General features: G+C 38.5%; 2 long non-coding RNA genes, 22 other non-coding genes and 2 pseudogenes across 24 annotated transcripts; 8 read left to right on the top strand and 18 right to left on the bottom strand.

The window, feature by feature from the left end:
- The first annotated feature begins 14,905 nt into the window (after positions 1 to 14,905).
- Positions 14,906 to 15,024, top strand: LOC143734051 (5S ribosomal RNA). Its single transcript, XR_013201958.1, has one exon. It is a non-coding gene; the product is annotated as a 5S ribosomal RNA (ribosomal RNA).
- A 272-nt stretch (positions 15,025 to 15,296) lies between these two features.
- LOC143734047 (5S ribosomal RNA) lies at positions 15,297 to 15,415 on the top strand. Its single transcript, XR_013201955.1, has one exon. It is a non-coding gene; the product is annotated as a 5S ribosomal RNA (ribosomal RNA).
- A 6,386-nt stretch (positions 15,416 to 21,801) lies between these two features.
- LOC143733689 (5S ribosomal RNA) lies at positions 21,802 to 21,920 on the top strand. The gene has a single exon (XR_013201609.1). It is a non-coding gene; the product is annotated as a 5S ribosomal RNA (ribosomal RNA).
- A 169-nt stretch (positions 21,921 to 22,089) lies between these two features.
- LOC143734696 (5S ribosomal RNA) lies at positions 22,090 to 22,208 on the top strand. The gene has a single exon (XR_013202593.1). It is a non-coding gene; the product is annotated as a 5S ribosomal RNA (ribosomal RNA).
- Positions 22,209 to 22,379: 171 nt separating this feature from the next.
- On the top strand, positions 22,380 to 22,498 carry LOC143734809 (5S ribosomal RNA; annotated as a pseudogene).
- A 1,731-nt stretch (positions 22,499 to 24,229) lies between these two features.
- On the top strand, positions 24,230 to 24,348 carry LOC143734798 (5S ribosomal RNA; annotated as a pseudogene).
- A 511-nt stretch (positions 24,349 to 24,859) lies between these two features.
- On the bottom strand, positions 24,860 to 24,978 carry LOC143734691 (5S ribosomal RNA). The gene has a single exon (XR_013202588.1). It is a non-coding gene; the product is annotated as a 5S ribosomal RNA (ribosomal RNA).
- Positions 24,979 to 25,465: 487 nt separating this feature from the next.
- LOC143734758 (5S ribosomal RNA) lies at positions 25,466 to 25,584 on the bottom strand. Its single transcript, XR_013202652.1, has one exon. It is a non-coding gene; the product is annotated as a 5S ribosomal RNA (ribosomal RNA).
- Positions 25,585 to 25,858: 274 nt separating this feature from the next.
- Positions 25,859 to 25,977, bottom strand: LOC143734044 (5S ribosomal RNA). The gene has a single exon (XR_013201952.1). It is a non-coding gene; the product is annotated as a 5S ribosomal RNA (ribosomal RNA).
- Positions 25,978 to 26,457: 480 nt separating this feature from the next.
- On the bottom strand, positions 26,458 to 26,576 carry LOC143733690 (5S ribosomal RNA). Its single transcript, XR_013201610.1, has one exon. It is a non-coding gene; the product is annotated as a 5S ribosomal RNA (ribosomal RNA).
- A 277-nt stretch (positions 26,577 to 26,853) lies between these two features.
- LOC143733691 (5S ribosomal RNA) lies at positions 26,854 to 26,972 on the bottom strand. Its single transcript, XR_013201611.1, has one exon. It is a non-coding gene; the product is annotated as a 5S ribosomal RNA (ribosomal RNA).
- A 277-nt stretch (positions 26,973 to 27,249) lies between these two features.
- Positions 27,250 to 27,368, bottom strand: LOC143734177 (5S ribosomal RNA). Its single transcript, XR_013202079.1, has one exon. It is a non-coding gene; the product is annotated as a 5S ribosomal RNA (ribosomal RNA).
- Positions 27,369 to 27,954: 586 nt separating this feature from the next.
- LOC143733692 (5S ribosomal RNA) lies at positions 27,955 to 28,073 on the bottom strand. Its single transcript, XR_013201612.1, has one exon. It is a non-coding gene; the product is annotated as a 5S ribosomal RNA (ribosomal RNA).
- A 482-nt stretch (positions 28,074 to 28,555) lies between these two features.
- LOC143734697 (5S ribosomal RNA) lies at positions 28,556 to 28,674 on the bottom strand. The gene has a single exon (XR_013202594.1). It is a non-coding gene; the product is annotated as a 5S ribosomal RNA (ribosomal RNA).
- A 485-nt stretch (positions 28,675 to 29,159) lies between these two features.
- On the bottom strand, positions 29,160 to 29,278 carry LOC143733693 (5S ribosomal RNA). The gene has a single exon (XR_013201613.1). It is a non-coding gene; the product is annotated as a 5S ribosomal RNA (ribosomal RNA).
- Positions 29,279 to 29,553: 275 nt separating this feature from the next.
- LOC143734178 (5S ribosomal RNA) lies at positions 29,554 to 29,672 on the bottom strand. Its single transcript, XR_013202080.1, has one exon. It is a non-coding gene; the product is annotated as a 5S ribosomal RNA (ribosomal RNA).
- Positions 29,673 to 30,258: 586 nt separating this feature from the next.
- On the bottom strand, positions 30,259 to 30,377 carry LOC143733694 (5S ribosomal RNA). Its single transcript, XR_013201614.1, has one exon. It is a non-coding gene; the product is annotated as a 5S ribosomal RNA (ribosomal RNA).
- Positions 30,378 to 42,597: 12,220 nt separating this feature from the next.
- On the bottom strand, positions 42,598 to 42,716 carry LOC143734339 (5S ribosomal RNA). Its single transcript, XR_013202238.1, has one exon. It is a non-coding gene; the product is annotated as a 5S ribosomal RNA (ribosomal RNA).
- Positions 42,717 to 43,589: 873 nt separating this feature from the next.
- On the bottom strand, positions 43,590 to 43,708 carry LOC143734783 (5S ribosomal RNA). Its single transcript, XR_013202676.1, has one exon. It is a non-coding gene; the product is annotated as a 5S ribosomal RNA (ribosomal RNA).
- A 378-nt stretch (positions 43,709 to 44,086) lies between these two features.
- Positions 44,087 to 44,205, bottom strand: LOC143733695 (5S ribosomal RNA). The gene has a single exon (XR_013201615.1). It is a non-coding gene; the product is annotated as a 5S ribosomal RNA (ribosomal RNA).
- A 545-nt stretch (positions 44,206 to 44,750) lies between these two features.
- LOC143734793 (5S ribosomal RNA) lies at positions 44,751 to 44,869 on the bottom strand. The gene has a single exon (XR_013202685.1). It is a non-coding gene; the product is annotated as a 5S ribosomal RNA (ribosomal RNA).
- A 722-nt stretch (positions 44,870 to 45,591) lies between these two features.
- On the bottom strand, positions 45,592 to 45,710 carry LOC143733697 (5S ribosomal RNA). The gene has a single exon (XR_013201617.1). It is a non-coding gene; the product is annotated as a 5S ribosomal RNA (ribosomal RNA).
- A 728-nt stretch (positions 45,711 to 46,438) lies between these two features.
- Positions 46,439 to 46,557, bottom strand: LOC143734784 (5S ribosomal RNA). Its single transcript, XR_013202677.1, has one exon. It is a non-coding gene; the product is annotated as a 5S ribosomal RNA (ribosomal RNA).
- A 970-nt stretch (positions 46,558 to 47,527) lies between these two features.
- Positions 47,528 to 47,646, bottom strand: LOC143734757 (5S ribosomal RNA). The gene has a single exon (XR_013202651.1). It is a non-coding gene; the product is annotated as a 5S ribosomal RNA (ribosomal RNA).
- A 5,688-nt stretch (positions 47,647 to 53,334) lies between these two features.
- LOC143733361 (uncharacterized) lies at positions 53,335 to 54,239 on the top strand. The gene is made up of 4 exons (XR_013201330.1): positions 53,335 to 53,583; positions 53,817 to 53,878; positions 53,960 to 54,007; positions 54,085 to 54,239. It is a non-coding gene; the product is annotated as an uncharacterized LOC143733361 (long non-coding RNA).
- Positions 54,240 to 54,250: 11 nt separating this feature from the next.
- Positions 54,251 to 54,519, top strand: LOC143733362 (uncharacterized). Its single transcript, XR_013201331.1, has 2 exons — positions 54,251 to 54,388; positions 54,457 to 54,519. It is a non-coding gene; the product is annotated as an uncharacterized LOC143733362 (long non-coding RNA).
- Positions 54,520 to 69,701: the final 15,182 nt, after the last annotated feature.

The raw sequence follows: 69,701 nt of genomic DNA on the forward strand, positions 1-69,701 counted from the left end.
TCCCGAATTCACCAAGAAGTTAGCATTCTAACGCGACATGCAGCGCTCCGTCTGTTTACTGAAGTCTGTCATGACCGGTATCGTTGGAAAGCTCTGGGTCTCATGCACAACGCTGTGTAACCCATATATGGGCATTTCCTTTCTATCAGTAACCAATCATGAATGTCCAAAGGGGGATTTAAAGCTAATGACGAAATCTCATTGGCTACTGCTGGTTTCTGCTAACGTGATTCGCTCAGACGCATCACGTGGTGTACTCTGACACTTCCGTGTTTAGCTTGCCGCGAGACTTTCGAAAATGCCGCTAACACCGCAAATCTCAAGGAAAAAAAAACGGCAATTGCGCTTTGCAAGATGTGGAAAGGGAAAGCAATCAGATGGGTTAGGTGAAAAAACACCAGGAAGCAGCACATCTGCCCGTAAGCTGACGTTGGGAAACCGGGGTGGGTTTAATGACAGTGCCGCTGACTGTGGGACACAGCAGTGGCTGATTATGCATGTCGCACGTCTGAACGAATTAATAAATGATCTCTTGTGCCCTAATTGTGCTGCATCAAGTCTATTTATTAACATTGATCCAGTGAACCATGGATTTTGTAGCAGTTTGCTTCTAGAGTGCAGTAATTGCAAAGGGGAGAATGTGTATAGGCGAAGCATCTACACATCCACACGGCTGCAAAGCGAAACGAGAGGTGATGTCGCTTTTGACGTGAACGTCCGCATGGTGCTTTTAGCCCATGAATTAGGGATGGGATATGCAGCACTGAGGAAGGTCAGCAAGGTGTTGGGGATCCCTTCCCTTCACCTGAAAACATACCAGAGGCATGACAAGAGAGTCACAGGTAGGCTTTCGAAATAGGGATAGGACAGGGATGTTGATTTTGGAGGTCTAATGACCTGTTACATTTATCATAGTGTTGTTGTAACAGTGAACATATTTTATTGGATGGAACACACACACACACACACACACACACACACACACACACACACACACACACACACACACACACACACACACACACACACACGCACGCACGCACACGCATACATACACATACACATTAACAGTAGGCTGCATCACATACACGCACAATTATGAATCTGTTATAATAGTATAACATAGGATGGCCTTATTCTTTAGTCATTTACTGTTTGCTTGTCCAATTGGCTGCTGTGACTGCATGGTCTACTCCCTGGTCCTTTCAAAAAAAAATTTGCCACTCAAATGTACTGTTTCAATAAACTCAACAAAAAAGGAACAGTTCTTGACACAACATGCATTTTAATCTTAGTGGCGGAAATTGAGAGAGGACTGGAGTCACTGCACAAGACTAGGGAGCAGATCAGACAGGCCTATGCAGACGTTGATCCAGAGTTGGCAGAGTTGCTGAGGGAGGATGCTGATGCTGTAATTAACATTGGTGTCTCTTTTGATGGCACCTGGCAAAAAAGAGGCTTCACTTCCCATTATGGCATTGGTGTTTGTATCGACATTCTTACAGGACTTGTCATTGACTTTGAGGTCTTATCCTCTTACTGTCATGCTTGTGTCCTAAAGCAAAGTGCCAAGAATGAAGGGAAGATCACTGTGGAGGAATTTGACAGCTGGAGGGAGACGCACACTGACTGTGCAAAGAATTTCACAGGGTCTAGTAAGGCAATGGAGCAAGAGGCAGCAAAGAGGATGTGGGCTAGATCAGTCAGTCGCCACCAGCTGCGGTACACTGAGATGCTCTCAGATGGGGATAGCTCTGCTTTTAAGGAAGTACTGTCACTAAACCCATACCCTGGGCATGAGATTGTAAAGCTGGAATGTATAAACCATGCTCACAAGCGAATGGGCACAGCGCTCAGAAAATTTAGTGGCGAACGCAAATTGGGAGGCAAGGGTTTGGGGAAACTGACTGCAAAGAAATGCAAAACACTGCAAAATTATTACAGGGGGGCAATTTTGAATAACCAGGGGTCACTGGAAACAATGAAAGCAGAGATATGGGCAGGCCTTCTCCACTGCATGTCAACAAATGAAACACCATTACATACTAGGTGCAATCCATCTTGGTGTTGGTATCGGAGGGCAGAAGACAAAAATGAGACCCCCGAAAGCCACACACGACATACTGCAAACTACCTATCCCACGAGGTGGGCCAGAAACTTCTCCCCATTTATCACCGCATGTCAAGTGATAGCTTGCTGCAAAGAATGCAGCATGGTGGCACACAAAATGCAAATGAGTGCCTCAATTCTGTGATATGGGCCCGCTGCCCAAAAACAGTTTTTGTAGGCAAGAACAGGGTCGAGGCAGCGGCAAGCATGGCCATCTCCACTTTTAATGAGGGTGCCTCAGCTATGCTTAATGTGATGGCAAACTTATGGCTGGAGAGCACACTTATTACAGTGAACACCATCAAGCAGGCAGACCTGCTCAGGGTGTCCAAAGCAAACGCCATTCAGTCCGCAAGTGCAAAACGCAAACGAAAACTTGTGAGCACAGACAAGAAAGTGAAAAGGCACCAGCAAGAGATGTCAGAGGGACCTACATATGGTGCTGGAATGGATCATTAGACTTTAGAAAGCTGTGACAGCTACTGTTGGTATTGTTCTGTGTCCATAACTGTCCAGCGTGGGTTTTGTCGGCAACTTTGTGCATGATACACCAATGTTAATTAATTGAGTTACTGCCGTTGTAGGCCTTATATGCATGCCATGTTATTAAATAATCAGTTTTCATGAGCTTGAAATATTATATATTATTATTACTAAGGGCCTGAGCATTTATTCTGTTTTTGAAAAATGTTTTCCAATAGAAATGTATTAAATTCCCCTATTTAAATCTTTAAATGCCGTTTTCTCAAAATGAGTTTTTTGTCATTCTCCAGTAGAAACTTCTCAGCCTGTGTAGCACCTATGTACACCAAACTTTCCAGTTATACACTTAGCAGTATTCTGGAGATATTTTCAGAGGGATTTGTTAATAAATCATTCCTGGCCTGATTTATGTGACATTTTAATAAAAAAAATAAGGCGAAAATCGATTTTTTAAGGCTATGAACAGTATATTTTGATTTCCTATGTAATGAAAGTATATATCCTGAAATCCCTCTGAAATTTTGTTTTCATCTTGTGTGTAAACAAAATGAAAAAAGAATTTTGCACCTGGCTTTATCATATGTTCAGATCTATCTACCGAAAATATATGCAAAATCGCGCATATTTAATGAGATAATGCCTAATTTGCATAATCAAACATAAAAATTTTTAAAACTTGTAATACATTTTTTTTATATACTTATGCAAGTAATCAACTGAGGAGGTTTCATGGTGATATCTATTATTTAAAAATTTTACCCTATTCACCTGTAGTGTCTCGCCTTAATGGTCTAACCTTTTAAATAGCCCAATTTTGGCAGCAGTTTTCGCTTACGGCCATACCACCTTGGTCACGCCCGATCTAGTTGGTACGATCCAGGAAGTGAGTTGGCTGCAGTTGGAGAGGAAGGCTCTCCCCCATTTTTGTTTTTCTATTTGTGTTTTGTTTTTCGAGTTTGTTACTTTAAGTTAGTTTTTTTTTCGCTTTATTTTGCTTTTCAAACCACCTAACAGCAGCTTTTGCTGGCTGGAGGGTGGTTTTTAATTTTTTTTTGCAATTATGGACGGATTAACGGCAAACGACACTGGACTGGTTGGAGGAACACGCACGGTAATTGACAATGGACTGGCAGGAGGAACACGAATGGCAAACGACACTGGACTGGCGGGAGGAACACGAATGGCAAACGACACTGGACTAGAGAATCGACAAAGAACTGGGAATGGAAAGGATCAAGAAGCAAGGAAAAGATTTGGTGAAAGAAAATATTTAAAAGAGGCAACAGTGATCGTAAGTACGGAGAACGTGAGTGGAGTGAGAGCGGAGGATATAATTAAAGCGATTTCGGAACAAATTGGAAGTGGAAAGGTGTTTGCTGTGAGACCCAGGCAAGGCAAAGAATATGAACTGACACTAGAACAGGAAGAAATGTGCGACGTTTTAATCGATGGATTGACAATAAAGGGAGTGGACTGTGAAGTAAAGAAGCTGCGAAATAAAGATTACATTGTTTCATTCATGCACCTGCCTGTCTACCTGGAGGATAATGACATTTTGGACAAATTGGAAGGAATGGGGGGTTTCCCCCATATCTAAAATCAAAAGAAGGTGCTATCCGGGCACTGACGTAGAAGACGGCACCAGGTTTGTGAAGGTGAGGTTCCCCAAAGAAGTGGCATCACTCCCTTATAGCACAAAGCTGGAAACAGCGGAAGGGCCACAGTACTTTAGGGTGATGCACAGCCACCAGGTAAAGACCTGTCGGCTGTGCATGAGCCCAGGACATCTACTGAAAGATTGCCCAGATTTCAAGTGCTATAAGTGTGAGGAAAGGGGTCATTTTGCACGAGATTGCAACGCCGTCAGGTGCCCGGATTGCCAAGAAATTTTAAATAAATGTGAATGCTGGATGGAGGGAGAGGTAGGAGGAAGGGAAGTACAGGTGGACAGACAGGTGCATGAAGGAAACAACGAGGAAAGACAAGAAGAGGACGAATCACAACCAAAGGAAGCAGAGGAAGGAACAAACAACAGACAAGAAGGAGAAGGAGGAAATGAAAAGGATGATGAACAGATAAGTGAAGAGGACACGCTGTTGACACCAATGGACATATCTTCAAATCATGGACAAAAAGGAAAAGAACAAGACAAAGAAACAGACAGCGAAGGAGAAATAAGGATGGAGGAGGACGAGAAGAAAAAAGTGGAGAGGGGACAAGGACGAAGAAGATTGCTAAAGGTAAAGCCAAATATAGAAACTGCAAGGAAAAAAGTGTTGAAAAAAGGACTAATGGAGTGTTTAAACAGGTTTGAGGTGTTAAAGGAACTGGAGGAGAAAGACTAAGAATAATGGTTTTTAGATATTTATTATTTTTATTTTTAATGGTACTAAGTTGTGTGACTTTTAATGCGAGAGGACTTTTGAACTTAAGGAAATTTGAAAATGTAAAAGAAAAATGTAAAACAGAAGACATTATTGTGCTACAAGAAACAAACTGGAGAGAAAATGTGATGAATGATTTTAAAAAGAGATGGGAAGGAGGGATTTTATACAATAATGGAGATGGGAGGTTTGGAAGAGGAGTGGCTTTTTTAATGAAGGATGATGTTTTTAAAGCAAGTAAAATTCTATACAAAGATACGATGGGAAAATGTATGGTGGTTGAGACAATACATGAAGGAAGAGAATTGATTTTAGTAAATGTACATGCACCAACGGAAGAGAAAGAAAAGAAAGAGTTTTTTAATGTTTTAAGAAGTATTGTAAAGAAGTATAAGGAAATAATAATGATGGGGGATTTTAACACGGTTTTTAATAAACATGACATGGCAGAAGGAATGGTTTTTAAAACTGATACAGGGAGAAAAGAATTAAAAGCATTAATGGCAGAAAATAATATGATAGATGTGTGGAGAGAAAGAAATGAAAGGAAAAAAGAATTTTCAAGGATACAAATAGTAGGGAGCTTTGTGTGCAAAACAAGAATTGACTTTATTTTATGTACGAGGAATGTGGAGAATTTTATCGAAAATATTAAGTATGAAGACACAAGTTTGAGCGATCACAAGTTTTTATTTTTTAAAATGGACTGGAATAAAGTGCAAAGAGGGCCAGGGATATGGGTTTTAAATACTAAAATGTTAGAAAATGAAGACTATGTTTTAAAGGTTAAAGAAATTATAGAAAAAGAAAAGGAAAATGAAATGTATGAAGAAGATAAGAGAATATGGTGGGAGTACGTAAAGTTTTTAATTAAAAAATTCTCGATTAAGTATTGTAGTATAATACACAAATGCAAAAGATACAAAGAAAAAGAAATAAAGGAAAGTTTGGAAGTGGAATTGAATAAAGAAAATAAAGATATACAAAAGATAAAGGAAATGGAGGGAAAACTGAAAGAAATAGAGGAAAAGAATATGAGGGGGCGAGGTTAAGAAGCAAAGCTAAATATACAGTGGAGGGAGAAAAATGCACCAAGTTTTTTTTTGATTTGGAAAAAAAGAAAGGGAAAGCTGAAACGATTAAAGAGATAAGAGGAAAAAATGGGGAAATTGTAGAAGGGAATGAAAAATTTTTAGAAGAAATAAGGAATTTTTATGAAGAGCTTTTTAGTACAAGGGGTGTAAAAGAAAACGAAAAAAGGGAATTGTTGAATCAGATAAAAGCAAAAATTAGCGAGGAAGATAAAAAAGAATGTGATCAAGAAGTCAGAGAAGAGGAGATAGAAAGAGCAATACAGCAGCTGAATAAAAAGAAAAGTCCAGGAATAGATGGTTTAGGAAGTTAATTTTATATATGTTTTAAAGAGATTTTAACAAAGATTTTAAAGGAAGTTTTTAGAGAGATTTTTGGAAAAGAAGAAGTTAATGAAAGAATGGGGATGGGGATAACAAAACTGATAAATAAAAGGAAAGGAGAAAAAGTAGATTTAAAAAACTACAGGCCAATCACAATGCTAAACACAGATCTTAAGATTTTAGCGAAAGTTTTAGCAAACAGGTTAAAGGAAGTAATGCCAAGTATAATCAAAACAAATCAAGCGTACGGAGTAAAAGGAAGAGATATAGCGGACACGACAATGAGCATAAGAGACACAATATGGTACTTGAAAGAAGAGAAAGAAGAAGGATACGTAATTAGTTTAGATTTTGAAAAAGCTTTTGATAGGGTTGAACACGGGTATTTATTTGATGTTTTAAAGAAATTTGGTTTTGGGGGAGATTTTATTAAATGGATTGAGATTTTATATAAGGGTGCTTTAACAAGAATAAAATGTAATGGGTTTTTAACAGAATGTTTTAAAATCACAAGATCAATAAGACAGGGGTGTCCACTTTCAGCGTTATTATATTCACTTGTATCGGAACCGTTGGGATTGGCTATAAAACAAAAAGAAGAAATAACTGGAATTGAAATTGAGGAAAACAAGTCTGAAGGGAAGGTTTTTCAATATGCCGATGACACAACGATAATAGTAAAAGGAAAGGAGAGCGTTAAAGAAGTTATGAAGGTTGTAGAAGAATATTGTAAAGGATCTGGGAGTAAAGTAAATGAAGATAAGACGGTGTATATGAGATTTGGTAAAGCTATGATTTTAAGGGATTGTTTTAATTTCAAGGAAGTGAAAGAAATAAAGATTTTAGGAATTTTAATGGGGAAAAATGAGAGGAAAGTAAGAGATGAAATGTGGGAGCAACTAGTAACAGAAATAGAGAGAAGGTTAAATTTTTGGAAATTGAGAACATTAAACTTGAAAGGGAAGGTTTTAATATTGAATGTTTTAATGGTTTCTAAGCTATGGTATGTTTTATATGTGTCGGAGATGCCATTGTGGACAGAAAAGAGGCTGAAGAAATGTTTTCTTGACTTTTAATGGGAGGGGAAACCAGCAAGAATAGCTTTTAACACACTTTTAGGGGCAGTAGACAAGGGGGGTTTAGGATTAATAGATGTGGAACAGAGAAAAAATAGTTTGAGAGTTAAAATAGTGAAGAAATACCTACAAGATGAGGGCAAAGCAGAGTGGAAAAAGACCATGAAATATTTTTTAAACAAATGTGGGAATTTTAATATGGGGGATGGAATTTTATGGATGAAAACGAAGATTTGGATGACGGAAAGACTACCAGAGTTTTATAGAGAAATTTTGAGTGCCTGGGGAAAATTTTTAGCCAAAGTCGAGTATGATCCACATGGGAGAGAAAACATTTTAAATCAACCTCTGTTCTTAAACAAAAACATTTTAAAACAAGACAAAGAAATGTTTTTAAAGAAATGGATGGAAGTGGGGATAACAAGAGTGAGAGACGTTTTATATGAATTCAAAGAAGGGTTTTTACCAACACAATTTATTGTGGATGCAATGGAGGAGGCAAAAGAGGATTACAGTGAACAAGAAATTTTAAATACGTATGAAATCATTAAAAGTGCAATACCCAAAGAGTGGATTAAAAGAATAGAATGTATGGAAGGAGAGCCAAAAGAGAAATGTATTTATGTGAAGTTGGGGGGAAAAGTGAATGATTTTAAGGAATGTACTGTGAAAATGATTTATTGTTCTTTTAGAGATGATGTTTTTAAAGAGCCAATTGCAAATGAATACTGGGTGCAGAAATTCAAAGATTTAAAAAAAGAGTGTATATGGAGAAACATGAGGGGGAAGTGTGTGGAAACAAAATTGGGATGTTTAGAATATTTTATAAGACATAAAGTGATTTTTACTGAGGCAATTTTAAATAAAATAGGAATTGAGCAAAACGCTCTGTGTAAAGTGTGCCTGGAAAAGGAAGAGTGGATTTTACATATGTTTTTATACTGTAAAGAACTGGAGGAATTTTTAAGGAAATGTAAATGCTTAATTAAAGAGTTGACTGAGGAGTGGGATGAAAGTGTAATGGAATGGAACAGAGTTGTGATGTTTGGTTGGGAAAAGAAGTGTCAAAACAAAAGTTTTATAAATCTGTGTGTAATGTTGATGAAAAGTGCAATATGGAAGAGAAGAACTGTGGCTAAAAAGGAAAAAATTGTGTTGGATGTTTGGAATATGTTTAAAAGGAAAACTGAATTGTATATTGAAAGATTGTATGTTTATTTTAAATGTGAAAATATGTTGGATGCTTTTAATGATATTTTTACCCCAAAAGTTTGTTGTGTCCTTAAAGACCAAATGTGGAAGCTGCCGGGAAGTGATGGAGTTTTTTAAATAATGTATGTAAATGAAATATATGTGATGTAGAGATGTATGTAGAAGAAAATATTTATTTTTTATTGTATTTATTTTAATTGTATTTTATTGATTGAAATTTCTTAATAAAAAAAAATTAAAAAAAAATCTCGTCTGATCTCGGAAGCTAAGCAGGGTCGGGCCTGGCTAGTACTTGGATGGGAGACCGCCTGGGAATACCAGGTGCTGTAAGCTTTTTTGATTTAAAAAAAAAAAAAAAAAAAAAAAGAGTCCCTGTGCTTCTTCAGAAAGCCTTTAAAAGTCTCTGAGATTCTTCAGAGAGCATGAAAGAGTTTGAGTTTTTTCAAAAGTTCTTCTTAGTTTTCTTCATTAATGGTCTAACCTTTTAAATAGCCCAATTTTGGCAGCAGTTTTCGCTTACGGCCATACCACCTTGAGCGCTCTAGAGCAAGTAGGAAGTGTGTGTGACTGCAGTTGGGAGACAAAGGCTCTTCTAAATCTCATTGTTTAATTTTAGTTTTTTGTTTATATCTTGGAAGGAGATCTAAGTTTGATTTATAAGGCACGCGTTTAAGCTCCAAGCAGTAGATCTGCTTGGAAGCGATCCTTGTTTTGTTAGAACAATGGACGGACCACATGGCATCGACCTAGGAATGGCAGGAGGACTGGAAGAACAGATTGAGTGAAATGGAGCACATAAAGGTTCAAGAGAGGCTAATGGAGTAAATATGGATCATGAAGGACAACGGAACATCAAGAAACGAGTGGATTATCTGAAAGAAGCGACGGTGGTGATTGATTTGAGGGACAACAAGGAGGTAAAAGCTGAAGACATCATTAAAGCAGTGACACAGAAGATTGGATTTGGCAAACTGTTAGCTGTGAGACCCAAGCCGGGGCAAAGAATATGAGCTGACATTGGAAGCTGCAGATGTTTGTGATGTGTTAGAGGACGGAATGGAAATAAAAGGTCAATTCTTCGAAGTAAGGAGGTTGGAGGTAAAGGAGCATATGGTATCTTTTCTTCACCTGCCGGCATATTTAGAGGATGAAGTGATTGAGGACAAATTGAAGTTTTGGGGAGTCACTCCCTTGATGAAAATAAAGAGGAGAGTCTATCCTGGAACGAACATTGCTGACGGAACGAGGTATGTGAAAGTTAAATTTCCTAAAGAGGTAACTTCACTGCCCTATAGCGCAAAATTTGAAACCGCAGATGGCGCTCAGTACTTTAGGGTAATTCACGATGGACAGGAGAAACTTTGTCGCATGTGCATGCAGCCAGGACATATCTTAAGGGACTGTCCTGATTTTTATTGCTTTGAATGCTATGAGCAAGGACATTTTGCGAAAGACTGTAAAGCTGATAAATGTCCTGATTGTAAGAAAGCATTTATGAGATGTGATTGTGAAAGTGAACATGAAGAAGAGGTTAATGATGAAGCGGAAAATGGTGAATCTGAGAATAATATGGAAATAATGGACACTGTCAATAATGAAGAAGAGAAGGATGGGACTGTAGAAGACAATGAGGATAGTAAAGGGCATGAGCAAGAAAAGGGTGGAGACAAGAAGTTGGAGGGAGGAGAGGTGGACAAGATGGAGGGAATTATGGAAGAAGGCATTGTGGGCCCGGTGGATGATACAATAAAAGAGAGGAGGGAAGATAAAAATGAGAAGGAGCAAGTTGAGGAATGCATAGAAGTTAATTTGGAGGAGCTTAGGAGGGGAATGAAAAGAGGAATATTGAACAAACCAAATGTAGAAGAAAGTAGGGAAAAAGGACAGAGAAGGAGAATGAGCTTAAGTACAAAAGAAGATGGAGATTTAAGGGAGAAGGGGGGAGAAAAGAATGAAACATGAATGTGTTGTTTTTAATGACTCTATGTATTGTTTCAATCAATGTGAGGGGATTAACTAGTGTGGATAAATTTGAAAAACTGAAAGAGTTATGCAAAAAAGCTGATGTAATATTATTGCAGGAAACATTTTGGAAAGATGAAATGATGGACAGTTTTAAAAGAAGATGGAAAGGAGGAATTTATTATAATAATGGGGAAGGGGGGAAAGGGAAAGGAGTTGCTGTTTTATGTAAAAGAAACTTGAGTGATGATGTTGAAATCATATACCAGGATAAAGAAGGAAAATGCATTATTGTGAAAATGGATATAGGAGGGGAAAATGTTTTTCTGTGTAATGTACATGCACCAAACGCTGAGGCGGAAAAGAAAATGTTTTTTAATAATTTAAATGGCCTGATAGAAAAATGGGGAAATATTGTTTTAATGGGTGATTTCAATACAGTTTTCAGTAGAATGGATATAACAAATGACATGGTATATAAAAGAGACAGTGGGAGAGAAGAGTTGCTCAAATTAATGGATAAATATGATCTAATAGACATATGGAGAGAGATGAATGAGGGTATAAAAGACTTCTCAAGACGACAGTTGGTAAAAGATCAAATGAAGCAAAGTAGAATAGATTTTATGTTGATTAAAAGTAATATGAAGAGAAAGATTGATAAAATATATTATAAGATGACCTCTTTAAGTGACCATGGCATGTTAATGGTACATTTGAACGAGACGGGGATGGAGAGGGGAAAGGGGATATGGTGTTTAAATAATGAACTATTAAAAGATGAAGGGTATAAAATTAAGATAGAAGAAATAATAAAGAATGAAAGAGGGAATGGAATGTATTAAGAGGATAAGAGGGTGTGGTAGGATAATGTAAAGTATGAGATAAAGAAATATTCAATAAGATACAGTAGTTTGTTACAAAATATTAAGAGGAAAGAAGAGCTAAAAGTTAGAAGTGTTTTGAAAGAAGAATTACTAAAAGAGAATGGGGATATAGAAACGATTTTAGTATATGAGAGCAGACTAAAGGAGATTGAAGGAGAAAAATGTAGAGGAGCTATGATAAGGAGTAGGGCAAAAAATGTAATAGAAGGGGAAAGGTGCACAAAATTTTTTTTTAGCTTGGAGGAAAATAGACAAAAGGCTGATACAATAAAGGAGGTATTGAAACAGGATGGAAGTAGAATGAAAGGAACCAAAGAGATATTGGGAAGTGTAAAAGAGTTTTATGCACGTCTTTTTAAAAGTGAAGGGACACAAGAAGAAGAAAAGCAGTTTTTATTAAGTAAGGTAAAAACAAAAGTAACTAAAGAAGATAAAGCAAGGTGTGATACTGATCTTTTAGATGAAGAAATAGAGGTAGCAATATCACAGTTGAATAATGGTAAAAGTCCAGGAGCAGACGGATTGACCAGTGAGTTTTATAAGGCTTTTAAGAACACATTAACTCCGGTTTTAAAAGAAATATATAAGGCAATATATGATAAGGGGGAAGCAAGTCAATTGATGAGAGTAGGAATGGTAAAATTAATTTTTAAGAAAAAAGGTGACTCAGCAGATTTAAAGAACTATAGGCCTATATCTATGTTAAATACGGATTTTAAAATTTTAGCCAAAGTTTTGGCAAATCGACTAAAGAAAGTTTTACCAGAAATAATAACAATGAATCAAGCGTATTCAATTATAGGGAGGGAAATTACAGATACGGTAAGTAATATAAGGGATAAAGTAAGTTATATGATAGAAAACAAAAAGGAGGGATACATGGTTAGTTTAGACTTGGAAAAAGCTTTCGATAGGGTAGAACATGATTTTTTATTTGAACTTTTAGAGCAATTTGGTTTCGGGGATAAGTTTATAAAATGGATTAGGGCTTTATATAAAGATGCAATTAGTTTTGTGAAGTGTAATGGTTTTATGACAGATGTTTTTAGCATAACAAGGTCAATAAGACAGGGATGCCCTTTATCTGCATTATTATATAGTATTGTGGCTGAACCTTTAGGTTTAGCGGTTGCAGAAGACGAAAATATTAAAGGAGTTGGCTTTGGTGGAATGGAAAAAGAACACAAAATTTACCAATATGCAGAAGACACAACTTTAATTTTAAAGGATACTGAGAGCATTGAAGGAGCTATGGGGAAAATACAAAAATACTGTAAGGGTTCAGGAGCAAAAATAAACATAGACAAAACTGTAATGATGAGAATAGGAACGGCAAAACAATTACCTGACTACCCTAACTTTAAAGAGGAGACAGAAAACATGAAGGTTTTGGGAATTAGAATTGGGAAGGAGGAAAAGAAAACTAGAGACATAATATGGGATGAGATTTTAGGAGGAATTGAGAGAAGATTGACATTTTGGAGACAAAGATTGTTGAACCTAAGAGGTAAAATTTTGATTGTGAATACTCTGATGCTATCAAAAATATGGTATGCTTTGGAAGTAACTCCATTACCAATTTGGGTATATAAGAAGCTGAAAACATATATTTTAAAATTTATTTGGGACGGCAAACCAGCAAAAATTGCATATGACACAATGATAGGGCCTGTTGAGAAGGGAGGTTTAGGTTTGTTAGATCCTGTTCTAAGAATGAAGAGTCTAAGGGTTAAGATAATGAAGAAATTTTTAAATGAAGATAACAGACATGAGTGGAAGGACGGAATGAAATATTTTTTGAATAAGTGTGGAGGTCTAAATATGGGCGAGGGAATAATATGGATGAAATTGAAGGAACATATGTTAAAGGGTATACCTGAATTCTATAGAGAAGTTTTAGGGGCATGGAAAGAATTTTTACCGACAATTCGGTATAAGCCAGAAGGTATGAACGAGTTTTTGAATCATCCTTTGTTTTTAAACGCTAATATTTTATATGAAGAGAAGGAATTATATTTTAAACAATGGATGGCAGCAGGAATAATTAAAGTGAGAGATGTTTTGTATGAGGTAATCGATGGCTTTATACCACTTCAAGGTATAATAGATGAAATTGAGGGGAATGGAGAAGAAGTAGAAAGGGGTATAGTAAAGCAACAATTTGACAAAATTAAAAAAGCAATTCCCAAAGATTGGATAGAAGGAATAGGAAAAAGAGATGAAGGAAAGGGAAAGGTTGAAATGTTTTTAAAAGAAAGTAGTAATAAAATTCCAATTCAATCATGTTCTTTAAAATTGTTTTATAATTATTTTAGAATAAGGGTTTTTGTTCAGCCAATAGCAAATGGTTTTTGGACTAGTTTATTCCCAGGGACTGAAGCTGAGAACATTTGGGAAAATTTGAGAATAAGATACATGGATCCAATGATTGAGAATTTTAATTTTCTTTTAAGACATAATGTTATTTATACAAAAATGAGACTATGTAAAATGAGGATTGAGCAGAATGCAAGATGTGATGTCTGTCAAAATGAAGATGAGGGGTTTTTACATTTGTTTTTATTGTGTTCGAATCTTCAGGTTTTTATGAGAGAAATTAAAAAATTTGTGGAAGGAATTTTGGGAGAAAGAATTGAAGAACAAAGTGAATGGAATAAAGTATTTTTACTTGGACTAAAAGGAAGAGGACAAAATAAATATATAGTCAACTTTATTCTCAACGTGGCAAGATATGCAATATGGTGCAGACGTAATGTCATGAAAGGCAAACAAAGTAACATTAATATGTGGGTTTTCTTTAAAATTAAGTTGGAAGGGCATATACAGATATTGTATGAATATTTCTACTTGAATGGACAAACTGAGAGGTTTTACAAAACTATTATTGGGACTGACACAAGAGTAATGGAATGTTTTCATGAATATAAGATAAATATGCCAAAGTAATTAAGCTTGTAATTTGTTGGTATCTAAGGATAGAGGAATTATATGAAAACATGTTAAGTGAATTGTATATGAGGTGATATGTTGCAAATGATGTGTAAAATGTGAAATGTTGGTTTAATAAAATAAAAAAAAATAAAAAGTCACGCCCGATCTCGTCTGATCTCGGAAGCTAAGCAGGGTCGGGCCTGGTTAGTACTTGGATGGGAGACCGCCTGGGAATACCAGGTGTTGTAAGCTTTTTTGATAAAAAAAAAAAAAAGAGTCCCTACTGAGGGAAAAGAGTACTTACTGAGCTTCTTCAGAAAGCCTTTAAAAGTCTCTGAGATTCTTCAGAGAGCATGAAAGAGTTTGAGTTTTTTCAAAAGTTCTTCTTAGTTTTCTTCATTAATGGTCTAACCTTTTAAATAGCCCAATTTTGGCAGCAGTTTTTGCTTACGGCCATACCACCTTGGTCACGCCCGATCTCGTCTGATCTCGGAAGCTAAGCAGGGTCGGGCCTGGTTAGTACTTGGATGGGAGACCGCCTGGGAATATCAGGTGCTGTAAGCTTTTTTGATATAAAAAAAAAGAGTCCCTGAGCTTCGTCAGAAAGCCTTTAAAAGTCTCTGAGATTCTTCAGAGAGCATGAAAGAGTTTGAGTTTTTTCAAAAGTTCTTCTTAGTTTAAAAAAAAGACCTACTGAGCTTCTTCAGAAAGCCTTTAAAAGTCTCTGAGATTCTTCAGAGAGCATGAAAGAGTTTGAGTTTTTTTCAAAAGTTCTTCTTAGTTTTCTTCATTAATGGTCTAACCTTTTAAATAGCCCAATTTTTGCAGCAGTTTTCGCTTATGGCCATACCACCTTGGTCACGCCCGATCTCGTCTGATCTCGGAAGCTAAGCAGGGTCGGGCCTGGTTAGTACTTGGATGGGAGACCGCCTGGGAATACCAGGTGCTGTAAGCTTTTTTGATTTAAAAAAAAAAAAGAAGAGTCCCTGAGCTTCTTCAGAAAGCCTTAAAAAGTCTCTGAGATTCTTCAGAGAGCATGAAATAGTTTGTTTTTTTCAAAAGTTCTTCTTAGTTAAAAAAAAAAGACTTACTGAGCTTCTTCAGAAAGCCTTTAAAAGTCTTTGAGATTCTTCAGAGAGCATGAAAGAGTTTGAGTTTTTTCAAAAGTTCTTCTTAGTTTTCTTCATTAATGGTCTAACCTTTTAAATAGCCCAATTTTGGAAGCAGTTTTCGCTTACGGCCATACCACCTTGGGCACGTCTTTGAGTTGGTACGTCCCAGGAAGTGACTTGGCAATAGTGGAGAGAACAGGTGGAGAGTGTTTTGTTCAACTGATATTTTGTTTTTTATATTACACAAGATAAAAAAGTTTTTTTTTTTGTTGTTGGTTTATTACTCCCCAAACAGCTTTTGCTGTTTGGGGTGTTATTTATTTATTTTTTGAGCGACTGAATAACAATGAAGGATAACATGGAGATGGAAAACGGACTGGACAAGCGGATTATGAGACAGAATGGCGTTAAAGGTGTTCCAAGAAGACGTACTTATGAGAGAAGCTTAACAGTATTGGTAGAGATTGAGGGAGAAGACAGAATCACTATGATGGAATTATTGAAGAAGGTGAGAGATGAATGTGGAGAGGTTAATGGGATGTAGATATAAAACTCCAAGAGAATATGAACTGACAATGAATGAGGAGAAGGGAAAAGAAAAAATACTGGATGGACTAAGGATAAAGAACAGTCGAATCATGGCCAAAGAAGTAAGCAATACTGAGATGGTGGTTTCTTTCCTAAACCTTCCTATGTATATTCAAGATGAGGAGATATTGAGAAAATTGACCGAATGGGGAGTAACAGCGGTTTCAACAATTAAAAGGAGAATGTGGCTAGAGACTGACATCGCAGACGGAACAAGATTCCTAAAAGTTAGGTTCACAGACACTGTCAAATCTCTGCCATACTCAACAAAGTTCGAGACGATGGGAGGAACAGAGCATTTTCGGGTCATCCACGACAGGCAAGTGAAGGTGTGCCGCTTGTGTATTCAGCCTGGACACATCGTGAGAGACTGTCCAAGCTTTAAATGTTTCAAGTGCGGCAAGCAGGGACATTATGTGCGAGAATGCAACGAGGGAAACTGCAGCGTGTGTGCGATGAGGACTGCATTGTGTGTGTGTAAAACTCCGGAGGAGATAGATGAAGAGGAAAGTGCGGGGTGTTCATCGGATCTGTATGGTGAGGAGGAAGAGGAAGAGGAGGAGGAGGAGGAGGAGGAGGAGGAGGAGGAGGAGAGGGCTTCAACGGTTGGGAAAGGGGGAATAGAAGACGCCTGGATTGAAAGAGAAGCAGCAGCAGAACAGGATGCCACTAGGAAAGAGAGCCGTCGAGATGATGTTGGCACAGAGCAAGTGCGGATAGAGAGAGAGAAAGGAAGGAGGGGAGAAGAATCGGGCCCAGGTAAAGAGACAAGTTCGGGAGCGGGAAATGTGAAAATCTCAGCGGAGCAGGTGGCTGAAGAGGGCGATGGAGGGACAATCAAAGGTGATGGTGAAGGTCGACGGGGTGGTAGCAAGAAAAGTCAAGGACCAAGACTGATGGAGGAGGGAAGAAGAATGGAGAAAGAAGATGGAGGAGGTGGAGGGGTAGGAGAGAATGTGGTGTTAGAGACTCCCTTGACAAATATGGGAGAGGAAATGGACACAATTAAAGGAAATACTAAACAGATGAAAAGGAAAAAGAAAGGAATGGAAGAGTACAGTGGAAAAAAGTACGATTTTGAAGTTTTTCCCAATGATTTTGGTCTCTCTTATAATTTTAATGTACACTATGTGTGACATAATGAGTATTACCTGCTTTAACAGTAATGGACTCAGAGAAACAGATAAGTTTGAGCAATTGACTGAAATGCTAAAAACAGATGTAATATGTTTGCAAGAGACACATTGGACTGAAGACATAATGCATAACATAAAAAACTTTGGGAAGGAGATATTTTTGTAAATCATGGTAACCAAAGAGCATGTGGTGTGGCAATTCTGATAAAAGGAGGGGAAGTGCATAATGCTAAACAAATATACAATGACGGTAAAGGAAGAGTGTTAGCTATAGAATTTATGTGGTGTAATGATTTGTTTAGGCTGATTAATTTATATGCGCCTAACGTGGAAACTGAAAGAGTGGGAATTTTTAAGCAAATTAAGCCGCTATGTGCAGGCAAATGTATAGTGGTGGGAGATTTTAATGTGTGGTGCACAAGACTGGATGCGTCGAGCAGTGCAAATTTTAGATCAGATGTGTCCAGAAAATATTTAAATGGGTTGATGCAGAGTGAGGATATGGTTGATGCCTGGAGAGAGGAGAATCCTTTTAAAAGAGAGTTTTCAAGAAGACAAATGGTGTTGGGGAGCTTAAAACAAAGTCGAATTGATTTATGTTTAGTTAAAAGAGAAGTGCTAAGTTATGTGAAAAACGTGGGATACAAGTTTTTAGGAATAAGTGACCATGCTGCCATGACAGTAAAGATAGGCGTAAATAGAGAAGAAAGAGGTGAAGGGCTGTGGTGTTTGAATGCATCTCTGTTAAAGGAAGAGGCATACAAGGAAAATATTAGTAGATGTATAAGATATGAAATGGAAAATCCTTTGTATAATGAAAATGTGTGTGAATGGTGGGAAATGATGAAAGGAAAAATTAAAAAAAGAAGTATTAGATATTCAAAGCAAAGGAATTTTATGAGAAAGAGTAAAATGGATGCTATGCAAGATACTTTGGAGGAGGAGGCAGAGAAAATAGAGAATAATCCTGAGTATGGAAAAGAGCGTTTCCTGCAGATAAAAGCAGAAATAGAGGAGTATGAAAAGGAGAAGTGTGTAGGTGCAATAGTTAGGAGTAGAGCACAGTATGTAGTGGAGGGAGAAAGATGCACAAAATTCTTTCTAAATTTAGAGAGAAAAAAGCAGAGGAAGAACCATATTACAGAACTGGAAAATGATAAAGGTGAAAAGGTAACAGACTATGTGGAGATAATGGAAGTAGTAGAGTTGTTTTATAAGAAACTATTTAAGAAGGAGAGTATAAAACAAGAATGTGTGGATGGAGTTTTAAACACTGTAAGTGCTAGATTGAATGAAGTAGATAAAAATATGTGTGAAGGAGACATAAGTATTGAAGAAATACAAGCAGCAATAAAACAAACAAAGCCGAACAAAAGCCTGGGATCAGATGGGTTAACACATGAGTTCTATAAAACTTTCATAGAGATTTTAGCACCAATATTGTTGAGGCTTTATAGAAGTATGGAAGAAAGAAGGGAGGTACCAGAATCAATGGGTCTAGGAGTAATTACTGTCTTGTATTAAAATAAAGGTAGTCCTCTCAGTTTGGGAAATTACAGACCTTTAAGTCTTTTAAACACAGATTATAAGATTTTGACAAAAGTTTTAGCCAACAGAATAAAAGAAGTAGTGGGGAGTATAATATCACCAAATCAAGCATACAGTATACCGGGAAGGGACATCGCAGACACAATCTGTACAATTAGAGATGTAGTGGATGGTTTGGATAAGGATGGGGAAGGGGGAATAGTGTTATGTATAGATTTAAACAAAGCGTTTGATAGGGTTGAGCACGGTTTTATTGAACAAACAATGAGAAGATTTGGATTTGGAGAGAGGATTCTGAGGTGGATAAATCTTTTATATAGTAATGCAAAGAGTTGTGTAAAGGTTAACGGTGTTTTAACAGATCCCTTTCCATTAGAAAGGTCAGTAAGGCAGGGTTGTCCCTTGTCTGCTTTGCTGTATTCAATATCAGCTGAACCTCTGGCAGCATTGATAAAAAGTGATAAAGGGATAAGAGGAATTCCAATTCCATATGGAGGTTTGAGTTTAATTCATCAGTATGCAGATGACACAACATTCACAGTTAGATATATTGAGAGTATAAATAAAGTAATGAGGCATATGGAAACATATGGAAAAGCATCAGGAGCAAAAATAAACGTGGATAAATCAGAAATAATGAGTATAGGAGGAGTGGATATAGGTGGATGTGATGTTCCTTTTAAAGTTACAAAAGAGCATATGATGATTTTAGGAGTGAATATAGGAGTGAATGCAAAAGAAGCTAGGGATGCTACGTGGACTGGAATTTTAAATAAAATAAAACAGGTACTGCAGTTCTGGAGATTAAGAGAATTAGGATTAAGAGGTAAGGTAGTAGTTGTAAATTCGTTATTGCTTTCCAAATGTAATTATGTGATTGGAGCAGTTGATTTACCAGACTGGGTAGTGAATGGAATGAAGGAGGCTGTGAATAATTTTTTGTGGGGAGGGAAAGGGGTAAAAATATCAACAAAGACAATAATAGCAGATTATACGGCGGGAGGTTTAAAGCTGGTTGATTTAGATGTAAAAAGAAAAGCAATAAGAGTGAAAACAATAAAGAAGTATTTATATGATAAAGATGATTGTGGATGGAAGGGATTTTTGAGAGACTTTTTGGACAAAAGTGGTGGATGTGGTGATGAAGGAGTGTTTATGGCATTAAAGAAGCCAATGGTTGGAAAAGTGCCATTATTTTATCAAGAAGTATTTAGTGCTTGGGCTGAGTTTTTAGTGAATGTAGGATATGAGTGTGAAAATATTAGTCAAGTACATAACCAGCCGATATTTCTGAATCCAAAGATACGGATGAAAGGGAAAATGTTCTATAACAGATTGTACATGAAAGCGGGAGTAAGACAAGTCAAGGATATGGTATATGAATATGTAAAAGGTTTTTTACCAAATAGGGCTATGTATGATTGCGTTGTGGGATGGGATGATGAGATTGAAAAATCGAAAGTTGATTGTGTATGTGAAAATATCAAAACAAGTCTGCCCAGGAGATGGTAGAGAAATGATAGAGAAGGAGGTTGCTAAAGTGGGGAATTCCAGATATGTACATTGTGAAAAATGAAGAGAAGAAATATTTGTCTGATATAACTACTAAAGAGATATACAAGATATTGGTTGAAAAGGAAATTAAATTGCCTGCATCAGAAAATGTGTGGCCAAGATTGTTCCCAGAATTTAATGTGAAGACAATATGGAAGAACTTATGTGTGAAATATAATGGACTGGAATGTGAGAATTTAGATTTTAAACTTAGACATAATAGGATATATACGAAAGTGGTGATTCATCAAATCAATAAAAATGTGAACAGAGAATGTGATGTATGTAATACTGATCCTGAAACTCTAATGCATATATTTTTTGAATGCAAAGAGCTTGATGTGTTTCATGGAAAATTGAGAAAATTGGTCAAGGATGATTGGGGAAAAGATGTAACAGGAGATGAATGGAAAAAACTGTTTTTATTTGGTGAATGTACGAATTGTAAAGATTTGGGAGTAAACCTGTGTAATTTTATCCTAAGTCATGCAAGGTATGCAATATGGGCGAGGAGGAATATGGCATATTTTGAAGGGAAAAAAGTGGATGTTTCTGTGATGTTCAAATCTGTGGTGAGAAAGAATGTCTTTTTAATGTGGAAATATCTAAACAAAGATATTTTTGAAAAGGCTTTTATAAGTGGATGTAGGCTGATATGTGTGGATGATAAAGGAGGGTTAAATGTAAAGTTCTAAAAGGAGAGAAATATGTATGGCGATTACATTGATAAATGTTGAATGGGGAAATTTACGCATGTGGTTATTTGGTTTTGGTTTATTATGATGGATAGATTTGATGTCTGTGTATTGTGGGGTGTTTTGATGTTTGTAATTGTAATTTTGTGTCTGTTTTGATTGGATTTGATATTATGTTGTGAAAAAATATTTTGATACTTTTGATAATAAAAAAAAAAAAAAAAAAAAAAGGTCACGCCGGATCTCGTCTGATCTCGGAAGCTAAACAGGGTCGGGCCTGGTTAGTACTTGGATGGGAGACCGCCTGGGAATACCAGGTGCTGTTAGCTTTTTTGATATAAAAAAAAAAAAGAGTCCCTGAGCTTCTTCAGAAAGCCTTTAAAAGTCTCTGAGATTCTTCAGAGAGCATGAAAGAGTTTGAGTTTTTTAAAAAAGTTCTTCTTAGTTTAAAAAAAGACCTACTTAGCTTCTTCAGAAAGCCTTTAAAAGTCTCTGAGATTCTTCAGAGAGCATGAAAGAGTTTGAGTTTTTTCAAAAGTTCTTCTTAGTTTAAAAAAAAAGACTTACTGAGCTTCTTCAGAAAGCCTTTAAAAGTTTCTGAGATTCTTCAGAGAGCATGAAAGAGTTTGAGTTTTTTCAAAAGTTCTTCTTAGTTTTCTTCATTAATGGTCTAACCTTTTAAATAGCCCAATTTTGGCAGCAGTTTTCGCTTACGGCCATACCACCTTGGTCACGCCCGATCTCGTCTGATCTCGGAAGCTAAGCAGGGTCGGGCCTGGTTAGTACTTGGATGGGAGACCGCCTGGGAATACCAGGTGCTGTAAGCTTTTTTGATTTAAACAAAAAAAGAGTCCCTGAGCTTCTTCAGAAAGCCTTTAAAAGTCTCTGAGATTCTTCAGAGAGCATGAAAGAGTTTGACTTTTTTCAAAAGTTCTTCTTAGTTTTCTTCATTAATGGTCTAACCTTTTAAATAGCCCAATTTTGGCAGCAGTTTTTGCTTACGGCCATACCACCTTGGTCACGCCCGATCTCGTCTGATCTCGGAAGCTAAGCCGGGTCGGGCCTGGTTAGTACTTGGATGGGAGACCGCCTGGGAATACCAGGTGCGGTAAGCTTTTTTGATTTAAAAAAAAAAAAAGAGTCCCTGAGCTTCTTCAGAAAGCCTTTAAAAGTCTCTGAGATTCTTCAGAGAGCATGAAAGAGTTTGAGTTTTTTCAAAAGTTCTTCTTAGTTTTCTTCATTAATGGTCTAACCTTTTAAATAGCCCAATTTTGGCAGCAGTTTTCGCTTACGGCCATACCACCTTGGTCACGCCCGATCTCGTCTTATCTGGGAAGCTAAGCAGGGTCGGGCCTGGTTAGTACTTGGATGGGGGACTGCCTGGGAATACCAGGTCCTGTAAGCTTTTTTGATATATAAAAAAAAAGAGTCCCTGAGCTTCTTCAGAAAGCCTTTAAAAGTCTCTGAGATTCTTCAGAGAGCATGAAAGAGTTTGAGTTTTTTCAAAAGTTCTTCTTAGTTTAAAAAAAAAGACCTACGGAGCTTCTTCAGAAAGCCTTTAAAAGTCTCTGAGATTCTTCAGAGAGCATGAAGAGTTTGAGTTTTTTCAAAAGTTCTTCTAAGTTTAAAAAAAAAGAGTCCCTGAGCTTCTTCAGAAAGCCTTTAAAAGTCTCTGAGATTCTTCAGAGAGCATGAAAGAGTTTGAGTTTTTTCAAAAGTTCTTCTTAGTTTAAAAAAAAGACCTACTGAGCTTCTTCAGAAAGCCTTTAAAAGTCTCTGAGATTCTTCAGAGAGCATGAAAGAGTTTGAGTTTTTTCAAAAGTTCTTCTTAGTTTAAAAAAAAAGACTCACTGAGCTTCTTCAGAAAGCCTTTAAAAGTCTCTGAGATTCTTCAGAGAGCATGAAAGAGTTTGAGTTTTTTCAAAAGTTCTTCTTAGTTTAAAAAAAAAGACTCACTGAGCTTCTTCAGAAAGCCTTTAAAAGTCTCTGAGATTCTTCAGAGAGCATGAAAGAGTTTGAGTTTTTTCAAAAGTTCTACTTAGTTTAAAAAAAGACTCACTGAGCTTCTTCAGAAAGCCTTTAAAAGTCTCTGAGATTCTTCAGAGAGCATGAAAGAGTTTGAGTTTTTTCAAAAGTTCTTCTTAGTTTAAAAAAAAAGACTCACTGAGCTTCTTCAGAAAGCCTTTAAAAGTCTCTGAGATTCTTCAGAGAGCATGAAAGAGTTTGAGTTTTTTCAAAAGTTCTTCTTAGTTTAAAAAAAAGACTTACTGAGCTTCTTCAAAAAGTCTTTAAAAGTCTCTGAGATTCTTCAGAGAGCATGAAAGAGTTTGAGTTTTTTCAAAAGTTCTTCTTAGTTTAAAAAAAAGACTTACTGAGCTTCTTCAGAAAGCCTTTAAAAGTCTCTGAGATTCTTCAGAGAGCATGAAAGAGTTTGAGTTTTTTCAAAAGTGCTTCTTAGTTTTAAAAAAAAGACTTACTGAGCTTCTTCAAAAAGTCTTTAAAAGTCTCTGAGATTCTTCAGAGAGCATGAAAGAGTTTGAGTTTTTTCAAAAGTTCTTCTTAGTTTAAAAAAAAGACTCACTGAGCTTCTTCAGAAAGCCTTTAAAAGTCTGAGATTCTTCAGAGAGCATGAAAGAGTTTGAGTTTTTTTCAAAAGTTCTTCTTAGTTTAAAAAAAAGACTTACTGAGCTTCTTCAGAAAGCCTTTAAAAGTCTCTGAGATTCTTCAGAGAGCATGAAAGAGTTTGAGTTTTTTCAAAAGTTCTTCTTAGTTTAAAAAAAAGACTCACTGAGCTTCTTCAGAAAGCCTTTAAAAGTCTGAGATTCTTCAGAGAGCATGAAAGAGTTTGAGTTTTTTTCAAAAGTTCTTCTTAGTTTAAAAAAAAAGACTTACTGAGCTTCTTCAGAAAGCCTTTAGAAGTCGCTGAGATTCTTCAGAGAGCATGAAAGAGTTTGAGTTTTTCAAAAGTTCTTCTTAGTTTAAAAAAAAGACCTACTGAGCTTCTTCAGAAAGCCTTTAAAAATCTCTGAGATTCTTCAGAGAGCATGAAAGAGTTTGAGTTTTTTCAAAAGTTCTTCTTAGTTTTCTTCATTAATGGTCTAACCTTTTAAATAGCCCAATTTTGGCAGCAGTTTTCGCTTACGGCCATACCACCTTGGTCACGCCCGATCTCGTCTTATCTGGGAAGCTAAGCAGGGTCGGGCCTGGTTAGTACTTGGATGGGGGACTGCCTGGGAATACCAGGTGCTGTAAGCTTTTTTGATATATAAAAAAAAGAGTCCCTGAGCTTCTTCAGAAAGCCTTTAAAAGTCTCTGAGATTCTTCAGAGAGCATGAAGAGTTTGATTTTTTTCAAAAGTTCTTCTAAGTTTAAAAAAAAGATCTACTGAGCTTCTTCAGAAAGCCTTTAAAAATCTCTGAGATTCTTCAGAGAGCATGAAAGAGTTTGAGTTTTTTCAAAAGTTCTTCTTAGTTAAAAAAAAAAGACAAAGAAAACTGCTGCCAAAATTGGACTATTTAAAAGGTTATACCATTAATGAAGAAAACTAAGAAGAACTTTTGAAAAAACTCAAACTCTTTCATGCTCTCTGAAGAATCTCAGAGATTTTTAAAGGCTTTCTGAAGAAGCTCAGTAAGTCTTTTTTTTAAACTAAGAAGAACTTTTGAAAAAACTCAAACTCTTTCATGCTCTCTGAAAAATCTCAGAGACTTTTAAAGGCTTTCTGAAGAAGCTCAGGGACTCTTTTTTTTTTTTTTTAAATCAAAAAAGCTTACAGCACCTGGTATTCTCAGGCGGTCTCCAATCCAAGTACTAACCAGGCCCGACCCTGCTTAGCTTCCGAGATCAGACGAGATCGGGCGTGACCAAGGTGGTATGGCCGTAAGCGAAAACTACTGCCAAAATTGGACTATTTAAAAGGTTATACCATTAATGAAGAAAACTAAGAAGAACTTTTGAAAAAACTCAAACTCTTTCATGCTCTCTGAAGAATCTCAGAGACTTTTAAAGGCTTTCTGAAGAAGCTCAGTAAGTCTTTTTTTTTAAACTAAAAAGAACTTTTGAAAAAACTCAAACTCTTTCATGCTCTCTGAAGAATCTCAGAGACTTTTAAAGGCTTTCTGAAGAAGCTCAGTAAGTCTTTTTTTTAAAACTAAGAAGAACTTTTGAAAAAACTCAAACTCTTTCATGCTCTCTGAAGAATCTCAGAGACTTTTAAAGGCTTTCTGAAGAAGCTCAGTAAGTCTTTTTTTTTAAACTAAGAAGAACTTTTGAAAAAACTCAAACTCTTTCATGCTCTCTGAAGAATCTCAGACGTTTAAAGGCTTTCTGAAGAAGCTCAGGGACTCTTTTTTTTTTTTTTTTAAATCAAAAAAGCTTACACCACCTGGTATTCCCAGGCGGTCTCCAATCCAAGTACTAACCAGGCCCGACCCTGCTTAGCTTCCGAGATCAGACGAGATCGGGCGTGACCAAGGTGGTATGGCCGTAAGCGAAAACTGCTGCCAAAATTGGGCTATTTAAAAGGTTAGACCATTAATGAAGAAAACTAAGAAGAACTTTTGAAAAAACTCAAACTCTTTCATGCTCTCTGAAGAATCTCAGAGACTTTTAAAGGCTTTCTGAAGAAGCTCAGTAAGTCTTTTTTTTAAACTAAGAAGAACTTTTGAAAAAACTCAAACTCTTTCATGCTCTCTGAAGAATCTCAGAGACTTTTAAAGGCTTTCTGAAGAAGCTCAGGGACTCTTTTTTTTTTTTAAATCAAAAAAGCTTACAGCACCTGGTATTCTCAGGCGGTCTCCCATCCAAGTACTAACCAGGCCCGACCCTGCTTAGCTTCCGAGATCAGACGAGATCGGGCGTGACCAAGGTGGTATGGCCGTAAGCAAAAACTGCTGCCAAAATTGGGCTATTTAAAAGGTTAGACCATTAATGAAGAAAACTAAGAAGAACTTTTGAAAAAACTCAAACTCTTTCATGCTCTCTGAAGAATCTCAGAGACTTTTAAAGGCTTTCTGAAGAAGCTCAGTAGGTCTTTTTTTTAAACTAAGAACTATTTTTGAAAAAACTCAAACTCTTTCATGCTCTCTGAAGAATCTCAGAGACTTTTAAAGGCTTTCTGAAGAAGCTCAGTAAGTCTTTTTTTTAAACTAAGAAGAACTTTTGAAAAAACTCAAACTCTTTCATGCTCTCTGAAGAATCTCAGACTTTTAAAGGCTTTCTGAAGAAGCTCAGTAGGTCTTTTTTTTTAGACTAAGAAGAACTTTTGAAAAAAACTCAAACTCTTTCATGCTCTCTGAAGAATCTCAGAGACTTTTAAAGGCTTTCTGAAGAAGCTCAGGGACTCTTTTTTTTTTAAATCAAAAAAGCTTACAGCACCTGGTATTCCCAGGCGGTCTCCCATCCAAGTACTAACCAGGCCCGACCCTGCTTAGCTTCCGAGATCAGACGAGATCGGGCGTGACCAAGGTGGTATGGCCGTAAGCGAAAATTGCTGCCAAAATTGGGCTATTTAAAAGGTTAGACCATTAATGAAGAAAACTAAGAAGAACTTTTGAAAAAACTCAAACTCTTTCATGCTCTCTGAAGAATCTCAGAGACTTTTAAAGGCTTTCTGAAGAAGCTCAGTAAGTCTTTTTTTTAAACTAAGAAGAACTTTTGAAAAAACTCAAACTCTTTCATGCTCTCTGAAGAATCTCAGAGACTTTTAAAGGCTTTCTGAAGAAGCTCAGTAAGTCTTTTTTTTTTTTTTTAAATCAAAAAAGCTTACAGCACCTGGTATTCCCAGGCGGTCTCCCATCCAAGTACTAACCAGGCCCGACCCTGCTTAGCTTCCGAGATCAGACGAGATCGGGCGTGACCAAGGTGGTATGGCCGTAAGCAAAAACTGCTGCCAAAATTGGGCTATTTAAAAGGTTAGACCATTAATGAAGAAAACTAAGAAGAACTTTTGAAAAAACTCAAACTCTTTCATGCTCTCTGAAGAATCTCAGAGACTTTTAAAGGCTTTCTGAAGAAGCTCAGTAAGTCTTTTTTTTAAACTAAGAAGAACTTTTGAAAAAACTCAAACTCTTTCATGGTCTCTGAAGAATCTCAGAGACTTTTAAAGGATTTCTGAAGAAGCTCAGGGACTCTTTTTTTTTTTTTTTAAATCAAAAAAGCTTACAGCACCTGGTATTCTCAGGCGGTCTCCCATCCAAGTACTAACCAGGCCCGACCCTGCTTAGCTTCCGAGATCAGACGAGATCGGGCGTGACCAAGGTGGTATAGCCGTAAGCGAAAACTGCTGCCAAAATTGGGCTATTTAAAAGGTTAGACCATTAATGAAGAAAACTAAGAAGAACTTTTGAAAAAACTCAAACTCTTTCATGCTCTCTGAAGAATCTTCGAGACTTTTAAAGGCTTTCTGAAGAAGCTCAGTAAGTCTTTTTTTTTAAACTAAGAAGAACTTTTGAAAAAACTCAAACTCTTTCATGCTCTCTGAAGAATCTCAGAGACTTTTAAAGGCTTTCTGAAGAAGCTCAGTAGGTCTTTTTTTTAAACTAAGAACTATTTTTGAAAAAACTCAAACTCTTTCATGCTCTCTGAAGAATCTCAGAGACTTTTAAAGGCTTTCTGAAGAAGCTCAGTAAGTCTTTTTTTAAACTAAGAAGAACTTTTGAAAAAACTCAAACTCTTTCATGCTCTCTGAAGAATCTCAGACTTTCAAAGGCTTTCTGAAGAAGCTCAGTAGGTCTTTTTTTTTAGACTAAGAAGAACTTTTGAAAAAAACTCAAACTCTTTCATGCTCTCTGAAGAATCTCAGAGACTTTTAAAGGCTTTCTGAAGAAGCTCAGGGACTCTTTTTTTTTTTTAAATCAAAAAAGCTTACAGCACCTGGTATTCCCAGGCGGTCTCCCATCCAAGTACTAACCAGGCCCGACCCTGCTTAGCTTCCGAGATCAGACGAGATCGGGCGTGACCAAGGTGGTATGGCCGTAAGCGAAAACTGCTGCCAAAATTGGACTATTTAAAAGGTTATACCATTAATGAAGAAAACTAAGAAGAACTTTTGAAAAAACTCAAACTCTTTCATGCCCTCTGAAGAATCTCAGAGACTTTTAAAGGCTTTATGAAGAAGCTCAGTAAGTCTTTTTTTTAAACTAAAAAGAAATTTTGAAAAAACTCAAACTCTTTCATGCTCTCTGAAGAATCTCAGAGACTTTTAAAGGCTTTCTGAAGAAGCTCAGTAAGTCTTTTTTTTAAAACTAAGAACTTTTGAAAAAACTCAAACTCTTTCATGCTCTCTGAAGAATCTCAGAGACTTTTAAAGGCTTTCTGAAGAAGCTCAGTAAGTCTTTTTTTTTAAACTAAGAAGAACTTTTGAAAAAACTCAAACTCTTTCATGCTCTCTGAAGAATCTCAGACGTTTAAAGGCTTTCTGAAGAAGCTCAGGGACTCTTTTTTTTTTTTTTTAAATCAAAGAAGCTTACACCACCTGGTATTCCCAGGCGGTCTCCCATCCAAGTACTAACCAGGCCCGACCCTGATTAGCTTCCGAGATCAGACGAGATCGGGCGTGACCAAGGTGGTATGGCCGTAAGCGAAAACTGCTGCCAAAATTGGACTATTTAAAAGGTTAGACCATTAATGAAGAAAACTAAGAAGAACTTTTGAAAAAACTCAAACTCTTTCATGCCCTCTGAAGAATCTCAGAGACTTTTAAAGGCTTTCTGAAGAAGCTCAGTAAGTCTTTTTTTTAAACTAAAAAGAACTTTTGAAAAAACTCAAACTCTTTCATGCTCTCTGAAGAATCTCAGAGACTTTTAAAGGCTTTCTGAAGAAGCTCAGTAAGTCTTTTTTTTAAAACTAAGAACTTTTGAAAAAACTCAAACTCTTTCATGCTCTCTGAAGAATCTCAGAGACTTTTAAAGGCTTTCTGAAGAAGCTCAGTATGTCTTTTTTTTTAAACTAAGAAGAACTTTTGAAAAAACTCAAACTCTTTCATGCTCTCTGAAGAATCTCAGAGACTTTTAAAGGCTTTCTGAAGAAGCTCAGTAAGTCTTTTTTTTTTTTTTTTAAATCAAAAAAGCTTACAGCACCTGGTATTCCCAGGCGGTCTCCCATCCAAGTACTAACCAGGCCCGACCCTGCTTAGCTTCCGAGATCAGACGAGATCGGGCGTGACCAAGGTGGTATGGCCGTAAGCAAAAACTGCTGCCAAAATTGGGCTATTTAAAAGGTTAGACCATTAATGAAGAAAACTAAGAAGAACTTTTGAAAAAACTCAAACTCTTTCATGCTCTCTGAAGAATCTCAGAGACTTTTAAAGGCTTTCTGAAGAAGCTCAGTAAGTCTTTTTTTTAAACTAAGAAGAACTTTTGAAAAAACTCAAACTCTTTCATGGTCTCTGAAGAATCTCAGAGACTTTTAAAGGATTTCTGAAGAAGCTCAGGGACTCTTTTTTTTTTTTTAAATCAAAAAAGCTTACAGCACCTGGTATTCTCAGGCGGTCTCCCATCCAAGTACTAACCAGGCCCGACCCTGCTTAGCTTCCGAGATCAGACGAGATCGGGCGTGACCAAGGTGGTATAGCCGTAAGCGAAAACTGCTGCCAAAATTGGGCTATTTAAAAGGTTAGACCATTAATGAAGAAAACTAAGAAGAACTTTTGAAAAAACTCAAACTCTTTCATGCTCTCTGAAGAATCTTCGAGACTTTTAAAGGCTTTCTGAAGAAGCTCAGTAAGTCTTTTTTTTTAAACTAAGAAGAACTTTTGAAAAAACTCAAACTCTTTCATGCTCTCTGAAGAATCTCAGAGACTTTTAAAGGCTTTCTGAAGAAGCTCAGTAGGTCTTTTTTTTAAACTAAGAACTATTTTTGAAAAAACTCAAACTCTTTCATGCTCTCTGAAGAATCTCAGAGACTTTTAAAGGCTTTCTGAAGAAGCTCAGTAAGTCTTTTTTTAAACTAAGAAGAACTTTTGAAAAAACTCAAACTCTTTCATGCTCTCTGAAGAATCTCAGACTTTTAAAGGCTTTCTGAAGAAGCTCAGTAGGTCTTTTTTTTTAGACTAAGAAGAACTTTTGAAAAAAACTCAAACTCTTTCATGCTCTCTGAAGAATCTCAGAGACTTTTAAAGAATTTCTGAAGAAGCTCAGGGACTCTTTTTTTTTTTTAAATCAAAAAAGCTTACAGCACCTGGTATTCCCAGGCGGTCTCCCATCCAAGTACTAACCAGGCCCGACCCTGCTTAGCTTCCGAGATCAGACGAGATCGGGCGTGACCAAGGTGGTATGGCCGTAAGCGAAAACTGCTGCCAAAATTGGACTATTTAAAAGGTTATACCATTAATGAAGAAAACTAAGAAGAACTTTTGAAAAAACTCAAACTCTTTCATGCCCTCTGAAGAATCTCAGAGACTTTTAAAGGCTTTCTGAAGAAGCTCAGTAAGTCTTTTTTTTAAAACTAAGAACTTTTGAAAAAACTCAAACTCTTTCATGCTCTCTGAAGAATCTCAGAGACTTTTAAAGGCTTTCTGAAGAAGCTCAGTAAGTCTTTTTTTTAAAACTAAGAACTTTTGAAAAAACTCAAACTCTTTCATGCTCTCTGAAGAATCTCAGAGACTTTTAAAGGCTTTCTGAAGAAGCTCAGTAAGTCTTTTTTTTTTAAACTAAGAAGAACTTTTGAAAAAACTCAAACTCTTTCATGCTCTCTGAAGAATCTCAGACGTTTAAAGGCTTTCTGAAGAAGCTCAGGGACTCTTTTTTTTTTTTTTTAAATCAAAGAAGCTTACAGCACCTGGTATTCCCAGGCGGTCTCCCATCCAAGTACTAACCAGGCCCGACCCTGCTTAGCTTCCGAGATCAGACGAGATCGGGCGTGACTTTTTTTTTTTTTTTTTTTTTTTACATTTACATTTTTTTATTAAAAGTTTATATCACAAAATACATAAAAACATTTTTTTCCACATAAAAATTCCTCTTAAATAAATCATTTTTTGAAAAACATTCAAAAACATCTCCCACAGTACAGAAAATATTCATCTCAAACATCTTTAAACAAATACATTATTCCTTTCCTGGCAGTACCACATTAAACTCATTAAACACTGAGTAAATCTCAGGCGTACAAAACTTATAAAAATTATCCACATTCTGTTCTTGTTTAAAATAACAGTACAAACATTCCATATATTTTTCCAATCGTCTTTTAAGCACCAACCATACATCCAATACCTTTTTTCCCTGCTTTGCAACTACTCTCCTTTCCCATATTGCACCTTTCATCAGCATTACAAACAGATTGATCATCTTTTCATTTTTATTGTTTTTGTCACACCCTACCATTATAATCTTATCCTTTTCTGTATCTTCTTGCTCCCCTTCTAATTTTCCAATAATACTCTTATATTTTTCATTAAAAACTTTTAAATTTTTACAGTATAAGAATAGATGTAAAAAACTTTCATATTCCTCACAGCATACTTTACATGTCGCACATTGTTCAATCCCAATTTTTTTAACTTTGTATCAGTAAATATCACTCTATGTCTAATAAAATACTCCAAATTTCCTAGTTTTATTTCAATAAACTTCCCTTTCATATTGTTCCAAATATTTTCTACTTTCAAACCTTCAAATGTCTTTTGCCAAAATTCATTTATAATCTGTTTCTTAAAAACAGCATCTCTAAAAAATCCATAAAACATTTTCACTGTGCATTCTTTAAAAAAACAAAGTTTCTCTCCCAGTATTACTTTTACATCCTTTTCATTATTCCCCTCGTCCATATTTTCAATTTTTGTTATCCATTGCTTAGGAATTGCATGTTTTATAATTTCATACTTGTTTTTTATTTCTTGTCTACTGATCTCCTCTTTTGCTTCCTCCATTACATCTACAATGTACTGTATCGGTAAAAAACCTTCTTTATATTCATATAAAACATCTCTCACTTTTACTATTCCAACTTCCAACCATTTTTTAAAATAAATTTCCTTCCCTTGGTTTAAAATGCCAGTGTTTAGGAATAAAGGCTGATTTAAAATTCTTTCTCTTCCATGTAAATTGTACCGTACATTTACAAAAAACTTTCCCCAAGCACTTAAAACCTCTCTATAAAACTTTGGCAAACCCACTGTCATTCACTCTTTTGTTCTCATCCATAAAATATTGTCCCCCAGATTAAAATTCCCACATTTGTTTAAAAAATACTCCATTGTTGTTTTCCATTCTACTTTATTACATTCATCCAGATACTTTTTAACCAATTTAACTCTTAGACTATTTTTCCTTTGCTCCACATCCATTAATCCCAAACCTCCTTTATCTACCACCCCATTAAAGTATTATATGCGATTCTAGCTGGTTTGCCTTCCCATAAAAAATCTAAAAAACATCTTTTCAACCTTTTTTCCACCCACACTGGCATTGATGACACATATAAAAAATACCACAATTTCGATGACATTAAAACATTCAGGATTAAAACCTTCCCCTTTAAATTAAGTGTCCTCAGTTTCCAAAAGTTAGTTCTTCTTTCAATACCTCCCACTATTTCTTCCCAAATGTTTTCTCTCACTTTGTCTTCGTCTTTCCCTATTAAAATCCCTAAAATCTTCATTTCTTTGACTTCCTTGAACTTAAAATTCTCTGTTAAGTTCACTGTCTCTCCAAATCTCATGTACAAAGTTTTTTCTTCATTCACTTTTCCTCCTGACCCCTTACAAAACCTCTGTACTATTTCCATTATTTTTGTAACACTTTCTTCTCCTCTAACAATAAATGTTGTGTCATCAGCATATTGAAATATTTTGTTATCCTATGAATTCTTCAACCTCTATTCCTTTAATCCTCTTTTCTTGTTTGATTGCTAGTCCTAGCGGTTCTGCCACCAACGAGTACAAAAGGGCTGATAAAGGACAATCTTGTCTTATTGAGCGCGTTATTCTAAAACATTCAGTTAAAAAACCATTACATTTTATTCTTGTCACCGCTCCCTTATATAAAATACGAACCCATTTAATAAAATTCTCCCCAAACCCAAAACTTTTTAAAACATCAAAAAGATACTTATGATCTACTCTGTCGAATGCTTTTTCGAAGTCTAAGCTAATTATGTAACCCTCTTTCTTTTTATCTCGCATGTACCTTATCGTGTCTTTTATACTCATTATCGTATCCGCAATGTCTTTTCCTTTCACTCCATATACCTGGTTTGTTGTGATTATCTTTGGCATTATCTCTTTCAATCTATTTGCTAAAATTTTTGCCAAAATCTTCAAGTCAGTATTAAGCATTGTGATAGGTCTATAGTTTTTTAGTTCTGTTTTTTCTCCCTTCCTCTTATATATAAGCTTCATCAATCCCATCCCCATTCTTAACATCATTCCACCTTTTTCAAAAATCTCTTCATAAACATCCATTAAAATATTTGTTAATATATCTTTAAAAGTTATATAAAACTCACTTCCTAAACCATCAATCCCTGGGCTTTTCCTTTTGTTCAGTTCATTTATAGCTCTTCCTATCTCTTCTTTACTTATGCTTCTATCACACTCTTCCTTCTCTTCTTCACCTACTTTTGTTTTTATTAATTCCATTAGTTCCATTTTTTCTTCCTCCTTTACATCTTCTGCACTAAAAAGCTTTTCAAAAAAATCTTTTGTTTCATGTAAGATTTCCCCACTTGTTTCTGTTATTTCACCATTCCCCTTTTTTATTCCTTTTATCATTTCTGATCTTCCTTTTTTCCTTTCCAAATCAAAGAAAAACTTTGTACACTTTTCCCCTTCAACCAGATATTTTGCTTTACTCCTCAACATTGATCCTTTATATTTATTTTCTTCAATCTCTTTCAATTCTTCCTGTATATCTTTAATTTTTTGTACATCTTGCACTTCTTCATCAATTTGCTTCTCCAACCTTTCTCTTATCTTTTTTTCTTTATTCTTTTTACATTTATGTTTTAACGTACAATATTTTATAGTGAATTTTTTCGCTAAAAATTTTACATTCTCCCACCAAATTCTTTTGTCTTCTACATACATTGCATTTTCTTTTTCTTCTTCAATCATCTCTTTTATTGCTAAAACATAATGTTCATCTTTTAAAATGTCTGTATTTAAAACCCATACACCCGGCCCTCTTTTTCCTGTATCCCAATCCAACTGTACAAAAAAAGCCTTGTGGTCACTCAAACTTGATTCTTCATACCTTAACTTATCTATAAAACCTTCTATATTCCTTGTACATAAAATCATATCTATCCTTGTTTGACACAAAAAATTCCCTACAATTTGTCTTCTAGAAAATTCCCTTTTCTTTTCATGTCTTTCCCTCCACACATCAATCATTTTGTTCTCCTTCATTAATGACTTTAACTCTTTCCTTCCCGTGTCCCTTTTAAAAACCATACCATCTGCCATATCTTTTTTGATAAAAATAGTGTTAAAATCCCCCATCATAATTATATCTTTATAATTCCTTAAAACACTCTTGACAATGTTAAAATATTCTCTTTTTTCCTTTTCTTCATTTGGTGCATGTATATTAACCAATAAAATTCCCTTCTCTTCATAAGTAATTTCCACTACCATACATTTTCCCACTTTGTCTTTATATATTTCTTTACCATTTATTCCACTATTTTCTCTTATTAGAATTGCCACCCCTCTGCCATATCTTGCATCTCCATTATTATACCAAAATTCTCCTTTCCAATTGTTTCTCATTTCATTTATACACCCCTCTCTCCAGTTTGTTTCCTGTAGCAAAATTATATCCTCTTGTTTACACATTTCTTTTACTTTATCAAATTTGTTGATATTTAAAAGACCTCTCGCATTAAAAGTCACAATCCTCAGAACCATGAAGCAAAGAAAAACATACATGTAGCTGTTCATTTATCATTCTATCTCCCCAAAGTCCTTTAGCAATTCATACCTATTCACATTTCTCAATGTGTCCTCATTAACAATTTTTTTCCTTGCAGCCCCCAAATATGGTTTTACCTTAATTGATCTCCTTCTTTTCATTTGCATCTCTGTTTGGTCCTCTTTTTCCTCTTCTCCGTCACTCTCAGAAGTTTTTTGATCATTTACAATTTCTGACTGTTCCCTTCTATCCATAGAAATTCCACAACCTCCAGGCATGTCTATTTGCATTTCTACTTGATCCTGTTGTTGTTATTGTTCTTCTTGTGAGTTCCATTCTTCTCTGGGTTCTCCTTCGTCCTTTTCTGCTGTTTCAGCTTGTGTCATCGTTGTTGCTTCCTCCTGTTCCTTTTCGTTGTCTCCCTCATGCACCTGCCCGCTTACTCCTTCTTCTTCCTCGTCCTCCTTGTTTCTCATCCCACATTCACATTTGTTGAGCACTTCCTTGCAATCCAGGCACTTCACTGCTTTGCAGTCCCTCGCAAAATGCCCCATCTCACAGCACTTGTAACACTTGTAGTCCGGACAGTCCTTCACAATGTGGTCCTGGCTCATGCACAGCCGGCAGGTCCTCACCTGATGACTATGCATCACCCGAAAGTATTGCGGTCCTTCTTCCGTCTCAAGCTTAGTGCTATACGGGAGTGAGATCACTTCTCTGGGGAACCTGGTTTTTACAAACCTCGTTCCATCCTCGATACTTGTGCCCGGATAGACTCGCCTTCTCATCTTAGAGACGGGGAAAAACCCCCATCCCTCCAGCTTTTTAAAAATGTCCTCATCGTCCATATAAGCAGGCAAGTGCATAAATGAAACCACATAGTCTCTATTTTGCAGTTTTTGTACCTCACATTTTTTCCCTTTGATGATTAGTCCATCCATCAGCTCTTCCGTGTCTTCTTCTTTCTCCAACGTCACCTCGTAGTTATTCATTTGTTTAGGTCGAACCGCCAAGATTTTCCCATCTCCTATTTTCTCTGTCACTGCTTTAATAATATCCTCCGCCCTTGCACCTCTCACATCCATTAAACCACTGTAACTGTTGCTTCTTTTGCATAAACTCTTTTCATGTTTTCTTTCCTTGCTTCTTTATCCTTTCCATGTCCATCTCGTCGTCTTTGTTCCAGTCCAGTTTCATTACCAGTTGATGTTCCCCCTGCCATTGCTGTGGTCGATGCCGTTGATCCATCCATTTTAAACAAAAACACGCTTAAACATCCCCCAAACAGCAAATATATATTTGCTATATTAATATATATATAAGGAAAAAACGAACAAAATAAAAAACGGAAAAATGGTGAGCCTGTCTCACCTACTGCAAACTTCAAACTGCCAACTCACTTCCTGGACTGTACAACTATCACAGATCGGGCGTGACCAAGGTGGTATGGCCGTAAGCGAAAACTACTGCCAAAATTGGGCTATTTAAAAGGTTAGACCATTAATGAAGAAAACTAAGAAGAACTTTTGAAAAAACTCAAACTCTTTCATGCTCTCTGAAGAATCTCAGAGACTTTTGAAGGCTTTCTGAAGAAGCACAGTAGGTCTTTTTTTTAAACTAAGAAGAACTTTTGAAAAAACTCAAACTCTTTCATGCTCTCTGAAGAATCTCAGAGACTTTTAAAGGCTTTCTGAAGAAGCTCAGTAGGTCTTTTTTTTAAACTAAGAAGAACTTTTGAAAAAACTCAAACTCTTTCATGCTCTCTGAAGAATCTCAGAGACTTTTAACCTGTTAACCTTCAAGGCCACTTTTGAAAAATCCCCAGAAATGGCATACCCAAACTTAAACAGATACAGTTCATGAACCCTTTGCACTAAAAGCACAAGTATGATCTCATTTGAAAGCTGACACCTAGTAGTTTATTGTAAATGTAGAAATAATTATTGTCATAATGAAAAAAAAAATGTTTAAATAGCTTCAAAGTTTTGTAAAGTTATTAGAAATGTACTTTTATGAAACATCTTCATAAAAATAAAATTGAAGTTGGCCCTGGAGGAATCTAGAAATGCACTGCAGCTAAAGCCATATGTGTGACCATTTTATATTTAAAATCTGAAAATGATAAGTCTAAAACTCTGTATTTAGTTAAATGTTTTTCAAGATCATGTCAAATTACTTTATTTTGATTAGACTCTAAAATGCAAACTGATGTTTAGTCATCTTCTGAGTCATCTAATCAGTCTATTGTCTCTATTATTTTGTGGTGCAAACGAGCCCCATTCAGGGTCAGTCTCCCCTGCACACATTTACACCTCTCCAGACTGGTTATGGCTCTAAATATGCATTTCTTTTGTCTGCATTATAGCTACTAACGACTGGCTATTCACAGGCTATTCATAGGGTTTCAAACCCTAATTTCTTTTATCAAAGTTCTCACTAAATATTTGAAACTGGTATCAAATGCACTGAAACATTTCAGTAAGCATTCCTATTTAGAAAAAAATCATAAAACAATAACTGCTGGTGGCAGGTGCACCTGGGCTAGCTAGCATGTTAGCTTAGCACACCATCAATACACGACCATTTATGAGATTAAAACCATGTTTGTGCTCCAAACTTACTTTATAACGCAAGTCGAGTGTTTTAAATAATCTTCTGTGATCTAATTTGGCTTCAGATAAAAAAAAATCCGACAGAAAATGTATTATTTATAGTGTTCTGCACGATGATGAAATCTATATCGATTAGCATTACATTATAAATATAATCTATTATTATGAAATACCTGGCATGGCTTGAAGAACACAGGTAACTCAAATATCATTGCAATCATGTTTATTGTCTTCAAAACATCTTTATCTGCATGTTACAGCAGAATCGGAGCGGCTGTTCTGTCGGACAACATCTCCAAGACGTTACACACCATATGACTAGAAAATCAAAGTCCAAATCACAGTCTTTGCTGTGCCAAATTAATTGAAATAAGTAGTGTAGAACATTATATAGAAACTGTGTCTATTCCTCGTTTAGTGAGGCCATATAATAAATCTACTGTAGGATCTAGGGAAAATCTTATTGTAATTAAACCTGAAAATCTAAATATCAGTGAACAAAAACAATTTCTAAAACTAGGTCTTCTAAACATTAGATCGCTCACACCTAAGGCGGTTATTGTAAATGAAATGGTCACAGATAATAGCTTCGATGTACTTTGCCTTACTGAAACCTGGCTTAAACCAAATGATTATTTCGGTCTAAATGAGTCCACTCCACCAGGATACTGTTATAAGCATGAGCTCCGTCTGATCGGTCGTGGCGGCGGTGTTGCAACAATCTATAGAGATATTCTTAATGTTATTCAGGAAACAGGTCACAGGTTTAATTCATTTGAAGTACTTGTACTAAATATTACGCTCTTAGATGTAAGAAAGAAATCCCTATTATCTCTAGCCTTGGCTACTGTATATAGACCTCCAGGGCCCTATGCTGATTTCCTAAAAGAGTTTGCAGAGTTTCTCTCAGATCTATTGGTCAATACCGATAAAGCAATAATTGTTGGAGATTTTAACATACACGTAGATAACACAAATGATGCGTTAGGGACTGCGTTTACAGATTTATTAAACTCTTTTGGGGTCAAGCAAAACGTCAGTGGTCCCACTCATCGTCTAAATCATACACTAGACTTAATTATATCATATGGAACCAATCCAATTGATATAGATATTATACCGCAAAGTGACGATCTCACTGATCATCACATGGTAACTTGTATAATACGTACTGCTGAAATTTGTCATGTTGCGCCACGTTATCGACCAGGCAGAACAATCGTTCCAACCACTATAGATAGATTCTTAAATAGCTTACCTGATCTATCTCAGCTGCTCAGTGAACCCAAACAAACAGATGAACTAGAGGAAATGACTAGCAGTTTGAGCACCATGTTCTCTAGTACATTAGATATTGTTGCACCAATTAGATTAAAAAAGGTTAGAGAGAAAACTAAAGCACCTTGGTACAACAGTGCTACGCATGTTATCAAGAGAGAAACTCGTAACTTAGAGCGTAAATGGAAACAAACTAATTTAGAGGTCTTTAGATTCGCGTGGAAAGACAGTATGTCACGTTATAAAAAGGCTCTAAAAGCAGCCAGGGCTGAGCATCTCCACAAACTAATAGAAAATAACCAAAATAATTCAAGGTTTTTATTTAACACCGTGGCTAGCCTAACAAATATACAGACATCACCAGAGCAAAATATTCCGTTACAGTATAGTAGTAATGATTTTATGAACTACTTTAATGAGAAAATAGAAAGCATCCGTAACACAATTGTAAATGTACACTCTTTTATGGTGTCTTATGATTCAGCCTCAATTATCGCCCCTCTGGAACAACTACACCGCTTTACAACTATAGGACAGGAAGAGCTAAATAAACTTATCATTGCATCGAAACCAACAACATGTTTATTAGATCCAATACCCACTAAACTACTGAAAGAAGTGTTACCTGTAGTGGAAGAGCCTCTTCTCAATATTATTAACTCGTCTTTATTTTTAGGTCATGTTCCAAGAATATTCAAGCTGGCAGTAATAAAACCTCTCATTAAGAAACCGCAATTAGATCCAAATAACTTAGCAAATTACAGACCCATTTCAAATCTTCCATTTATGTCTAAAATACTAGAAAAAATTGTGTCCGCTCAATTGTGCTCTTTCTTGCAAGAAAATGAGATAAATGAAAAATTCCAGTCAGGATTCAGACCGCATCATAGCACAGAAACTGCGCTAGTTAAAATTACAAATGATTTACTTTTAGCTTCTGACCAAGGCTGTATCTCAATACTAGTTCTACTCGATCTAAGCGCTGCGTTCGACACTATCGATCATAATATACTCCTGGATCGACTACAAAACTACACTGGTGTTCAGGGACAGGCATTAAGCTGGTTTAGATCGTACTTATCAGACCGTTATCATTTTGTCTGTTTAAATGGGGAAAAATCAAAGATAACGTCAGTAGACTATGGAGTGCCGCAAGGATCGGTGTTAGGCCCTCTGCTATTCTCAATATATATGCTCCCACTTGGTAATATTATAAGAAAACATGCAATTAATTTCCACTGTTATGCTGATGACACTCAATTATATATTTCATCACGGCCAGATGAAAACACTAACTTATCAAATTTGACAGAGTGTCTCAAAGATATAAAATGCTGGATGACGCGTAATTTCCTGCTACTAAATTCAGATAAAACGGAGGTATTACTTATTGGTCCAAAAAACTACCCACAAACTCACTTACAATACAACTTTAATATAGAAGGATGTCCAGTTACTTTATCCACTACAGTAAAAGACCTGGGTCTTATACTAGACCGCAACTTGTCTTTCGAAAATCATATTTCATATGTTACAAGAACAGCCTTTTTCCACCTTAGAAACATTACAAAGCTACGTAACATGCTATCTGTTTCTGATGCAGAAAAGGCTGGCTGTCCTGCATCCTCAATAAACAAGCTACAGTTAGTGCAAAATGCAGCTGCTAGAGTTCTTACTAGGTCAAGAAAATATGATCATATAACACCAATTTTATCATCTCTACACTGGTTACCTATCAAGTTCCGTATCAATTACAAAGTACTATTACTGACCTATAAAGCCCTAAATGGTTTAGCTCCTGTGTATTTAATGGACCTTCTATCGCCCTACAATCCATCGCGTTCTTTAAGATCACTAAATTCGAGGCTTCTGGTCATTCCTAGGATATCTAAGTCCACTAAAGGAGGAAGGGCGTTCTCACATTTAGCTCCAAAATTCTGGAATAGCCTTCCTGATATTGTTCGAAGCTCTGACTCGCTGTCCCAGTTTAAAACTAGATTAAAGACGCATCTCTTTAGCCAAGCATTTACATAATGCTTACCTTTTATACCACTGCTGAATCAGATCAAATGCATTTAATATTATAAAACTTGAAGAGTCTGTAGGTTATTTGTATAAGTTGCATAGTATTTACAGTCATTACGTTCCTGTATATATTGCGTTAATGACGGGTGGTTGGGTAGATATTGTGTTTTGCGGTAGTTGGTATGCCATACGGAACCGTTGCCACTGAACCTGCATTAACGACGACAGTGGGGCTCGACAGCCTTAGTCAAACGGGTCGGCGCGTATGGTTGGGTTGCGGAGAGATTGTGAGATTGTGGTTGGGTCTCAGCAGCAGGAGGGATGTAGAGGTCAGTAAGCAGGGCTGAGTTGAGTGGGGGACGGAGGGGGGTGACTCTGGGACGCAAGAATCACTGTCTTCATGTTTTTTATCATTTACGCCCGTGTTATGGAAATCATTATGAACAGCAGCTACGCTAATTATTTTCCCTTTTTGCTTTTCTGCTGTTATCTCGGGACGCGAGTCCCGAGAAAAACGGCGTTCGTCAGCTCCAGTTTGTATCCAGCCTTTCACAGAGACTTCAGATACGCCAATCACAAAGCCTGTGAAGAGACGACTCAACACCGGCGATATGGACCCTCTATGGTGGACGGCACTGATCCTCAACAACTCGTCTCAACACCGGCGTGATTACTTGGACTTCCAAAAGATGGAAATGGATAAATATTCTAAATGTTCCGATCCAATCTGACTTGTAATGCTGCCCGAATCATAAATCATGCACTGTTCCTTCGTTGGCCAGAGGAGAACTGGCCCTCCGATTGAGTCTGGTTTCTCCCAAGGTTTTTTTCTCCATTCTGTCACCTGATGGAGTTTTGGTTCCTTGCCACTGTTGCCTTGGCTTTTGGCTTGCTTAGTTGGGGACATTTAATATTCAATAATATTATTGATCTGCCTTGCTTAAGGTGGACGTTGACTCAATTTTCTTTTAGAAACAAACTCTGTTATATTATTTTCATGTTATCACTGTGAAGCTGCTTTGATACAATCTGTATTGTAAAAAGCGCTATATAAATAAAGGTGACTTGACTTGACTTGACAGCGATCTCTGTCAGCTACTTTCTGTATCAGTGACGTCCTGGAATGTCACATGACTATGGGTCTTCTTCGTGATCCATATATGGACTGTTATTGTGCATATAGCGCCCTCAGGCTATTGGTATGAATTGAAAGCACAGCACATCTCAGTAAGAAGCGATCATAATGATTACATCGACGCATTTGGGTATAAATTCAACAAATATTATTCCTGTCTATAGAAATATGATGTGAATTTATGAGAATATATCAATATTTCTCCAAGTCTGCACATTTTTGAGCTAAAGCCCTGAGGGACGATGTTTTGCGAATCGCTGTCATGACGACAGCTTGGAGTGTTTTTTATGAATGGACCAGCTGACGCTCATAATTCATATTAAAGGTATCGACTCATTTTTTCATTTCATAACTCCTGACACAAATTAAGACATAACTGTCACTATAAGTTTCTCAGAATACAATAGTGGTCAAATACTGAATCTTGAGTATTATATCTTTTTAATGATGTATAGTTTGTCAAGGTATAACATTAAATCTGATAGTAAATTTGAACTAAATAAAAAAAAAACCGCTTCAGTGCGCCGACGCTCTGGAAACGGTTAACAGGTTAAAGGCTTTCTGAAGAAGCTCAGGGACTCTTTTTTTTTTATATCAAAAAAGCTTACAGCACCTGGTATTCCCAGGCGGTCTCCCATCCAAGTAGTAACCAGGCCCGACCCTGCTTAGCTTCCGAGATCAGACGAGATCGGGCGTGACCAAGGTGGTATGGCCGTAAGCGAAAACTGCTGCCAAAATTGGGCTATTTAAAAGGTTTGACCATTAATGAAGAAAACTAAGAAGAACTTTTGAAAAAACTCAAACTCTTTCATGCTCTCTGAAGAATCTCAGAGACTTTTAAAGGCTTTCTGAAGAAGCTCAGGGACTCTTTTTTTTTATATATATCAAAAAAGCTTACAGCACCTGGTTAGCTTCCCAGATCAGACGAGATCGGGCGTGACCAAGGTGGTATGGCCGTAAGCGAAAACTGCTGCCAAAATTGGGCTATTTAAAAGGTTAGACAATTAATGAAGAAAACTAAGAAGAACTTTTGAAAAAACTCAAACTCTTCATGCTCTCTGAAGAATCTCAGAGACTTTTAAAGGCTTTCTGAAGAAGCTCAGGGACTCTTTTTTTTTTTAATATATATCAAAAAAGCTTACAGCACCTGGTTAGCTTCCCAGATCAGACGAGATCGGGCGTGACCAAGGTGGTATGGCCGTAAGCGAAAACTGCTGCCAAAATTGGGCTATTTAAAAGGTTAGACAATTAATGAAGAAAACTAAGAAGAACTTTTGAAAAAACTCAAACTCTTTCATGCTCTCTGAAGAATCTCAGAGACTTTTAAAGGCTTTCTGAAGAAGCTCAGTAAGTCTTTTTTTTAAACTAAGAAGAACTTTTGAAAAAACTCAAACTCTTTCATGCTCTCTGAAGAATCTCAGATACTTTTAAAGGCTTTCTGAAGAAGCTCAGTAAGTCTTTTTTTTTAAACTAAGAAGAATTTTTGAAAAAACTCAAACTCTTTCATGCTCTCTGAAGAATCTCAGAGACTTTTAAAGGCTTTCTGAAGAAGCTCAGGGACTCTTTTTTTTATATATATATATATTTCAAAAAAGCTTACAGCACCTGGTATTCACAGGCGGTCTCCCATCCAAGTACTAACCAGGCCCAAACCTGCTTAGCTTCGGAGATCAGACGAGATCGGGCGTGACCAAGGTGGTATGGCCGTAAGAGAAAACTGCTGCCAAAATTGGGCTATTTAAAAGGTTAGACCATTAATGAAGAAAACTAAGAAGAACTTTTGAAAAAACTCAAACTCTTTCATGCTCTCTGAACAATCTCAGAGACTTTTAAAGGCTTTCTGAAGAAGCTCAGTAAGTCTTTTTTTTTAAACTAAGAAGAACTTTTGAAAAAACTCAAACTCTTTCATGCTCTCTGAAGAATCTCAGAGACTTTTAAAGGCTTTCTGAAGAAGCTCAGTAGGTCTTTTTTTTTTTTTAAACTAAGAAGAACTTTTGAAAAAACTCAAACTCTTTCATGCTCTCTGAAGAATCTTAGACTTTTAAAGGCTTTCTGAAGAAGCTCAGGGACTCTTTTTTTTTTATCAAAAAAGCTTACAGCACCTGGTATTCCCAGGCGGTCTCCCATCCAAGTACTAACCAGGCCCGACCCTGCTTAGCTTCCGAGATCAGACGAGATCGGGCGTGACCAAGGTGGTATGGCCGTAAGCGAAAACTGCTGCCAAAATTGGGCTATTTAAAAGGTTAGACCATTAATGAAGAAAACTAAGAAGAACTTTTGAAAAAACTCAAACTCTTTCATGCTCTCTGAAGAATCTCAGAGACTTTTAAAGGCTTTCTGAAGAAGCTCAGTAAGTCTTTTTTTTTTAACTAAGAAGAACTTTTGAAAAAACTCAAACTCTTTCATGCTCTCTGAAGAATCTCAGAGACTTTTAAAGGCTTTCTGAAGAAGCTCAGTAAGTCTTTTTTTTTAAACTAAGAAGAACTTTTGAAAAAACTCAAACTCTTTCATGCTCTCTGAAGAATCTCAGAGACTTTTAAAGGCTTCTGAAGATCGGGCGTGACCAAGGTGGTATGGCCGTAAGCGAAAACTGCTGCCAAAATTGGGCTATTTAAAAGGTTAGACCATTAATGAAGAAAACTAAGAAGAACTTTTGAAAAAACTCAAACTCTTTCATGCTCTCTGAAGAATCTCAGAGACTTTTAAAGGCTTTCTGAAGAAGCTCAGGGACTCTTTTTTTTTTTATATCAAAAAAGCTTACAGCACCTGGTATTCACAGGCGGTCTCCCATCCAAGTACTAACCAGGCCCGACCCTGCTTAGCTTCCCAGATCAGACGAGATCGGGCGTGACCTAGGTGGTATGGCCGTAAGAGAAAACTGCTGCCAAAATTGGGCTATTTAAAAGGTTTGACCATTAATGAAGAAAACTAAGAAGAACTTTTGAAAAAACTCAAACTCTTTCATGCTGTCTGAAGAATCTCAGAGACTTTTAAAGGCTTTCTGAAGAAGCTCAGTAAGTCTTTTTTTTAAACTAAGAAGAACTTTTGAAAAAACTCAAACTCTTTCATGCTCTCTGAAGAATCTCAGAGACTTTTAAAGGCTTTCTGAAGAAGCTCAGGGACTCTTTTTTTTATATATATCAAAAAAGCTTACAGCACCTGGTTAGCTTCCCAGATCAGACGAGATCGGGCGTGACCAAGGTGGTATGGCCGTAAGCGAAAACTGCTGCCAAAATTGGGCTATTTAAAAGGTTAGACAATTAATGAAGAAAACTAAGAAGAACTTTTGAAAAAACACAAACTCTTTCATGCTCTCTGAAGAATCTCAGAGACTTTTAAAGGCTTTCTGAAGAAGCTCAGTAAGTCTTTTTTTTAAACTAAGAAGAACTTTTGAAAAAACTCAAACTCTTTCATGCTCTCTGAAGAATCTCAGAGACTTTTAAAGGCTTTCTGAAGATGCTCAGTAGGTCTATTTTTTAAACTAAGAAGAACTTTTGAAAAAACTCAAACTCTTTCATGCTCTCTGAAGAATCTCAGAGACTTTTAAAGGCTTTCTGAAGAAGCTCAGGGACTCTTTTTTTTTATATATCAAAAAAGCTTACAGCACCTGGTATTCCCAGGCGGTCTCCCATCCAAGTACTAACCAGGCCCGACCCTGCTTAGCTTCCGAGATCAGACGAGATCGGGCGTGACCAAGGTGGTATGGCCGTAAGCGAAAACTGCTGCCAAAATTGGGCTATTTAAAAGGTTAGACCATTAATGAAGAAAACTAAGAAGAACTTTTGAAAAACTCAAACTCTTTCATGCTCTCTGAAGAATCTCAGAGACTTTTAAACGCTTTCTGAAGAAGCTCAGGGACTCTTTTTTTTTTATATATCAAAAAAGCTTACAGCACCTGGTTAGCTTCCCAGATCAGACGAGATCGGGCGTGACCAAGGTGGTATGGTCGTAAGCGAAAACTGCTGCCAAAATTGGGCTATTTAAAAGGTTAGACAATTAATGAAGAAAACTAAGAAAGAACTTTTGAAAAAACTCAAACTCTTTCATGCTCTCTGAAGAATCTCAGAGACTTTTAAAGGCTTTCTGAAGAAGCTCAGTAAGTCTTTTTTTTAAACTAAGAAGAACTTTCGAAAAAACTCAAACTCTTTCATGCTCTCTGAAGAATCTCAGAGACTTTTAAAGGCTTTCTGAAGAAGCTCAGTAAGTCTTTTTTTTAAACTAAGAAGAACTTTTGAAAAAACTCAAACTCTTTCATGCTCTCTGAAGAATCTCAGAGACTTTTAAAGGCTTTCTGAAGATGCTCAGTAGGTCTATTTTTTAAACTAAGAAGAACTTTTGAAAAAACTCAAACTCTTTCATGCTCTCTGAAGAATCTCAGAGACTTTTAAAGGCTTTCTGAAGAAGCTCAGGGACTCTTTTTTTTTATATATATATTTCAAAAAAGCTTACAGCACCTGGTATTCACAGGCGGTCTCCCATCCAAGTACTAACCAGGCCCAAACCTGCTTAGCTTCGGAGATCAGACGAGATCGGGCGTGACCAAGGTGGTATGGCCGTAAGAGAAAACTGCTGCCAAAATTGGGCTATTTAAAAGGTTAGACCATTAATGAAGAAAACTAAGAAGAACTTTTGAAAAAACTCAAACTCTTTCATGCTCTCTGAAGAATCTCAGAGACTTTTAAAGGCTTTCTGAAGAAGCTCAGTAGGTCTTTTTTTTTTTTAAACTAAGAAGAACTTTTGAAAAAACTCAAACTCTTTCATGCTCTCTGAAGGATCTCAGAGACTTTTAAAGGCTTTCTGAAGAAGCTCAGGGACTCTTTTTTTTATATATATATCAAAAAAGCTTACAGCACCTGGTATTGTAGAAGATTTTATTATTTAGAAAACAAGTAATTTTGCTATATATTTGGACACAATTATTTCTTCTGTCTGTGACTTTGGATTTCCTCTGTGTATGTGAAAGACCTTGAATGGAATGTTGTTTGCTGCAGAAAATTCTATTCTGAGAAGTCACATGGTAAAAGACCTTTACCCAAAACTATCTATAGGGTGTGTTACCTTCTTTGGAAGAAGAAGTATGTATATAACTCTGAACCAAAAAATACTCGGGAGCGCACTGGAAGGCCAGAGGGCCAGAGAGCGATAGAGCGCCGTTCTATGGAACGGGACGGCGTTCGAAAATAAAGTCTAATTATTTCTGGCATCAAAGATCTCTGCGAAGTTATTTTTCAGAAAGATTGAAAACCACAACAGTATTCCCAGGCAGTCTCCCATCCAAGTACTAACCAGGCCCGACCCTGCATAGCTTCCGAGATGAGACGAGATCGGGCGTGACCAAGGTGGTATGGCCGTAAGCGAAAACAGCAGCCAAAATTGGGCTATTTAAAAGGTTAGACCATTAATGAAGAAAACTAAGAAGAACTTTTGAAAAAACTCAAACTCTTTCATGCTCTCTGAAGAATCTCAGAGACTTTTAAAGGCTTTCTGAAGAAGCTCAGGGACTCTTTTTTTTTTTTTTTTTAAATCAAAAAAGCTTACAGCACCTGGTATTCCCAGGCGGTCTCCCATCCAAGTACTAACCAGGCCCGACCCTGCTTAGCTTCCGAGATCAGACGAGATCGGGCGTGACCAAAGTGGTATGGCCGTTGGACAAATAGTGGCTTCTACGGATGGGACGTATAGTGGGTTATTGGACAAATCGTGGCTTCGTGGGATGGGACGTATAGTGGGTTATTGGACAAATATTGGCTTCGTGGGATGGGACGGATAGTGGGTTATAGGAAAAATAATGGCTTTGTGGGATGGGACGTATAGTGGGTTATTGGACAAATAGTGGCTTCGTGGGATGGGACGTATAGTGGGTTATTGGGCAAATAGTGGCTTCGTGGGATGGGGACGTACAGTGGGTTATTGGGCAAATAGTGGCTTCGTGGAATGGGACGTATAGTGGGTTATTGGACAAATAGTGGCTTCATGGGATGGGGACGTATAGTGGGTTATTGGAAAAATAGTGGGTTCGTGGGATGGGACGTAAAGTGGGTTATTGGACAAATAGTGGCTTTGTGGGATGGGACGTGTAGTGGGTTATTGGACAAATAGTGGCTTCGTGGGATGGGACGTGTAGTGGGTTATTGGACAAATAGTGGCTTCGTGGGATGGAACGTATAGTGGGTTATTGGACAAATAGTGGCTTTGTGGGATGGGACGTATAGTGGGTTATTGGACAAATAGTGGCTTCGTGTGATAGGACGGTTCGTGGGTTATTGGACAAATATTGGCTTTGTTGGATGGGACGTATAGTGGGTTATTGGACAAATAGTGGCTTTGTGGGATGGGACGTATAGTGGGTTATTGGACAAATAGTCGCTTCGTGGGATGGGACGTATATTGGGTTATTGGACAAATAGTGGCTTCGTGGGATGGGACGTATAGTGGGTTATTGGACAAATAGTGGCTTTGTGGGTTGGGACGTATAGTGGGTTATTGGACAAATAGTGGCTTTGTGGGATAGGACGTATAATGGGTTAATGGATAAATAGTGGCTTCGTGGGATGGGACGTATAGTGGGTTAGTGGACAAATAGTGGCTTCGATGGGATGGGGACGTAGAGTTGTTCGTGGTTCAATCAAAACTAACTTTAGCTGGAAAAAACATTTTTCAAGAGCCACTATAAAACCAAACCAATCTCTGTTACCTTAAATTATATGTTTATCTCTGTAAAGCTGCTTTGAAACAATCTACATTGTTAAAAACGCGATATTTAAATGAGGATGACTTGAGTTCGGACGGATAGTGTGTTATTGGACAAATAGTGGCTTCGGGGGATGGGACGTATAGTGGGTTAGTGGACAAATAGTGGCTTCATGGGATGGGGACGTAGAGTGGTTCGTGGTTCAATCAAAACTAACTTTAGCTGGAAAAAACATTTTTCAAGAGCCACTATAAAAACCAAACCAATCTCTGTTACCTTAAATTATATATTTATCTCTGTAAAGCTGCTTTGAAACAATCTACATTGTTAAAAACGCGATATTTAAATGAGGATGACTTGACTTGGGACGTATAGTGTGTTATTGGACAAATAGTGCCTTCGTTCGATGGGACGTGTAGTGTGTTATTGGACAAATAGTGGCTTCGTGGGATGGGGACGTATAGTGGGTTATTGGACAAATAGTGGCTTCATGGGATGGGTCGTATAGTGGGTTATTGGACAAATAGTGGCTTCGTGGGATGGGACGTATAGTGGGTTATTGGACAAATAGTGGCTTCGTGGGATGGGACGTATAGTGGGTTATTGGACAAATAGTGGCTTCGTGGGATGGGACGTATAGTGGGTTATTGGACAAATAGTGGCTTCGTGGGATGGGACGTATAGTGGGTTATTGGACAAATAGTGGCTTCGTGGGATGGGACATATAGTGGGTTATTGGACAAATAGTGGCTTTGTGGGATGGGGACGTACAGTGGGTTATTGGGCAAATAGTGGCTTCTTGGGATGGGACGTATAGTGGGTTTTTGGGCAAATAGTGGCTTCCTGGGATGGGACGTACAGTGGGTTATTGGACCAATAGTGGCTTCGTGGGATGGGACGTATAGTGGGTTATTGGACAAATAGTGGCTTCGTGTGATAGGACGGTTCGTGGGTTATTGGACAAATATTGGCTTTGTTGGATGGGACGTATAGTGGGTTATTGGACAAATAGTGGCTTTGTGGGATGGGACGTATAGTGGGTTATTGGACAAATAGTCGCTTCGTGGGATGGGACGTATATTGGGTTATTGGACAAATAGTGGCTTCGTGGGATGGGACGTATAGTGGGTTATTGGACAAATAGTGGCTTTGTGGGTTGGGACGTATAGTGGGTTATTGGACAAATAGTGGCTTTGTGGGATAGGACGTATAATGGGTTATTGGACACAGTCAACGGGACATTTGCCCAATTTAGTGGGTTATTGGACAAATAGTGGGCCCGTGGGATGGGGGCGTGGCCTGGGAGTGGGGTGGGGTGGTCAACGGGACATTTGCCCAATATAGTGGGTTATTGGACAAATAGTGGGTCTCAGAGGGGGTCCGGGCCCCCCGACCCTGCCAGCGCTGGTCGGTCACCCGTAATTTGTGTTATCTACGTGTATGTTAAAATCTCCAACAATTATTGCTTTATCGACATTGACCAATAGATCTGAGAGAAAGTCTGCAAACTCTTTTAGGAAATCAGCATAGGGCCCTGGAGGTCTATATACAGTAGCCAAGGCCAGAGATAATAGGGATTTCTTTCTTACATCTAAGAGCGTAACATTTAGCACAAGTACTTCAAAAGAATTAAACCTGTGACCTGTTTTCTGAGTAACATTTAGAATATCTCTATAGATTGTTGCAACACCGCCGCCACGACCGATCAGACGGAGCTCATGCTTATAACAGTATCCTGGTGGAGTAGACTCATTTAGACCGAAATACTCATTTGGTTTAAGCCAGGTTTCATTAAGGCAAAATACATTGAAACTATTATCTGTGACCATTTCATTTACAATAACCGCCTTAGGTGTGAGCGATCTAATGTTTAGAAGACCTAGTTTTAGAAATTGTTTTTGTTCACTGATATTGAGATTTTCTGGTTCAATTACAATAAGATTTTTCCTAGATCCTACAGTAGATTTATTGTTTGGCCTCACTAAACGAGGAATAGACACAGTTTCTATATAATGTTCTACACTACTTATATCAATTAATTTGGGACAGCAAAGATTGTGATTTGGACTTTGAATTACTACGACAGAATTACTACGACAGAATAGCCGCTCCGATTCTGCTGGGGTGCAGGCCATCAATGGTCAGTGGGATGAATAGGCTGTTCGTGGTCACATATAATTCATCACATTTATATAGCGCTTTTTCTGGACACTCAAAGCGCTTCACATAGAAGGGGGAATCTCCTCAACCACCACCAATGTGCAGCATCCACCTGGATGATGCGACGGCAGCCATATTGCGCCAGAACGCCCATATGCGGTTAGTGGGACGAATAGGCTGTTCCTGGTCACATAGGTGGTCAGTGGGACGAATAGGGTGTTTGTGGTCACATATGCGGTCAGTGGGATGAATAGGCTGTTTGTGGTCACATAGGCGGTCAGTGGGACAAATAGGCTGTTCCTGGTCACATACGCAGTCAGTGGGACGAATAGCCTGTTCCTGGTCACATAGGTGGTCAGTGGGACGAATAGGCTGTTTGTGGTCAGTGGCCAGGGCCCCTGGCTGTCACTTAGATTGGCGGTGGACGGATAGGCCATTCATGGTCACTAAGGCGGTCAGTGGGATGAATAGGCTGTTTGTGGTCACATAGGCGGTCAGTGGGATGAATAGGCTGTTTGTGGTTACATAGGCGGTCAGTGGGACGAATAGGCTGTTCGTGGTCACGTGGGCATTTAGTGGGACGAATAGGCCGTGCATGGTCACATAGGCAGTCAGTGGGATGAATTAGCTGTTCGTGGTCACATTGGCGGTCAGTGGGAGGAATAGGCGGTCAGTGGGACGAAAAGGACTTCCGTGGTCACATAGGAGGTCAGTGGGACGAATAGGCTGTTCGAGATCACATAGGCGGTCAGGGGGACGAATAGGCTGTTCGTGGTCACATAGGCGGTCAGGGGGATGAATAGGCTGTTCGTGGTCACATAGGCGATCAGTGGGACGAATAGGCGGTTTGTGGTCACATAGGCGGTCAGTGGGACGAATAGGCTGTTCCTGGTCACATAGGCGGTCAGTGTGACGAATAGGCTGTTCGTGGTCACATAGGCGGTCAGTGGGATGAATAGGGTGTTCCTGGTCACATGGGCGGTCAGTGGGACGAATAGGCCGTTCCTGGTCACATAGGCGGTCAGTGGGACGAATAGGCTGTTCATGGTCACATAGGCGGTCAGTGGGACGAATAGGCTGTTCGTGGTCACATAGGCGGTCAGAGTGACGAATAGGCCGTTCGTGGTCACATAGGCGGTCAGTGTGACGAATAGGCCGTTCGTGGTCTATACGTCCCCCGGAACACCTATGTGACCTCAACCCTCAGATGCAATGAACTGTGACTCTTCACCCCCATAACACACACGCACACACACACACACGCACACGCACACGCACACACACACACACACACACACACGGGAATCCAGGATTAAATCAGGCATGTTGCATGAAAATGCTGTAAACATATATATTTATATATATTTATTTTGTTTTTTTATATATATATTTGCAGTGCGAGAGGGAAAGATGGAGGATAAAGATCTTCTGTCTTATCTGCAGGACATCAGTGACAGTGAGAGGGAGACCATCACACCAGAGTCATCATCACTGGGTACATCTCTCTCTCTCTCTCTCTCTTTCTCTGAGTTGTGTTAGATGTGTGTTGATTGTGTGTGTGTGTGTGTTTCGTCAGGCTCTGGCACTGAGGAAGAAGAAGGTGAGGAGAATGAAGAGGAAGAGTCCAGCAGCCAGAGTGAGGGCGAGTCAGGATCAGAGTCTGAGGGGCCAGAACACAGCCGAGGTTCACACACACACACACACACACACACACACACACACACACACACACACACACACACACACACACACACACACACACACACACACACACACACGTCTATATTACTAACAGGGGACTATCGCTCTACACTGGCCAAGAGGGGACTACTGTTTCTGGTCATTTTGAAGAAACAAAAATGACATACAAAATTTTCTTTTAAGGTCTTTTTTCATTATATAACTTTAAATATGCATTTTTTATTTAAAAAGAGAAACATGCCAAGTGGGGACCTGAAACTCTGGCCGATGTCTACCTTACCAACAGGGGACTCATATAGCCTGCAATGGATCTGTGTGTGTGTGAACAGTGAAGTGAACTGGCAGTGAAATCTGTATTCATTTTGTAACTTATACATACTTATATATATATATGTGTGTGTGTGTGTGTCATTATATAATGTTCAAACAGGAATCAAAGATCACAATATCAATATGCATAGACAAACATATACAATGTAAAATTAAAAAAAGAATGACCAAACCATCAGTTATCAAAAATTTTAAAAAATATTTGCTTGAGGAAAGATCATTTAAATCTACAACGGGGTAAAAATACAGACGGACACAGTTCAAAAGCAGAGGCGAGAAGACGCCTCTTATCATTCTTAATATTATTTTTATAATATTATTTTTCTTATTTAACACTCTCTCTTCATAGATACTTTCTATGCTTTGTTATGCAGTCCCTACAATTTACTTGCCATTGTTACGTATGTGCCATTGCACACAAAATTGTAGCCTTTAATTCTTATACTGTCTTTATTTTAAAAAGCCAATTTTTTCCTCTTTTTAAAAGCCACTGTTAAATAATGTGTTTGTCTGTTTATAACAGCCACCAAGAAAAAGGCTGAAAAAAAAAAACAGGTGGTGGTCCTGCACCACCACAATATACCCCAGCAGAGGAGCTGGCCCTTGGGTTGAATGAAAACCGACCCATTGTGGAGGGCATCCCTGGGGGCAGCTCTTCCTCAGACCCAAAGCCAGGGACCAGTAGCAGCAACACCTTTATTACTGGTAGGCTAAATGAGTTTTCAATTCTCTTAGTACACTGTAAAATTATTTGTTGCTGCATTAAATGAAGTATAATCCAAATGGCTTGTACAGTAATTTAAACCGTTTGTGAAAGTGAAAACTTCTAAACTTTTAGTTAATATAAAATATATTGCCATGAGTTATTGATCACATTATATTTTTTACAGTGTAGTTAATTGTAATGACAATTTTTTTTGTTCCCCTCTTTTGTGCAGTTTTACATAATACACCAACACTTTTACCTGTTCCCAAGCAAGTGGTGGCTGAAGCATATGCAGTAAGTTGTGTACTTTTTCTAACTTGCATAAAGGGAAGAAAGTGCAACACTTTGTAATACCCATTTATTTCCATTGCACAGGACAGTGAAGAAACCCTCTCAGATGACTGTCCTTTGGAGGAAGAACCTGTAAGTGCATAAATAATTTTACACTAATTTGTATATACTTCTGTACCTATTCTTTCTGTCTGCAATATGAGTTGCAGGAGTCCACACCTACAGAAAGGCCTACAGAAAGGCCTACAGAAGAGTCTGCACAAAGAACTGATACAGAGGTGGACAGTGTTGTACTTTTACTTTTTACTTTTGTTGCATGAGGCATGTTTTGACCCTTTTTCTTTCACAAAATGACACAGGGTGACATCCGTTCCCTATTTAAACGGCATCTTCAACAAAAAATCGAGTATTTTGACCTGAAAAAACACAAATTAAGAGGAGAAATTGAACTTGACAACTTGAAAAAGAGAAAAATTGCACTAGAGATAGAGTTGCTTCAAAAGGACCTTCAGAGTAAGTGCTAATACATCATTTGACACATAGTAGTATTGCTGACTTTACATAACTATCTCTTATTGCAGGCAAAGGATGACTTGCTGGCTTTTCTTTATAAAGAATTGTTTAAATAAAACTCCAGGAACTAAGCATTTTTGTCTTGTCTTTTACTACACATTCAAAAATGGTGTTCCACAATTCTGTCCCGTGCAGCTCTGCCACTAGGTTGGTCCAAGTCCACTGGCTGGAGGTCATCATCAGGCTGCACCCCCACCACAGGGGTCCTCTCCTTTCTGATAGTGGCAATGTTATGCAATATGGCACATGCAACAATTATGTCACAGGCCCTGTCAGGTGCAACCCTCAGACCCTTCAGACACTGAAATCTTTCCTTTAGTTGCCCAAAGGTCATTTCAATGCGTGCCCTTGTCCTGGCTAGAGCTGCATTGTAACGGGTTTGTGGTCCAGGGTTTGGGTCAGGGAATGGCGTCATGAAGTACTGCCTGCAGGCATAGCCCCGGTCACCAAGCAGGACCCCGTCAAAATTCCCTGTATAATGGAAAAATGCAGTTTTGTTAGGCTCAGCATAAGTGTGTGTAATACTGTGAGCTTGACATTTATAAGTTCCCTTACCACGTTCAAATAATGTGCATAAATGTGACTCTCTGAAAAATCTTGAGTCATGCACTGATCCTGGCCATTTTGCTTCCACATTTGTTATATGGAACATAGAGTCACACACCATCTAAGAGATTTTAGTCAGTCAGCTGCATACTTTTTGATTACATTCATTTTTTTATGTAATATATTACTAATCTGGAATATTATAAATTGTAATAGTAACTTGCCTGCACATTTACACTGTGAACCCCCTTTCGGTTCACAAAATCCCCTTCATTGGGCCCTGGTCGGGCCTTGATGGGGACGTGTGTGCAGTCTATGGCACCAATCACGTTAGGGAAGCCTGAAGGACACATACTGTTAGTCATACTTTTTGGCATGGTCATGATTGCATGTCATTAACAATTATAAATGTACCTGCAATAGCAAAAAAATTCTGCTTTACAACCTGGGGTCTTAAGTGGCTTGGAAATACCACAAAACCCCCTAAAAACTGCTTGAGTGCCAAGTAAACTTTGCGAATGGCACGACAGACAGCACTTTTCACTAAGTTCTCTGCATCTCCAATAGTGTAAAGGAACGTGCCACTCGCAAAGAATCTCAGGGCAATGCACACAGTCTGTGCAGTTGTCAAAGCCCGACTCCTCCGTGTTGAACATTTAATGTGTGGTTCCAGCAAATTAATGATGTAAATAACACCCTCACGAGAAAAACGATATCTCTCAAAAATTACACTGTCGCGCTGCGCTAAAGGATCCTGTCTATCCTGCAATACGCGATTAATTCGAAAAGCTCTGCGAATTATCCTCGCACCTTCCGCAACAGGTTGCTGTCGTAAAAATGGACAAGACATGGCTACGACAGACTTCGAGTATCACCTCCGCTTATAAAGCCGCAATCTAATCCTGTTTACATGAAATAAGCCTGCTCGCGAGCAGGTTCAAGCTGGCGCACCTGTTGCTATGACAGCAAGTCTAGGATGAGCTTCGAAGAACCAAACGATCCAAGATCATGCCAAATCGCCAACAATCAAATCCAGCTAACTGAGTTAGCGACGTACGAAGAACAGGCCCCAGGTCTTTAAATCAAAAAGACATTATTTGAGATAGAACAGACTCGGACCTAGTCACCCTGAACAATATAATCTAAATAAACTTGAAATCGCTATGGCTTTATGAAAGTGCTCAGACTTGTGGGTGACTGACAACTGCGAGTCTGGAGAAACAAGCATTTATTTATTCATTCTCAGTGTTGAGAAATGTAGCATGAAGAATTTGTAATGTTCTTGTGCTAAAAATAACTAAAGTACCTAATTATGTTACGTATTCATTCAGTATGAAAACTAGCGTGTTAATTACTTCTGGATTTAAAAGTACCGTTGTCTCAGTACTGCGCGAGCTCTCTCACAGACGCGACACAGAGAGAAGACGGGCTACTGTACGTCTAAAGTTTGTTATTGCTTGTGTTTTTCTGTCAAAATATCAGAAAGCATCATATCTAGTAGCCTATATAATGAGGGGTTTTGTTTACCATGTTTTAACGATTTTTAAAAATGGAGAATACAAAACCCCTCATTATATAGGCCTACTTCATATTCTTTCTAGAATAAGTGATTCGTTTTGCTACTATTGGTCCTGTCTATTCATTGTCAACAGTTTTCTATATATGTTTGTATTGGCTAACGTTTATTCAGCTAACGCGTGTCCTGTTTATAATGTGCAAGACAGCACAAATATAAAACCTTTCTCTGTGGGATTTAGTATCATATTTGGATATTGGAATAATAAATTAAGTGGCCTATTTTAAATGAATCACATGTACACACAATGTTCTTATGTTTTTTTTTTATTGTTTTCTATGAGTTTCTTAATTTTAGACTTGACCAGCACACATTATGCAAATCAATATTAATCATGAATAAAAATAGTTTTGAGCCGTATTGAAACTTTAAACTTTCACGTTATTATAATGTAGTGTACATTATAATGTAACCCATTCAGTGCGGTGCAAGTGAACTTTTTGATTTGGGTCAAATTCAAAAAACGTTAGAAGTCAAAACTAGAATAATGAAGATAGGCGTGTGTTTGTGTATATCTTGCATTCTCAAAACTGTGAGAATATATGAGCCCACCCAAACCCCGTGTCCCGTCCCACTGATGCTACTCAGAAAAAATGTCAAGGTTGGCCGGTCTGCAGAGTAATAAATAACTAGATTTGTTTAATAGGTGAAATTACTGTCACACAACAGCCAGTTCTTCAGTCGAGCAGTTTTAATGATTCTTGATATTTTAAATAATATTTAATTGTGTTACTGTGGCGAGCAGGACGAGGCTGAGATGAGCACCAGTCTCGAGTGTGTCACGGAGGAGCTACGGGAGCATTAAAGCAGGAGCGACGACAGTGAAGAACAGGAGAGGACCAGGCCTGAACATTCACATTACACTGAATCATTTAGCAGATGCTTCATGGTGGACACCCAGCTGAATGGAGAGGTTGTGATGAAGTGCTGGGTTGTCGGGGGAGTGGAGGAGTCTCCACCGGGGGCCGGAGCTGCTGCCGTCCGCTTGATGGGGAGGAGCAGTGAATGAGGAACCCGGAGAAGCTGTCGCTGTCCCGCAGGAGTGTCGAGCGTCACAGGCAGGGAGCGTGTGTGTAAAGCTGTGGTAAGTAGAATCAGTCAACAAACACGGTAAGTCATGTCTTCTTCTCCTCTTATTGTCACTTGCACTTCATGTAACATGTATAGTATAGACTTCTCCGTCTGCATAGGATTTACATGTGATAAATGCAGGGAGATAGTCAGGCTGACGGAGAAGATTTTAGAACTAGAGACACGCATCCAAACTTTAATTGAGGATTGTAAGAGTGCAAGGGCTTTAGATACTGCTTTGGATGTGATTAGCTTATAGAACACTGTACATTGTTCGGTTCCGGCTGAAGTAGAGCCCATGCAGCAGGGCAATTTGGTGACGGTGAGCCGCTGTAGTCGCGGGACAAAACACCGCTCTTCCGTTCCGATTACAACATTAAACAGATTCTCCCCACTCAGTGAAACACCCACTGAGAATCCTGTTGAAAGTGCCCTAGTTATTGGCGATTCTATTACACGGAACGTGAAAATAGAGACACCAGCCACCATAGTCACATGTTTGCCGGGAGCCAGAGCGCTTGCCATCAAAGCAAATTTAAAAGTGCTGACTAATGCTAATCGTAAATTCTCTAAGATTATTATTCACGTCGGCACTGATGATGTTCGACTTAGCCAGTCGGAGATCACTAAAATTAATGTTAAAGAGGTGTGTGAACTCGCAAGTACGATGTCAGGCACTGTAATTTGCTCTGGCCCCCTTTCTGTTTGCAGGAGTGATGAGATGGTTAGCAGATTGTCATCACTCAATGGCTGGCTGTCTAAGTGGTGTCCGCAAAATAATATAGAATTCATAGACAATTGGAAAAGTTTTTGGGGCAGACCTGACCTGTTGAAAAGAGATGGTATTCATCCCTCCTGGGATGGTGCTGCTCTTCTCTCTAGTAATATGGCACATAGTCTTAGAGACAAAACATGACAATCTGGGGCTCAGGTCAGGAAGCAGACAAACTGGCCAAACCGATCGTCTGCTAGCGGCCTCGCGTCACCAAGGTCAGATAAACCCCATCACATAGAGCCTCTTTCACCTAGATATCTCATATAGATACTGTGTCTGTTCCCCGAATTAGGAAATACAAAAAACTTTGAAACCCATCTAAGGTTAAAAATGTAATTGATGTTCAACAAATAAAAAACAGATTTAATACAAATGAACAAATGATAAAGCTTGGGTTGCTGAATATTCGATCCCTTACTTCAAAAGTACTAATTGTTAATGGTATGATTACAGACTATAACCTAGATGTGCTGTGTTTGACAGAAACCAAACAATAACATTACTTTAAATGAGTGCACCCCCCAAGATTACGGTTATACACATTAACCTCGTCTGAAAGGCAAAGGGGGAGGTGTTGCTGTAATTTATAGTAATACTTTCAAAATTAGTCTAGTTTCAAATATAATTCTTTAGAAGTTGAAGGGGGTGGATTGGAATCCACTGCTGCTTCAATGTATATGTAATGATTGATTATAATTAAGGTATTAATCAATATTTTTCCTTCTAAATATCAAATGAGTTGAATGACTTCTCTGGAGATTTTACTTTATTTATATAAGTTACCATTGTGATTACTGAAATGTTCTTTTCATGTATTCTTTAATGTCTGTATTTGATATCTGAATGCAGTGCTTGCTTATTTAACCCAGCTTCCAGAAATGAAATAGGGACTTGTTTTGTGTTTGAGAAATGTCTTCAATGTGTTTAAACATATAGGGGTCATTGAAGCCAATAGTTTAAGGGGCCATTTCTTTGTTAAAGCCTTTCTTTCCAGTTAGACTAAAGTTTAGCTATCCTTGAGAGAAAGAACGCATTATCTTGATGTTTTGAGAGGACTCTCCTGTTTATAGTGAGAGCCTGGCCAAATCCAACCTTGGAAAAGCTGTGTGTCGGTGTGTGTGTTAGTCTTCTTAGTTACAGGTTAAGGAACCACTGGCATTATTGGAGATTGACTGAGTTGTGGTTCTGGACATGCTGGCGCCCAGCAACCCAAATCTGCGACCTGGAAGGTCATGACGTGCCTAACTTCAGCTGCATAATCGATGGAGATATGCTTCAGTCTATCTGTATATGTGTGGAAAATTACTGTGTTTATCTATTTCATAGCCAATGAGAATCATTCATCCTGTAAGCAATGACGTAGCTTAGACCTTGGAAATGGTATAACTGCTGTGATCTTTGTAACTGTAAGCGGGGCGGCCTACGAACTCCTGTGTGAGTATTGAAGCTGACTTCTGCTGATGAAACTGCAAACTATCTTCAGTAAATATTTTCTTTAATTTTTTATAATTCTGACTCTGGGTCTTCATTCTTCATATCTGGTTCTGGGTCTTTAACTCTACACCCCTTACAAAGTGTTGTTGCTTAATGTAAAAATATATAGTGTAAATGATAAATCCCGTTTGAGATTTGTGCTGTATACAGGCCACCAGGGCACCATACAGATCAAATAATTTGCTGACTTTCTATCAGAGTTAGTACTGGCTGCAGATAAAGTACTAATTGTTGGTGATTTTAATATACATGTAGATAATGAAAAAGATGCATTGGGATTGGCATTTAAAGACATTCTTAACTCTATTGGAGTTAGACAACACGTGTCAGGACCTACTCATTGTCGTAATCATACTCTAGATCTAATATTATCACATGGAATAGATGTTGATGCTGTTGAAATTCTGCAGCAGAGCGACGACATCTCAGATCATTATCTAGTCTCGTGTAAACTTCATTTAGCCAAGGCTGCAAAGCCGACTCCGTGTTACACGTATGTTAGACCTATCACTTCTGCCACTAAAGATTGCTTTATTAATAATCTTCCTAATCAGTTTCATCGTCTCAGCATCCCGGATAGCTTAGAAGAACTCGATATTGCGACAGAAACTTTTAACTCTCTCTTTTCCAGCACTTTAGACACAGTTGCTCCGTAGCACGCGCTACAGTGTTGCCCTTAAGAGAGCAGCCAGAAAAATGGAGCGCAACTGGAAGAAAACAAAACTAGAGGTATTTCGGATTTCATGTAAGGAGAGCTCGATTGCTTACAGAGAGGCTTTAAAAGCTGCTAGATCTGCTTATTTTTCAACCCTATTAGAAGAAAATAAACAAAACCCTAGGTATTTATTCGAAACAGTGACTAAACTAATGAAAAAGAAAGCTTCAAGCCCAGAAGTTTCCAAGAAACACAGCAGTAATGACTTTATGAACTTATTTATCTTCCAAGATTGATAATATCAGGGAGAAAATTATAACTATGCAACCGTCTACTACAGTATCGCATCAGACCGTGCAGTGTAGTCTCACTGACGAAAAATGTTATTCATTCATTGCTATAGGAGAGGGTGAATTTTCTAAACTCATTAAATCATCTAAATCAACAACATGTATGTTAGACCCTATACCGACTAAACCTTTGAAAGAGATGCTTCCAGAGGTCAAAGATCTTCTTCTTAATATCATTTATTCGTCTTCGTCATTAGGATACGTACCAAAAACTTTTAAGCTGGCTATGATTCAACCGCTTGTTAAAGAAATGCAACTTGATCCTACAGATTTAGTCAATTACACGCTGACCTCGAATCTACCTTTTCTGTCAAAGATACAAGAAAAGGCAGTTTTTTCACAACTATGTTCCTTTTTAATGCTTAGTGCTGCATTTGACACTATCAACCACAACATTCTTTTAAATAGACTCGAACATTATGTTGGCATTAGTGGAATTGCATTAGCATGGTTTAAATCATACTTATCTGACCGCTATCAGTTTGTAGCAGTAAATGAAGAGATGTCTTATCGGTCACAAGTTCAGTATGGCGTACCACAAGGCTCAGTACTAGGACCGCTGCTGTTCACTCTGTACATGCTACCATTAGGAGATAACATTAGGAAACATGGCATTAGTTTTCACTGTTATGCTGATGATACTCAGCTCTATATTTCTTCAAGCCCTGACGAAATGTACCAATTCACCAAATTAATGGAATGCATAGCTGATATAAAAAATTGGATGACTAGTAATTTCCTACTACTAAATTCTGAAAAAACAGAGATTCTAATTATTGGACCAAAAACTTCCACACGTAATAACCTAGAATACTGTCTAACACTTGATAGCTGCTCTGTCAAGTCCTCGTCGTCGGTTAGGAACCTGGGCGTGCTCTTAATTATAGCCCTTCACATCTATTGCGATCCCAAAGTTCTGGCCAGTTGATAATACCTAGAATATCAAAACCGACTGCTGGCGGTAGATCCTTTTCCTATTTAGCACCAACATTTTGGAACAGTCTTCCTAACATGGTCCGGGAAGCAGACACAGTCTGTCAGTTCAAAGCTAGACTAAAAACACATCTCTTTGACCTAGCATTCACATAACACTCTATAGACTTCTATAATTCAATATTAGGCTGCATAGTTTAGATCAGCCGGAACCGGGAACACTCCCCATAAATCCTGATGTACTTTGTTACATCATAAGAAGGATGGCGTCTACGCTAATACTAGTCTCTGTTTATCTATAGAAAGAAAGAAAGAAAGAAAGATGGTTTGTTAGAACCAAAGTTTAAAGAAGTTTTAAAAGCTTGAAGTTTGAAGGATTTCAGTTTGGTTGCAGTTGTAATTGTGTTGTTCATTTTTTGTTTGATTATTATTTATCTCCAGTATTTTGCAGACGACAAGGAGGAGGAGGATAAACAAATAAAAATAATAAAAATGTCTAATTATAGACCGATTTCTAAATTACCAATTTTAGCTAAAGTTTTAGGAAGTCTGGTTGGTGATCAGTTAAAGGACTATTTGGTTTCCAACCATATTTTGTATGGGTTTCGAAGGCAGCACAGTACTACTAGTGCAACAATGAATGTCATTAATGACTTTATTGAAGCAATGGACTGTAAGAACACTTGTGTAGCTCTTTTTATAGATTTATCTAAAGTATTTGATACAGTGGATCATTTCATTTTACTGGAAAAGCTACATAATATATTTTTTTCTGACCATACTGTAGATTGTGCGATGGATTATCACGATCAATACCATTCCCAATGATCCTATATTCCCATCTAGAATATTTGGATAACTTTGCGGTAACTAAAGAGCCTATCCTTTAGTCGTGTCCTCAAGAGTTAGGTGATCAGTCTATACAAAATCGTATTCTTTTAAAATTAATAATAGATTTCCCCTTTGTATTATATGTCTACCTTTCGTGGTACTCTTCAACCGTGTTTGCAGTATAACAATCATGTCATATGCTGCCTCTTTGGCTAGGCTATTTGATCAGTCATATCTTACAGTGATTATCCTCATCTCGAGAGAATGCTCGCCTGCAGCTGTCATCTTCTCCAGAAAGGATCCTCCTGGTCCCGTTGGAAGAATATGACTCGTACTCAATAACCCAAGATTCAGTCAGATGATTATAATAAATGTTTTAACAAAATTTATTAAAAGAATCAAATGAAAGAAATACTTGCTACAGGTTATATATAAGTACCCTCTGACAGATGTGCACTAACTAGGCATCAATGCTTCTTGCGGTCAATAACTGTATGACAAATTGGCCGTCATTATCAGTGAGGAGGCACATTCATTGGCTTACGTTTATTCACAAGTCTATGCTGGATTTGCTTCCCTCTTACGTTTGCTCTTATATGTCTCGCAGCAGCTGTTCCTACAATTTGCGCTCTGGTAATTTGTATTCTTCATCTGTACCTACATCAACACCAGACACAACAAGTTTCTGCCATTTTACAATTTGCAATGTCTTGAAAGGGAAAGCAGCAGTTTAAAAAGTTAGGTTTGAACTGGTCCTGAGCGAGAGCTAGTTGCTTAGCACCAGCACTTCACCAGCCTAAACCAGCTCATGACCGGCTCAAACCAGCTTCAAAACATACCTAACCAGCACATGCTGTCTTTTTCATCAGGATCCATTTACACAATCTAAGATTGTATTAACTTTAAGATGCTTTAAGATATACATTTAGTAAATTCCCTTTATTACTGGCCTTTAATTATCTGCCTTGGATAAGGAGATTCCATTCTCTGACCTATAATTAAAAAACAAACAAAAAATAAAATGAATAAGAATATTCAACACCTGTCGCAGGTACCAATCGGCAGAAATTAATTCTGAATTAAGAGATTAAAGAAATTTAAAAAATCGATACAAGCCTTACACCCATTTCACACAAACTCCTAGTGCGGTGTGCAACACACAGTGCGTATACGGTACAGGAGCAGCACGCGCTACAGTGTTTTCACTAGGTATGTAACGATTCACTCAACTCACGATGCGATACGATTCACGATACTGGTTTCACGATACGATTTTCTCACGATTTTTTAACAAGTGATTAATTTAAGAAATTATAAATGAAAAAGTGTCCCTTTTATTATTTCCCAGACAAAATGCTGCACATTTCTTTTTCATTTTAATTTGTCAACTAAAAAAACTACATTGAAATCCCTTCAAGGTTGTTTCAACTCAGTCTTTCTGTCTGTCTGGTCAAGAGGGTGGACACTGGTACCTTCGCACACTAAGTAAAAGACTGTAAAATTGGTACCACATTTAGAGGGGTTTTAATTTTGTTATAATTTGTATCATTACACTAGCAAGAGTAAAAAACAACAACACACATTTAGAAAAATATGCCATAACCATCAATAAATTATATATATAAAAATATATATATCCATGTACACATTTATAGAAAGAGATAGTAAAATAAATACAACACCTGGTTGCCACGGAAACACTGATGCACCTCCGTGGCTCTCGCACTTGTCGTATTAATGCCTTTTACATCAAAACGGAGGTGACGTGCTTCTCACGGTGGTGATTATTATTAGTCTACGAAAAGTCAAAATGCCGCCACAGCTCCGATTTGAATGAGTCAATATCTACACTTGCCGTCGCCATGTGTTTGACGGCGCGTGCACACCAGTTTATGGCACACACTGGCGCGACGCGAGCGGAGCAAACCGAGCGTTTTCAGTTTTCTGTGGAAGTTGAGTTTGGCTCACACAAGCTCAAGTTCCATGAATTAAGTGAAAACACTCGCTAGCTTCGCGCCAGTGTGTGCTTGCTGCTATTGTGCCCGTAAAGCGAGGTTCACAACTTCACAGTAGGCTACAGTAAACGCCCCTGCTTAAAAAGTGTATCGCGATTCGTTTAACATTTCAACCGACTTGAATCGTCACACATTTTTATCGATTTTCAACCGGTTGCGAGTGAATCGTACATACCTAGTTTTCACACATACTCCGTGTGCAGTGTGTTGCGGTGCGTATACGGTACAAGAGCAGCACGCGCTACAGTGTTTTCACACATACTCCGTGTGCAGTGTGTTGCGGTGCGTATACGGTACAGGAGCAGCAAGCGCTACAGTGTTTTCACACATACTCCGTGTGCAGTGTGTATGCGGTGTGTGTTGCGGTGTGTATACGGTACAGGAGCAGCACGCGCTACAGTGTTTTCACACATACTCCGTGTGCAGTGTGTATGCGGTGTGTGTTGCGGTGTGTATACGGTAAAGGAGCAGCACGCGTTACATTGTTTTCACACATACTCCGTGTGCAGTGTGTATGCGGTGTGTGTTGCGGTGTGTATACGGTAAAGGAGCAGCACGCGTTACATTGTTTTCACACATACTCCGTGTGCAGTGTGTATGCGGTGTGTGTTGCGGTGTGTATACGGTACAGGAGCAGCACGCGCTACAGTGTTTTCACACATACTCCGTGTGCAGTGTGTATGCGGTGTGTGTTGCGGTGTGTATACGGTACAGGAGCAGCACGCGCTACAGTGTTTTCACACATACTCCGTGTGCAGTGTGTATGCGGTGCGTATACGGTACAAGAGCAGCACGCGCTACAGTGTTTTCAAACATACTCCGTGTGCAGTGTGTATGCGGTGTGTGTTGCGGTGTGTATACGGTACAAGAGCAGCGCGCGCTACAGTGTTTTCAAACATACTCCGTGTGCAGTGTGTATGCGGTGTGTGTTGCGGTGTGTATACGGTACAAGAGCAGCGCGCGCTACAGTGTTTTCAAACATACTCCGTGTGCAGTGTGTATGCGGTGTGTGTTGCGGTGTGTATACGGTACAAGAGCAGCACGCGCTACAGTGTTTTCAAACATACTCCGTGTGCAGTGTGTATGCGGTGTGTGTATGCGGTGTGTATACGGTACAAGAGCAGCGCGCGCTACAGTGTTTTCACACATACTCCGTGTGCAGTGTGTATGCGGTGTGTGTTGCGGTGTGTATACGGTACAAGAGCAGCACGCGCTACAGTGTTTTCAAACATACTCCGTGTGCAGTGTGTATGCGGTGTGTGTTGCGGTGCGTATACGGTACAGGAGCAGCACGCGCTACAGTGTTTTCACACATACTCCGTTTGCAGTGTGTATGCGGTGTGTATACGGTACAGGAGTAGCACGCGCTACAGTGTTTTAACACATACTCCGTGTGCAGTGTGTATGCGGTGTGTGTTGCGGTGCGTATACGGTACAGGAGCAGCACGCGCTACAGTGTTTTCACACATACTCCGTGTGCAGTGTGTATGCGGTGTGTGTTGCGGTGCGTATACGGTACAGGAGCAGCACGCGCTACAGTGTTTTCACACATACTCCGTGTGCAGTGTGTATGCGGTGTGTGTTGCGGTGTGTATGCGGTACAGGAGCAGCACGCGCTACAGTGTTTTCACACATACTCCGTGTGCAGTGTGTATGCGGTGTGTGTTGCGGTGCGTATACGGTACAGGAGCAGCACGCGCTACAGTGTTTTCACACATACTCCGTTTGCAGTGTGTATGCGGTGCGTATACAGTACAGGACTAGCACGCGCTACAGTGTTTTCACACATACTTCGTGTGCAGTGTGTATGCGGTGTGTGTTGCGGTGCGTATACGGTACAGGAGCAGCACGCGCTACAGTGTTTTCAAACATGCTCCGTGTGCAGTGTGTATGCGGTGTGTGTTGCGGTGAGTATACGGTACAGGAGCAGCACGCGCTACAGTGTTTTCACACATACTCCGTGTGCAGTGTGTATGTGGTGTGTGTTGCGGTGTGTATACGGTACAGGAGCAGCACGCGCTACAGTGTTTTCACACATACTTCGTGTGCAGTGTGTATGCGGTGTGTGTTGCGGTGCGTATACGGTACAGGAGCAGCACGCGCTACAGTGTTTTCAAACATGCTCCGTGTGCAGTGTGTATGCGGTGTGTGTTGCGGTGAGTATACGGTACAGGAGCAGCACGCGCTACAGTGTTTTCACACATACTCCGTGTGCAGTGTGTATGTGGTGTGTGTTGCGGTGAGTATACGGTACAGGAGCAGCACGCGCTACAGTGTTTTCACACATACTCCGTGTGCAGTGTGTATGTGGTGTGTGTTGCGGTGTGTATACGGTACAGGAGCAGCACGCGCTACAGTGTTTTCACACATACTCCGTGTGCAGTGTGTATGCGGTGTGTGTTGCGGTGCGTATACGGTACAGGAGCAGCGCGCGCCACAGTGTTTTCACACATACTCCGTGTGCAGTGTGTATGTGGTGTGTGTTGCGGTGCGTATTCGGTACAGGAGCAGCACGCGCTACAGTGTTTTCACACATACTCCGTGTGCAGTGTGTATGCGGTGTGTGTTGAGGTGCGTATACGGTACAGGAGCAGCACGCGCTACAGTGTTTTCACACATACTCCGTTTGCAGTGTGTATGCGGTGCGTATACGGTACAGGACTAGCACGCGCTACAGTGTTTTCACACATACTCCGTGTGCAGTGTGTATGCGGTGTGTGTTGAGGTGCGTATACGGTACAGGAGCAGCACGCGCTACAGTGTTTTCAAACATACTCCGTGTGCAGTGTGTATGCGGTGTGTGTTGCGGTGCGTATACGGTACAGGAGCAGCACGCGCTACAGTGTTTTCACACATACTCCGTGTGCAGTGTGTATGCGGTGTGTGTTGCGGTGTGTATACGGTACAGGAGCAGCACGCGCTACAGTGTTTTCAAACATACTCCGTGTGCAGTGTGTATGCGGTGTGTGTTGCGGTGCGTATACGGTACAGGAGCAGCACGCGCTACAGTGTTTTCACACATACTCCGTGTGCAGTGTGTATGCGGTGTGTGTTGCGGTGCGTATACGGTACAGGAGCAGCACGCGCTACAGTGTTTTCACACATACTCCGTGTGCAGTGTGTATGCGGTGTGTGTTGCGGTGCGTATACGGTACAGGAGCAGCACGCGCTACAGTGTTTTCACACATACTCCGTTTGCAGTGTGTATGCGGTGTGTATACAGTACAGGACTAGCACGCGCTACAGTGTTTTCACACATACTTCGTGTGCAGTGTGTATGCGGTGTGTATACGGTACAGGAGCAGCACGCGCTACAGTGTTTTCACACATACTCCGTGTGCAGTGTGTATGCGGTGTGTGTTGCGGTGCGTATACGGTACAGGAGCAGCACGCGCTACAGTGTTTTCACACATACTTCGTGTGCAGTGTGTATGCGGTGTGTGTTGCGGTGCGTATACGGTACAGGAGCAGCACGCGCTACAGTGTTTTCAAACATGCTCCGTGTGCAGTGTGTATGCGGTGTGTGTTGCGGTGAGTATACGGTACAGGAGCAGCACGCGCTACAGTGTTTTCACACATACTCCGTGTGCAGTGTGTATGTGGTGTGTGTTGCGGTGTGTATACGGTACAGGAGCAGCACGCGCTACAGTGTTTTCACACAAACGCTGTGTGCAGTGTGTATGCGGTGTGTGTTGCGGTGCGTATACGGTACAGGAGCAGCGCGCGCCACAGTGTTTTCACACATACTCCGTGTGCAGTGTGTATGTGGTGTGTGTTGCGGTGCGTATTCGGTAAGGGAGCAGCACGCGCTACAGTGTTTTCACACATACTCCGTTTGCAGTGTGTATGCGGTGCGTATACGGTACAGGACTAGCACGCGCTACAGTGTTTTCACACATACTCCGTGTGTAGTGTGTATGTGGTGTGTGTTGCGGTGCGTATACGGTACAGGAGCAGCACGCGCTACAGTGTTTTCACACATACTCCGTGTGCAGTGTGTATGCGGTGTGTGTTGCAGTGCGTATACGGTACAGGAGCAGCACGCGCTACAGTGTTTTCACTAGGTATGTAACGATTCACTCAACTCACGATGCGATACGATTCCCGATACTGGTTTTACGATTGGATACGATTTTCTCACGATTTTTTAACAAGTGATTAATTTAAGAAATTATGAATAAAAAAGTGTCCCTTTTATTATTTCCCAGACAAAATGATGCACATTTCTTTTTCATTTTAGTTTGTCAACTAAAAAAACTACATTGAAATCCCTTCAAGGTTGTTTCAACTCAGTCTTTCTGTCTGTCTGGTCAAGAGAGTGGACACTGGTACCTTCGCACACTAAGTAAAAGACTGTAAAATTGGTACCACATTTAGAGGGGTTTTAATTTTGTTATAATTTGTATCATTACACTAGCAAGAGTAAAAAACAACAACACACATTTAGAAAAATATGCCATAACCATCAATAAATTATATATATAAAAATATATATATCCATGTACACATTTATAGAAAGAGATAGTAAAATAAATACAACACCTGGTTGCCACGGAAACACTGATGCACCTCCGTGGCTCTCGCACTTGTCGTATTAATGCCTTTTACATCAAAACGGAGGTGACGTGCTTCTCACGGTGGTGATAATTATTAGTCTACGAAAAGTCAAAATGCCGCCACAGCTCCGATTTGAATGAGTCAATATCTACATTTGCCGTCGCCATGTGTTTGACTGCGCGTGCACACCAGTTTATGGCACACACTGGCGCGGCGCGAGCGGAGCAAACCGAGCGTTTTCAGTTTTCTGTGGAAGTTGAGTTTGGCTCACACAAGCTCAAGTTCCATGAATTAAGTGAAAACACTCGCTAGCTTGGCGCCAGTGTGTGCTTGCTGCTATTGTGCCCGTAAAGCGAGGTTCACAACTTCACAGTAGGCTACAGTAAACGCCCCTGCTTAAAAAGTGTATCGCGATTCATTTAACATTTCAACCGACTTGAATCGTCACAC

This window comes from Siphateles boraxobius, unplaced genomic scaffold (assembly GCF_051911475.1).
Source record: "Siphateles boraxobius isolate OS27281-9 unplaced genomic scaffold, OSU_SipBor_1 99, whole genome shotgun sequence".
Lineage (NCBI taxonomy): Eukaryota > Metazoa > Chordata > Actinopteri > Cypriniformes > Leuciscidae > Siphateles > Siphateles boraxobius.